A 50,935-nucleotide genomic window follows, 5' to 3' on the forward strand; every position below is an offset into this window, starting at 1 on the left:
TCAGAGAGGTAACAGGGAGCCAGGCCGTGCAGGGCCTCGTAGGCCACTAGAAATTCTTTGGCTTTTGCTGTACGTGAGATCTGAAGTCCCCGAAGGCTTGGCTTCTTAGAGGAGTGACAAGTTCTGAATTGCGTGTTGCTAGGAGCCCTGTGGCTGCTTGGTGGTGAGGAGGCTGGAGTTGGCCTCGGGGTGAAGCAGAGAGACCAGCTAAGAGGGCGCTGCCCAGAAATCCTGGTGACAGATGGTGGGCCCTGTGGGTGAAGCCTGTGTGCCCTTGTTGTCCTGCAGAGGGAACAATCAGGACGAGGAGGAGAACCAGGTGAGAGCAGTGCTGGGGCACTGAGGGAGGTCCACAGGGAGTGGGGGGCGCGGGGGCCCAGCGCAGTGGGCTGGAAGTGCTCCCGGGCTCAGGCCATCGCTGGCCGTTGTGAGTGCATCGGGGCAGCAATAGGTCACGACGGGAGTGTAGAGACCACGGCCTGTCCTTTCTCAGGTGTCAGCGTGAAGAAAATGAGAGCGCTGGGGAGAACGAAGGCAGGCTGTTTCCTTCAGGTATGTATTAGTAATCGCTGACAACTGTGGAGTGTGCACTCTGTGCTGGGGACTGTGCTGAGCACTTCACGTTCTGTACACGAGGAATCTGAGGCCAAAGGAGGTGGAGAACTCGCCTGAGTGCCCTAAGCCAAGGAGAGGCAGCAGTGGGATGTGGGCCTGAGCAGCCTGGCTCCTTCTTCGCTGCCCAGAAGCACAGGGTGGTGCTCAGTGGCCAGAGCCTGGTGACCTGCTGTGTGGAGACACGCATCCTTCTGCTCCTTCCTCCCCTCAGTCCAGAAACACTCCTGGGGGTAGAGGTATTATGTTGTGTTCTATTAGCAGAGTTAAATTGTAGACAGACTCCCCCATGCAAGCAGTTAGAAGAATTTTTAGTATTTATTTCCTCGTTTAACTTGTCGGAAATTTCTAAAGTAAAGCAATTTTTCTTCAGAATGAATTATTTTCAAGTAAATGAGGATCTTTCAAAGATAAGCTTATTACCTTGCATCTTAGGTTTGCAATAAAACATTTTGCTGATTTAATTTGGATGATTATTGATGCTTCAACAGTGTAATAAAATCATTTTAAGAACATAATTGTGAACACGCCCAAGATCTCCAGGTTTTAACCCATCTGGTTAATTCTGTTCTATGATTTTTTTCAGTGCATTCATTAGCAACTATATCAAGGAATAGCCTCAGTGCAGCGAGGGCAGCCCTTGAATGAGAAAGTTTCAATCACAAGGACTGCCAGATGCAGATGGACTGTCTCTAGTCCTGGCCTCTTCCCTGCGCCTGGTGGGTGAGCAGGCCAGGCCTAGCTGAACGTCTTCGTGGGCCACTTCTTATGGAGTGCTGTTTGTTTGGCACGTTTACATCAGACGTACAGTTTCACCAGCCAAAGCAATGACAAGGGAATTCCATTCCTGGCTGGGTCTTTCCCTGAAGGCATCAGAGGGCATTCATGTATATTGTCTATACCACCTCTCTCCCACCCATTTCCTTCAAATCCCCAGGCCATGAGGAACACATTTCTCCATCCCAGACTGCAGTGGTTTCTTGCCACTCTACCACCACCATCCCCACTCCCTTCTCCTAGCAAGAAAGAGTCCTAAGGAGAAGAAGGGTCCAGTAACCACCAGACCATGCCAGATCCTCCTTAGTGGGTTGGCTAGAACTCTGAGTCAGGGCACTCACCTGTGTTAGTAATCTTTATTCTGTCAAAATCTTAAAAATTTTTAATTAATGACTATTTAGTTTCATATTACCTTTACTTTAGTTACTAAGCCACACTAACACAAACTCACACTCATACACATACACGCACACACTCATGTTACAATTATTTTAGAGATTGTAAACTTTTAGATATTATTTGTTTTGACATTGCTATCACAATTATGTGTTTAATTTGGTTTGAATGTAAACTTTTCCTGAATGACTCAGCAATAAATGTGAGTTGTAAATAAGAGAACTAATTTACAAATAGCTATTCCTCTTATTACATAGAATGTATTATCCTTACCATTTTTAAATATTATGAAGAATATATAGAGTGTAAGCTTCTTGAGGACAGAGATTTTTGCCTGCTTGTGTTACTGCTGATTCTCCAGTGCCGAGATTGGTACATGACTCATAGTAGGAGCTGAATCATTTATTTTGTTGTTTTTGTTAAAAAGGAAATATATAGTAGTCATATACAATAGATATTCAGTCATGGTTCTTAAATTGGGATAACTTTGAGCATTTATTATGAAGAAAATAGGTGTCTTTATTTAACTCTTTCATTGACTCCGTTGGTTAGATTTTTGACCAAAAAAAAGCATTTTAAAAAATATATTTTTCAATAAATATTTTTAAGTTAAAAAGAACATAATATCATATTTCATCAAATCTCAATACCATTAATTATAAGACATGCCATTGTTTTACATATCACTAAGAAAGACTAAAAAACTATCATTTAAATTATGATGCCATTGATTGTAAAATCTATCCTTATTTCAAAGATGTTAAAATGTGGAGGGAAAATGTGTATCTTAGAAGAGATGAAATATGGTATATAGGAAGTTTAGGAATTTGAAAACAATCATATGTAAAGTTGCTACTCTAAGATGTCTGACATATGACCATTTTGTATATTCTTTTCAGTTCTTTATATATAAATATATGTATATGTATATACTTTTTTTTTACATTTTATCATGGAAAACTTCAAACATATATAAAGTATAATGAACCACCGTGTACCAATCACCCAGTTTGAACATTTATAAACTCATGGCCTATCTTGTTTAATTTCTATCGCCTCTCATCTCCCAACCACTAGCTTTTGGTTTGTATTCCTCGCTGTAATGATATTCCGATGATCAGGGACTGTGTCCATCTTGTACACCATTTTATCCCCAGCACCTAGGACAATGTCTAATAACATATAGTGGCTATTCAATTCATTTTTGCTGGATGAATATATTTATTCAGATAAAATAAACACTTCCCTAGAAAAATCTAATTTATCAAATAGGTCAAGAAATAAACAGAAAGCTTTAATAGTCTTCTAATCATTGAGTCAGTTAGTTAAAAAATTTCTGATAAAGTAAACAAGCTCAGATGGTTTTATAAGTAAGTTCTGCCAAACAGTGAAGGATTGGTTGATTCCAATAGACATAATCTCTTTCAGGAAGTAGAGTAGGAGGGAGCACTCCTCACCTCATTGATGAGGCCAGCATAAGCTTGATACCAAAACCTGACAGGGACAGAAGAAAATAGAACGATTACATGCTTTTCTCAACCATGAACATAGATGCAGATGTCCTAAATGAAACGTAAGCAAATCAAATCAAATGGCATAAAAAGTTAGTAACAGGTCATGGTTTCATGTTAGAAATTCAAATAATGTAATTTATCACATGAAATGATGAATGGGAAAATCATAGATCATTTTACTAGAAAGAAATTAGATAAAATTGGTAATTAATAAAAGAGAAAAATCTCTCAGCACACTAGAAATAGAAGAAACAGTCCTTAACCTGATTAGAGGTATTTTGGGGAAAAAACCCTACAAGAAACATCCTGCCTCATGGGAAATGTTGAAAGCACTTCCTTTCAGGCAAAAAAAAATCCCTGAGACTAAAGCTCTTAATTAGACTACTCAGGCAAGATAAATCAATACAAGTTTGACGATGAGAAAAGAGGTTACAAAGCTGTCATTCTTCACAGATGATGTGATTTTTTTACTTAGAAACCATAAAAGAACCAGATATTAGCCATTGGAATTCGTAAGAGAGTTTAACAAGGGTACTGGATACAAAATCAACATAAAAATCGATTTTACTTCTACCAGCAACAGTGCATTTAAAATGTAATCAACCAAAAAAGACGTTCCATTTTGAATAGCATTATTGTATACCTAAGGATGATCAGGCAGTTCCACCCATTAAAGAATCACCTTGTAGTGAAGCTGTGTTAATTTAAAAAGCAAATTTGCCAGTTATTATATCTAAAAATGAGTTTATTCAGGAATAACCAAAAGAATTGCAATTCGGGATGTACATGCTATGGCAAACCATAGTCAAATCTGGAAAAGAAAGAAGGGGAGCTGCTTTTATAGAGAAAAAGGGGGAGTAGGGAGGGGCCGTTTCAAATGAAAATTCACTGGGGGAAAGTAGCAGTTCATTGGCTGAGCTGTGGTTTTTCTCATTGGCTGAGCTGTTGCAGGTGGGAAGAGAAATCTTCCTTCAGTGGTTTTACTTCCTGTCCAAGAAGCAAGCATCAGTCTTTTCCTTTTTGGTGTAAATGACAGTGTGTGATAGGGCATGAGAGCTCCCCTATGGGCCTTCCCAACTCCAAATTAGTTAAGGTTTCTTTTATTAATTTCCACAACTGGAAGAAGCTTCAGATCTCATCAGGATTAAACTTCATCCTTGGGACAGAGGGGAGATTGCTACCCAGCTAGAGAAAGGAAGTATGCTCTTGGCATAGTTGGAGCCACAAGGCACGTCTTCATACAGAGCACCATTGTCGACATCCAAATACGGTCTATGTCCTGACCACATTCTAGTATTGGCTAAGTGCTTTCTGCTTTGTCCCTTCACTCTCATCCTGGCAATGAAGGGCAGGGGGAAGAACAAAGGGCCGCGGTTGAACATCCAGCGCCAGCTGCTTTGTTGAGAACAGAGGGGAGGGAGGGAAGAACTCATGTTTGTTGAGCGCCTGTTATCTGCTAGTTACCAGGAATGTCCACATCACATCAGCATTAGATGTTGAGATGGCTGAAATAACTCACTCAGCAGAACAACGGCATGCTGGGAGAGAAGGGAAACTAAGTCAGAAGAAGGGAGTTAGTGAGAACCAGCCAAAAGTTGTAAAGCAAGCTCACCTAGCCATCCTGTCCTCTTCATGAGCATCTCCCCTTCAACAGACGTGGAAGCTAAGAATCAGGGTAAATGACTCCTCCAGGATCCCACAGCTAGTTAACAGTAGAGCTCAATTTGGGTTCTCTTCTGTCCCAGAGAAGCCGCACACCCTTCTTGTACCAACACGGCACGCAAGAGAGAGAAAAGGGGGTGTCTGACTTTGCTTGGGCATCTCTGCAGGTGGATGTCAGGTGTTGAACTGCAGAAGAACTCAAATAAGAAGGGAAACACCATGAGATAGAGTGCCCCATTCCTCCTTGGCAGCTGGCAATATGGGGGGGGGGGGGGGGAGAGCAAAAGAAAGAAAGAATGAAAAAAAAAGAAAGAAACCGAGGTAGCTGAAAGGCATACATTCTGGAGAGCTCAAAAGGCAAAACATAAAAAATTATATTCTAGCTTGGAATTTATCTTAATGAGCAAGACTCAATCAATGGAAAGTGACAGATGGGATAATTTAAAGTTCAAGTTTCCTTCTGTTTCTTTGTACGACAGAAAACAAACTTTTTAAAAATCTTTTTTCTTCCCAGCTAGAGGGATCCTGAGACCCACAGGAAAAAGAGGGCACCATGTCCCTTTCTTCACAGCCCCTTCTCCCAAGTGATGGAGAAGAAGGAACAGAGTGCTCTCACTCCCTCTCCTTAGGCAAGGAGCTTGCGCTAGGGGACAGAAGGAGGGTACATTTTTGGAGGGTTTCAACTCATGCTTTTGTAGTCTTTGGACATCACCTTGACTTGTGACCCAGCAAGTTCTTTAGCTGACAGAAATGTGTACAGATGTTCAACAAAAGATGTGTACAAGAAGTGACTGCGTAGAGTAAGGAAGAAGTAGAAAGCCTAGTTAGGAGCCTATTAGAATAATCCAGGAGAGTGGTAATGGAGGGTTTGACAAGTGCAGTAACAGTGGAGGTGCAATGACCTGGTCACATTCAGGTTCTTGTTGAACATAGAGCTGAGGATTTGCTGATGGAGTTAATGTGGGGCATGAAGGAAACAGAGGAGTCAAGGAGGACACAAAGGTGTTTGGCTTGAAGAATAGGAAGGAAAGAATTGCCATTTACCAAAATAAGGAAGAGAGGGAAAGGAGATTTGGGAGGAAGAAAACACAAAGTCTTAATAAATAAACCCTTCACAAATAATAAATAATTCTATTTAACAGAGTAAACCTATGAAATCAGAGAAACTAAGTTTCCCGTAAGTGTTCCAATATATAAACAATAGATAAACCTAGTAAGAGCTCTACTTAAAATTCCAACTCTAAAGTCATTATTCAATTACGTATTTTAAATGGGAACAACAGGAGCCACAGCGTCTCTGGGCCGAGCTGTCGTGGGCAACTAGAGGGGTTGACCTGCAGCATTACCTCATAAAACACATGAATTATTAAAGAAATTGAAGTGAGTGTCATCGCCCTAATCAAGTGGTGCATTATGTGCATATAAGTGATTATGATGTTAGAGAAAGTGATGTAATGATCAGAGTGGTAATTTGATTTTGGTGTTGATAGTAGACTAAAAGCAAATTCCTGTTGTAAAATCATATAACCCCTCTTTTTATCTTTTTAACATCTATGGAGATGACTGTATGATTATCCTCTTTTGGTCTCTTAAAATAGCAAATTAAGAGAGTTCTTAACATTGAACCTTCTTTACATTTCCTGGCCATAGTCATCATTCTTTGAAGATGCAGCTCTGGATTATGTTGGCTAATATTTTGGGCTTTCCTATTAATGTGGCAGATATGTGTGGCCTGGGTGCCAACAATGTCTGGCTGAGAGATGCATGAATAAGCAGGAAAATGTGTTCTCACAACCTCACACAAGGGGCATCCAGAGGCCAAGGGTCCTCTGAGGAACTAGGAAGGGCACGCACCAGGCACACTCTTCAGCTCCAGAGCACTGGAACTCTCCCCTCTCCACCGGAAACGGGCTCCACCCTCAACATATAGAGCCAGGCGTCCTGGGCTCCTCCCTTGGTCCCTGACTTTCGCCCAAGACTAGCCTTGGGACCTCGGCCCCGCCCCTCTGGTTCCGGCCCCGCCCCTCAGTCTGTGACCCCGCCTCCTCGAGGGGCATTAGGCCCGCCTCTGCGTCCTCCCTGTCCCATGCGTGCACTCCATCTGGCGCCTGCGCACTAGCAGCCACCGGCTTGTGGGCGGAGCCCGCGCAGGCTCCAGGTACCGCCCATGGCCGCGCCTGCCCCTGCCCTGGGCCCGCCTCCGCGGACAGGAACTTCCGGTGATGTCTGAGAATGTCTAGATCAGTGGTAATGCGATTCCACAGTGTTTGGTAAAGACTCAAAGCAAATGCCTCAGGTAAAATCATACCCACTGACCTGAAATAAGGCTAAACAGAGACACGGGATATTTGTCTCTGCCTCCATCTTCTGACCCAGCTCTCCAGGTGGACAGTGACTTCAGGCTGCCTCAGCTGCTGAGTCCACACTGCCCCAGACCTCAGTGATGATTCTGAGCCCACCTGTCTTATGCAGAACCTGAGAGACGTAAGGAAGCAGATAGCAGGAAGGGGAAGGAACATTCTCTCTGGGAGGAACAGCTCCGTTGGGCACACCTTTCCCCAAACGCTCCCAGTCCCCACCCGAATAACTGCTTGCTCCCTCTGCTCCGTGTGCCTGCCCTTGATCTCTCTGCGTCCCACTTGCTCTGAGTCTTGCATCAATGATCCTCCTTCCTGAACATCAATCACTCTCTCACTCAGCAGTCGATCCTTCACCTCTCAGAGATTCTCAACCTCGAAAAATCCTCTAAATGGCACAGTCCTTCCTCTCTCCTTACACTCCCCAACCAAACGGATGGGAAACGCACCCCGTCCTTGCTCCCTCTCCTTCCTCACTGTCCCGGACTCCTTAACCCTCGGAGCCTGGATCTGATCCCCTCATTGTACTGGCCTGCACTCAAATGACGCAAATGAACATCTCATTATTAAATGCCACTGCTGCTTACTTCTCCATCACATCTGACCTCTCAGAAGCATTTGGTGACTTCTTGAAATTCTTTCCGCACTTACTGTCCCCAATATTTACCTCTCATGGCCTCTGCTTACTCTCTAACAAACCCTTCTCCATCTCCTGCTACCTACAGGTGGGCTTCTTCAAGACTGTCTTCAGCATAAAAAAGGTACAATTGAGAATTTTCGTATGATCCCTGTTTTGTAATAGGAAAAAATGTATACATGTGTATAGAAAACTGACTGGAAGGGAACATATAAAAATGTTTATAAATGTTTTTTAAAAGTAAAAAGCAAACAAAAATAAAAATCGAAGTGGTTCACTCTGGATGAGTGACATTAGTGTTCATTTTTAATTGTCTACTTTATGTCTTTATGAAATTACAAGCTCTTTTCAGTATAAAAGTCACCAGTTTTATAATCAGAAAGAGCACACATCTTCAAAAGAAATGAAAAAATTCAGGTTACATAATATTAACATAGTGTAATGCTTATAAGGTTAGAAAAAGAAATGAAAATAAATTTCATACACAGTATGCATATATATAAGTTTATACATATATAAATCTGCAAAGGAAAGACTAGATGAAAATAAAGCAAAATGTGAAAAGTGTTTCAGTTTTTATGGCAAGAATAAAGTTAATTTTTCCTAATAATCTCCATTTTCAATATCCCCCTGATGAATATCTGTTTACCTTCCCTCACATACAAATAAATTTCACGCCATTCTAGAGTGCTGTGAGGTTAAGAGCCCACAGGCTATAGATCACATACACTTGGGTTGCAATTGTGCCCCTGCAACTTACTAGCATTGTGTCCCAGGGCAAGAACTTTTGCGAGTTGTTCCCAGCTATCTAATTAGAGGAAGTCTCTAATCATCTAATGACATTGGCATGTGATTGAGTGTGAAACACAGCAATCACACCCCTTTAGTAGAGTATGTGCTCAACCCAAAGGCCTGAATTTAATTATGAACTATCAGACAGTGTAGGATGCCCGCAGGAAGATATTTTGTGTAATCCTTGTTCATCTGTGTGTTATGCATTGTGTGCATCTGTGTGTTATACGTTGTGTGTGTGCTTCAGCCATGTCCTATCTGAGCATCACCCTCACTGTTTCTAAAGGCACTTTTAATGTTCAACAGAGGTGAATGTTTGTCAGAAACATAACATTTAGTCAAAGCCTTTTAATAAACAAAACTGACCGAAGTGGGAATTCACTAGTGGGATAGCTACCAATGACAGAGACATCCAGTGTGAGTTAAACCACTGGGACTTGGAAGAACACATTTTCCTCCGAGCCCTCCTGTCTAGACTGTTGACTACTTTCGTATTGTCACACATAGGTCTAGAAGACCTGCCAACTTGATCTGCAATTCCATGACTAGGTATATACCCAACAGGAATACATATATACTTTCACCAGAACACGTGCTACAGGGATTTTGAAAGATTTTATTTTTTCCTTTTTCTCCCCAAAGCCCCCTGGTACATAGTTGTACATTCTTCATTGTGGGTCCTTCTAGTTGTGGCATGTGGGACACCGCCTCAGCATGGTTTGATGAGCAGTGCCATGTCCGTGCCCAGGATTCAAACCAATGAAACACTGGGCCACCTACAGCAGAGCACGTGAACTTAACCACTCGGCCACGGGGCCAGCCCCTACAGGGAGTTTTATAGCTGCATTATTTGTAAAATGCAACACTGGAAACACCCAAATGAGCATCAGCATCAGGATGGATAAATCCATGGTGCTCTATTTGTACAAAAAAATCCTATACAGCAACAAAAATCAAATCAACCAAACTTCATGCAACAATGTGAATGACTCTCACAAACATGATGTTGAGTAAAGAAAGCAGACCAAAAGGAAAATATCTGTATCACTTCATTTAAATAAAGCTTAAAAACTGGTAAAACTCTGGTGTCTGAAGCCAGGATGGCAGTTAGTTATCACTGGGTAGGAGGAAGGGAGGAATAGATGGGAAGGAGCCCAGCTGGTGCCAGTGTTCTTTCTTGGGTGGGATTTCATTCCATTTCTCTTTGAGCTTTTTTCAGAGTATCATATGTCACAATAACAAAAATGTTTTGTTTTCTCAACAAGCAGAGCATCTCTGTAGTATTTAGGGATGCAAGCTTAGGTGGGAAAACAAACAAATAGCAAATTTGAGAGGGAGGAAGAATATTGTGAATAACTGGGGCCAGATGTAGGGTTTTGAGTTTGCTGGAAAGTTGCATTTCTTTGTCTGGATGATAGTTTCAGGATTTTCTTTGTGATATATCATTGAGCTGTGCATATGTGTGATGTATGCATGTCTATATTTCACAATTACATGCAGGAGCATATGTGTGTGGGTGCTCAGGACTTGGATGTGGACTGGACTTTCTGGATCATATGAGAGCAGGTGAAACACAGGTTCAACCTTCTCCCAAATACTCAGAACATCACCCCCACATTCTATCCAAGAGGACTAAAAGGCTTCATCATTTCCAGCACATATCCTCCCAAACTCTGAACCCCATTCCCTCATTCTGTTCCAGCCATTCTTCCCTTGTATTCCTTAAACACGATAAAGTGATTACCTCAGACACTTGTTTTTTCCTCAGGCTGAGAAATAAAAAATCCAAGGGCCCTTGAGGCAGTGGGAATGAGGGGATTTGTTGACTAGTTATGGAAGTTGGCAAAAGAAGCTAGTAGTGAAGAGGATTTGGACTGAGTAGGGGATGTTGGGCTTCCTTGTCCTCTGGATAGCATGTAGATTTGGCCAACAAGAGGCAGGAGGCAGAAATTAAAGAGTGGAAGGAGAGAGTATTTTGTGGACACGGTGTGAGGCCCTCTCCACAGCCTCTGGTCCCTGAGGTACACGTGCACCAAGAATTTCACTCTGTTAAGGCCAAATCCAGTCTCCAATCATACCTTTTGAGAAAAGTCCCCTTAGGAGAACCATAGCCAAATTTCTCTCTCTCTCCCCCCACCCCCTCCCCAGTTAGCCTCTCCCCATTTGAATTTCTTACATGCGATTCTGACTGCGAAAGAGACAAATCACACCCTCCAAGTTGACACTTTGAGACCTCAGCCCTCTAATAGGTGAAGGGCATTTTCCTCCTGTAAGCTCAGCTCACCACCGAGCCTCTGTGAAGAGCCTCCATGGCCTTCAACCCACCCAGACTCTCCCGTGTTAGTCCACGCCCTCCTGTGGGTGGGTGGCCAGAACTCACATGAGTGTGTGTGATTGCCTTCCTTCCCAGTCCTCCCTGGATGGTCAGGGACCCCTGTGAGATGGGGGGTAGTCGTAGCCAATTGTTCTGGGGGGTCAGCCAAGTCTGAGATGAGTGAGAACTCCACCTGAACATCCTGCTGCGCTCCTTGAGGCATCTTTACTACATACGTCCACGTTGAAGACTACTTGGCACGTTTCAGTTACCCTTGGCTACATTCCTCCCTGCTGCTTCTTTTTTCACTCACTATGTTGATTGTGAGCTTTACCCATGTTGGTACGTGAAGCTTTATGGTCTACATGTTACGTCTTCTGTTGGATGCCAGCGGACTGTAGGAGGTTGGCTATGATCGGTCTCTGCTTCCTGGTGTGTCTCCTTCTTGCCCTACCTTCTGGTCTCCAGCCTCAGGTATTCCCTTTCCTCAGCTCACAGCCTCTGTTTGCTCATGAGCAGTAGGTTATAGTCACCCACACAGGGGTGTGAAGACCCTCCTCTCCATCCCACGGCCACACCTGAGCCACTAAGAAGAGACTAGCGGCTATATTTGACAATGACACAGCAGAGTGTGCACAGCCAAGGGGACAGGAACAGGGAGGAGGGTGAAAAGTGTTCTGCATAATTATGTCAATTGTTGTGCATAATAAAGAGCTAGGAGACATTGGGCTAAGGGGAGAGAGAACAACAGCCCCTGAGACATGGCTGGAGGAGGAGAGACAGGAAGGGTGTTGTAGAAATGCTCTACAAGCTGTGAGGACACAGAGGATGGAGAAGGGAGGAGCAGGGATAGAAATGCACCTGGAGTTTCCCTTTGGATCTCCCTGTACAGAACAAATAAGGGTCGTGCTTGGAGTATGTGATGGTTTGAACTTTTCCCCCTTGATCACATGTAAGCTTACTCATCATCTAGGCTTTCTCACATCCCCTTTCCCCTTAGCTCTCCCTGTCCTCCTCTCAGCTTAGCCCTCACTTCTGAATGCCCCATTTCCTACAGTTCCCATTTCCAGTTTCTCCCAGTGAGACCTGACTTTCCCAGCACATGCCTTTGGGGAGCCTTCTTTGTGGGCGCCCTCGCACAAGTCTTGTGGAGAAGGGCTGGCTTCGCTTCAGACAGATGACTTCTCTTCAGTCAGCTGTGACCTGAACTGGTTTATTTCACGTGGCTCAAATAAGGGGCCCTGGGGATTCCACTTGTTTGGGGACAGTGAGAAGAGATTCCCTTTAGAAGGCCCTGAAGGTATGATGTTCCCGCATTAAAATGCCTTGGGGCTGACCTGGTCGAGTAGTGGTTAAGCTTGCATGCTCCACTTCCGTGGTCTGGGGTTTGCAGGTTCAGAACTCGGGTGCAGTCTTAGCAGCACTCATCAAACCGTGCTGTGGCAGGATCCCACATGATATAGAGGAATATCGGCACAGACGTTAGCTCAACAACAACCTTCCTCAAGCAAAAAGAGGAAGATTGGCAACAGATGTTAGCTCAGGGCGAATCTTCCTCATAAAAAAAAGAAAAAGAAAAAAATAAAATGCTTTGTGCTCTGATTATTTAATATTAAATAGAATAGCCAAGACACAGTGCTGCAGTTTCTAAATGACACTCTCATGAGCATCAGAATAATAAAAAGGCAGGCATCTTAAACCTCCCACCCACTCAGGGTCTGTTCTCAATGTCTCCTCACCAGGGGAAGCGACTAGATTTTAGAGGGGAACACAGTGTAGGTCTCTCCAAAGCGACTAGGGAGAGGAGTCTGGCATCTTGGAGCGACCTAATACTTCATAACTATCCCCTTCCTGTTCTTCAGACTAAGGTGGAAGAAATCTGATATGAGGTGTGATCTCACCAGCTCCCAGAGTCTGAGAGCTCTTGCACAGAATGTCAGAAGGAATGGGCTCCCCTCTCCAGGGCAGCCCAGGAAAGATGTATGGCCATAAAAACACATCAGACAAAAAGGACTGAATACACAGCTTTTATTTTAACAGCTGAGATAAGGCAGAAGTTTATTTTAAACATTTCTTTTTTTGCATTTTCCAAAATTATTGGCAGGCATAAGCAGGTAAGTCACATGATTTTTTGGCAAAGGCCACCTCCACCCTGGCATGTCTCTTGTCAGCATCCACAGCCACTTTGACAGATCCACATCACTTCTGTGCCTTCCCAGCTGCCTACCGAGTAAAAAGCTCACCACGTTTTTGGAAACCACGGTGGGTTTTAGGTATTCATCTGTCTTCTTCCTGATGCTTGGTGTGGTGCTGCTGGGCTTAAGTTCAGAGTCTCCTGCATCCATGACTGGTTGACACCACAGATGGATTCAGGAAGAGGGCACAACTGAAAAAGCCTGAAAAAGAAGATGAACCTCACTTAATCCAGTGTATCCAGGCCACTCTTCCCCCTGCTACCTCCCCAACATAATCACATCTGTTTCCAGCATTGATATAAGAGGTTGCTTTTGCACATCAGTGGACTTGAAATGCCAACTTTATCATTTCTTTCATTCTGTTATTTGCATGAGTCTGTGTTGAGAATCTCTGCTCTGTTCCATTAATGTATTTTCCACTCCTATTTTAATTGCTAAATCGATAGTTTAGATTTTCCTACGTTGGAGGGCAATGTCACTATCATGGCTACTCTTACATATGTTCTCCTCTGTTTTATTGAATAATCAGCTCATTTTACTTCATGGCAAAATCCTGTTAAGGTTCATGCCTGAATTCGGAGATTTATTTTGGGAAGCATTCATAAGATTACAATAATTAATTTTCCTATCCAGGATGAATTGGTATTTTTAGTGTCAAAACAGGAAACTCATAAAAAGGTTTCATGCATTTTTCCCTCTATTTTTAAAAAAGAAATTCACAACTGTTTTGTGGACAGTGTGAACTAAATTTATTATTTCTATTATTTCACATTTTATTCTTAAAGAAGTATATAATATCTTCTTTTGTATGTTTCACTTGTGTCCAATCTTACTTTTTTGTAAAATATTTCGGTGATTGACTTGGTTATTCTAAAGAGACATTCACTTAAGAAGAAAAAGGCATTTTTTCCAATTTCCTTATTTAAATGAATTACAAATATATGAATAATATGACATAAAATGCAGCTATTGAAAGAGATGAAGGGGTTCTCTATGTACTGACATGGAAATGACCTCTAAGAAATGGTAACTGAAGAAAGAAACTTGAAACCAGTATGTATCTTATCATCCCATTTGTCTTTCTTCACAGAGTCATCCATAGCGATAAAAGTAAATGCAAAGAATAAGATCGGAAAACTTTACAAAAACTGCTAAGGCATCTCTTCTGGTGTAGGGGTGTAAGATGGTGGAGTCTAGCAAAGGAAGGGGGATTATCAGTTGATCTCTATAAATGTAATTCTTACTTCTATTTTCTAAAACAAGAATGTAAAAATATGTGTAAGTCAATTCTGTCAAATTCTCTCAATAAACCAAGATTCCTCAGAAGCATAGATTTGAAACACAGAGAGGTACAAACACCAAGGCAGGTTGACCCAGGCACAGCCTCTGTCCTCCAGGGAAGGGAGCTCAGAAGAAAGGTACCCAAAGCCCCAAACAAACGAAAAGTGAACCAGCCTATAAGTGGAGTTCCAAGCAAGAGAGCAGACGTAGCCAGGGCAGGGTCTCTGCCCTGTCTGTGACTGTAAGAGGTTCTCATTCGGGAGGGAAAGAGGAGGTGATGACACCTCTTCTCCAGTCTCTTAGGCTCCCTAGGCCTCCCCTTCTTCCCAGGAGTACATATAGTAACAACAAAGTAACACCACCAGCAATACCAGACCTCTGCTCAGGGGTTCTGCCTCCAGGCACTTCCCCAAGAACTTTACATCCTGCAGCTCAGTGGACCTCTAACAGCTTGTTGGGGCCACTGCCACGCCCACTTATCCAGGACAGGGAACTGAGGCACAGGAAAAGTATGTAACTGGCCCCAGGTCACATAGCTGGTATGTGGCAGAACCTGGATATGAACCCAATTTGTCTGGCTTCAGCGCCCCAGCCCCCACCCCTTCAGGATGCCTCCTCTTGATCCTTGTGGAAGGCAAGGAAAAAATCTTCGTCCTTCCATTTGGTTGAACACTGAACACATATCTCAGTGTCTTTCCATGGTTCTCTATGGGATGGGAGGAAACCTGGGTGACTGAGCCTTCCCTGCCATCCAAGGAAGGGCGTGTGGCCTGGGTCCCTCTTACAGGCACCTGTGCCTCAATTTCCTCAGTGGTTATGTGGGACTGAGGGGGCAGCCAGCGCGGGGCCAAGTCACATCTCCTCATAACAGTCATTTTAGTTCCTCAGGGGAACAGCTCCATAAAGCACACAAAGCCCTGTCCTCGCCATTATCCCTCTGACATCCCGTCAGAATCCATGTCCTACCTCTAGACAATACACACACGGGTCACACTTCAATGTTAACTCTATAGTTGTTCCATATCAGAGACTCGCAAGGTAATACGGCATGAGAAGTACGACCACTCAGCAGAAATTTCTACAATTAAACACCCCGTTTATGTGTACTGTGTATTATAAATGTAGTAATCTCAGAACTGTGGCCAAGGCTGGATGCAGAGATGGGGAAAGAGCAGAAACTCCTACCGGGAGCTGAGTTCCCTCGCACCTCTCTCTGAGTGATTGGATCTTGAGGCCACAATCACTGTCCGTCGCCCAGTGGACCTGTTGAAACACAGAAAACACTGTGAGGACATTTTGGTAACTCCTCCCACAGGAGAAGTTGGAGTGGAGGGATTTTGCTCGAGCCAAGGAAGAGCTCTGAGGCCAAGCTAGCTGAGTATCCTATCCAGGGAACAGCTGTGGAGATGGTACCCAAACATAGGTAGTATGTGCCCCCTCTTCCAGCACCTCTCACTCACCGTATTCAGCTCTGAACATGGAGTAACCCACATGGTTGTGGCCATGCTCGGATCCTGTGAAGGGATGTGATTACTAGGTTCTGAACGACATTGTGAGTTGTCATCACTTCTCTTGGTGCTTAACCAATCAGGCCCTGGGACTCAGGGAAAGAGTGGGAGGAGGAGAGATGGAACTTTTCCTTTCCCTCGTTGCCTTCCCTTCCAGGTCAGTTGCTGCTCCTGCAGGAACAGTGTCTGCTCAGTAGGATGGGAGAGAAAACATCCTGATAAACCAAGATAATGTGGCATCTTTATCTGCCATCAGCAAACTAATTGAACTAATGAACTCCAACCCTGCTGGGTAATGGGAGGGTGAGAACTGTCATTTGTCCAAAGTGGTAAAAATACATAACATGCAGAAGTGGTTAGGAACACAGGCTCAAGAGACAGGTGGTTTGATTTCCACTCTCAGTTCTGTGTGACCCTGGGCAAGTCTTTTAACCTCCCTGATCCAAAGGTTCCCCCTTTGTAAAGTGGGGATGACAACAATACTTCCTTCCCTTAGGAGTTTGTGAGGATTAAATGAGAAGATACTGCTAAAGCACTCAGAACAGCGTCTAGCAGGCAGGTAGTGCTCAGATGACCTTAGCATTCATCATTGTGGTCATCTCAGCCAACCTCTCTGGTTTCAGCAGTCTCAGTTGGATACATATTCAATCCCTTCGGAGTTCACCTCCCCAGTGGCACAGCTCCCTCCTCTCCGTCCCATTTCCAAAGAAGAGGTCTTGGGCTAAGGCAAAGCTCGTGATCCTCACAGTATCAGAAGGGGCAGGGCTCCTGAGTCTCAAGCTGGTCTCCACACCATGGCTGATGGTCAGGCCCTCGGCTGTGCAATTACTTGTGTTCACTCAAAAGAGGATGTTCCATTTGTGTCCCTGGAAGTTCTGCCAGAATCTGGTCTTGAGAACTTTAGCTGAATTATTCAGCCTGCTCCATATGCCCAGAGAAGTAGGACAACTACCCTTGCAGCCATGCCTGAGCTCAATTCCAGTTCTCACAGGGACTGGGGATCCCGAGGTCTGCCTGTGACCCAGATGGGCGCCAGTCTGGGCATCTGGGCTCGAGGTGCTGCTGCTAGTGATACTGGTGGTGCTCAGGGAGTCGTTACCCTAAGCAGGGACAAAACCATGAGATTGCATAGTCTACAGACACACTGACCTGCAGCCTCTGCCCACAGTGTTGTTGGTGGCAGAGAGGTATGTGTGTGTCCTCAGGCAAGAAAATACATTTCTATTAATGCAGCACGGGGCACTGATGTAAAGGTGAGTTTCATGTCCAATTGGAGCAAGAGTGACTATACCAGCAGCAACACCCTGAAATTTAAAGGGTAATTATATACTGCATATAACTGGTATGACATTTATCATTAATTTATAAGGATCCTGACATAATAAAAACATTCTGCTCTCTTACTTTGGAAATCAACTTGTTGTTAGAGCACATTTTCCCAGTTTACCCTGTTGGGTTAGTAACACAAGCACTGACACAAAGTAAATGTGTGTCCAAACCCCAGTGCTGACACAAGCTGTGAGTATGTGGGCCGTGTGTATTGATTTATCTTAGCCACATTTCTTTATCTGTAAACTGAAGGTTACAATTGTTCCTACCCATAATTTGTCAAGGCAAAGTCTATAATAAAGTGCTTTACTCCAGTTTTGATGTTTGCTGACAGATTTCAAGCCCTGCTACCCCTCTTCCTTCTTCCCTACATGTGGGTAAGCTGATAAGAAAGCTTCCTGCCTTTGATGCAGGCCAGAAGTTCAAACCATGCCAGCCCCACCCAGTCGAAGTAAAATCCCTCACCCCAGCTCCATCTCCTACACACAATAAAGCCCCAAAGCCAATCTCCTTTCCCAGTTCTCTCAAGCCATTTTCCGACCAACCTGGGGAGACTGCCCTGCTCTCCTCAGAAAGCCTCAGTATGTGAGTAATAGTCCTGTTAATACTGCCTCAGTGCACGTATGGCATTGTCAGTCTTGGTATCTAAACCAGATTTTGGGTTGAGCAGCATAGAGAGCAGCCTGAAAGTATATCCAGTAACTCCTGGAAAAACAAAAACCTGGATGAGGGGGACAAAAACCAAACAAGAGGTTCACAGTTTTACCCAACTGGAAATCCAAAATTTACTAAAAGAGCTTATACAACAAGCTGAATAGATTATGCTAATCGGCTTTCTCTCTTCTACAACACGGGTTCTGAATTAACTTTGGCTTCTGTTTAAATCCACCAACCGGCAAACTTTCATGGCCTTAATCAGTACTGGGCTTAGGGAACAAATACACTTATACCTCAGGATCTTCATTAAAATTTAAAAAGATACCTATTATACACTTAGGAGAGAGTTACTAAACATGAAATAAGAGGACAAACATATGTGCCTCACTGTCAGAACTGTTGCCTTGTATAAATTCCCCCATAGTCAAATGCCCATTAGCCTAAAATATGCTATAATGGGCATGGATGTTCCGATTCAATGAATCACACATTAAAATTAAGTCTTTGGCACAATTGGCTTTACAAAATGGCACCCCTTGGACCTTCCATCCCACACAAAATAGTTAATACAGCCCTATATAAATTAAAACAGGTATTATGGGTTGAATCCCCACTCCAAAATAATATATGGAAGTGCTAACCCACTGTATCTCGACAGGGACCTAACGCTACTGGTCCCATGTTTCCCTGCCAGCCCAATATAGCCAGGTGCAAATTATAAGTTAACTGTACAAGGACATAAGTGTACCTTGCCCTGGGATTATTCTCACTCACAATTCCCAGACATGAGCCATTGCGTAGACCCAAAGCCCCTAGTATGCCAGGGCAGCCTTAGGAAAGGACCTCCTACAGCTCTCGTGAACCCTCCTGCTGGTCTTCCCCCAAACTCGCCTGAACAGATTGACTCTGGCAGCTGTGTAATGGAAAGCGGAACCATTGCAAAAGTTTCAGGGGCTGGCCCGATGGCATAGTGATTAAGTTTGTGCACTCCACTTTGGCAGCACAGGGTATATGGGTTTGGATCCTGGGGGCAGACATATACATCGCTCATCAAGCCATGCTTTGGTGGCGTCCCACATACAAAATAGAGGAATGTTAGCTCAGGGACAATCTTCCTCACCAAAAAAAAAGTTTCAGAGACTGAATACTAGGTGTGAGTCAACCTAAATGACTGGCTGATGGCAGCAGGAACTGAGCCTGGAGTTCTCAGGTTAGCCAATACCAAATCATGAATAGGGTTTCATTTTCCTGCAGACAAAAATTTTCTGGTGACTTCTGTCTGGGTTTCAATCTTGTCTGTGTGACCTTGGAGCTGTATGACCATTGGTAAGTGAACTGTGGTCAAAGGTTGGATATTAGATGGCCCTGAATTCAAACTGCGCATTTGCTATCATAATGCACTTCAGCAATTCTGGAGTCAGCAAGCAGTATACTTTCTCAGGTTCACTCCACTGCTTGTTGGTGGAATGTGAGCCTGAATCCTTCCTCACATACAGACCACGGCCTTGTAGGAAGACACAAGTCTCCGGCAGGTTCATAATAAAATCTCTAGAACAGGGCCTACCAGGGTGCCTGGTAAGCAGTTTTCCAAATACCCCAGGATTTTCTCTTGGCTCAACACAAACTGCACTCCTTTGAGCATCCAGTGACTGAGAAATAGGGATCAGGTTTGCTACTGGGATTCAGTGAAGGACACTGGAGCATAGAGCTGAGGATTCAGTAGAGTGTGGAAGTCCCCCTGAAACACTAGCCTTCATTCCCTTCCAGGGGCCTTCCCACACCCTCTTTCTCAGCTGAACCAGCCCCCAGGACTCCCCTTGGAAGCCCTAATAACACCTCCTGCCAGTGTGAGACCTGTGGATCGTTACTACTGTTCCTTTTGGGTGGTTATTTTACCAACCACACTTAACTGTCTCACATGCACGTCCTACTCAGTGCTCAACTGAAAACTCAACAGGAACCCTCGGCACATCGTCAAAGCTCTGCCTCTCCATGTAGCCGTCTCCTCTCCAGTGCTCTGCCCTACGTATTCTAGTCTCTTCGTCCTCCCTAGACTCCCAGGTCCGTCTCCTCACCTCAAAGGAAATACTGGGCTCTACTTGGTTGCCCGTCTTGACACTGCAGTTTGGAAATCCTCTCATGCCAGTAATATGTGGCAAACTGGGGTTCACCTTATTTGTTTCCCCTCTGTTAGGGCGCACTGTTCTATACTGTCTAACAAATATCTGAAAATAATTACTTTATATATTGTACCTGGATTTTTTATTGTTTTATGGAAAAGATTAACTCCAGTCTCTGTTACTCCAAGTTTGTTGGAAGCAGAAGTATCAGGGTATGCAATTCTACACCCATTGGAATCAACGTGTGGTCAATAACTTTGCACTCCTATTGACTGCCAGCTGCAGGAGAGCAGGACCCATGTTTGCTTTTGCTTCACTGAGTTGTAAGGCACTTATCACAGCGCCTGACTTGGGATTGGATCTCTAGAAAAACTGGTTAAATGAATGTAGAAATAAGTGAATAGAATTCTGTCTCCCTTGTCACATATGGGTCTTGTACCTTTCCTGGAATAAGTTACTTGTTATAGAATCATTCTATCTTTTTGTCATCTTCATCTAATATGTTTTCCTCCTCTCATTTCTTAATTGATTTTTTAAAATCTTGTCATGATTTATCTTCCAGTAACATTTTGGTATAACCATATATAATATAACAGGACATTATCATTAACCATTGGATACAAAATAGCACAAAAACCCCACATTTATAAATTTCAACAAGAAATAACGAAACTAGATTATAGTCCAAAAGAAATCCCAAAAGACAGAGTTCCTCTATTTGGTCAGAAATCTCCATGAAGCAGAAATGAATTGTCACAGAATAAACTGAGTGCAGAGTTCTTATTGATATGTTTTTTCATACTCAATTAAAAATTTGAAAGGCCTTTTGAAGCTTCCTCCTTCTTTCTATTTAGCATTTTTTCAATATACCTAAAAGGGCGAGAGCAAAGGGTTGATAAAATTTTATATTCACAATGCAATTTCTAAAATCCAATAATTGTTCTCATTGTCTGCTTTAAATTCCCAACTCAGCTAGTCTCCATACTGTTGTTCCTTTTTCTACCCTGGAAAGCTCAAAAAAAGCGAAATGTTAATTAAACATGTATTTCATTAAAACAGTTCTTTAGAGAATTTCTTGACCATTTATTATTTAGATTTTTTACACTCTTAGTTGGCTCATATATTTCTTTTAAAATGAAGGTTGGAATTAATCATTTTGATAAAATTAATTCTTTTTAGGTAAAAGACTAAATCTTTTCATATTTAACACAAAGGGAAAAATTAATGTTCCTTTGGTAAGTATAATATTTCTTAAACTATAACTTAAAATTTTAAAACAGGCTTATCTTATTTTGTATTGGAGATATGTTTCTTGCAGATGGAAGCACTAAGAAAATCAGTACTATTCAGTGATTACAGCATAAGCCTTTTGGAGATGCTTTCTAGGTGTCGTAAATATTATGTATGATCAACATATAATTAATATGCAATTCAAAGTTTATTACCTAATGTCTTTTTCTCCTCTGCCTTCTTTATAATTTGTTTAATAGTGGATTTCGCTAGGTCTGGAATATGACCCGCTCAGATACACCTGATGTTTACCCACTTAAAATCTGCATTTTTGGGGCCGACCCGGTGGCGCAGCGGTTAAGTGCGCACGTTCTGCTTCTGAGCGGCCCGGGGTTCGGATCCCGGGTGCAGACATGGCACCAGTTGGCACGCCATGCTGTGGTAGGCATCCCACATGTAAAGTAGAGGAAGATGGGCACGGATGTTAGCTCAGGGCCAGGCTTCCTCAGCAAAAAGAGGAGGACTGGCGGTAGTTAGCTCAGGGCTAATCTTCTTCCAAAAAAGAAAAAAATCTGCAGTTTTAGCAGCCTTTAATCATCAAAGTAATTCCTTCTCTGATTATGCAAACTACTTGCTGTGGAGCAGCAGACCACAATAGGAAACTAGAAAGTCAGTGGCAAAAGTCCTCCACAGAGTAAACAAAACAAACTTGTTATGGACAGAATGTTTGTGTCCTCCTCAAAATCATATGTTGAAATCCTAACCCCTAATGTGCTGGTATTAGGAGGTGGGGGCCTTTGGGAGGTGACTTGGTCATGAGGGTGGAGCCCTCATGAACGAGATTAGTGCCTTTATAGGGAGCTTAAGAGACCAGAATTCTCCTCTTCTGTCAAGTGAAGACACAGCAAGAAGACCTCTGTGTATGAACCAGGAAGTGGGCTCTCACCAGACACTGAATGTGCTGGCATCTTGATCTTGGACTTCCCAGCCTCTAGAACTATGAGAAATAAATTTGTGTTGTTTATAAGCCACCCACTATATGATATTCTGTTAGAACAGCCTGAATGGACTAAAACAAAACCTGTTGGCAAGTGCCTCTCAAACTGGGCAAAGTGATTCTGTTTTGGCTGGTTTGCATTCACAGAGTCTTGTTTCTTTCTGTGTCTACTTATCCTTGTACTCTTGCTGTCCATTGTGTTTAAAAATATATTTATAAGAATAATTTGAGACCTAGAATGCAACCACTTTCCTCCAGAGAGAATTTTCTTTTGCTTCTGCCAGATGCCTGGGGTCATTACTACATAGGATCTAAGAAAACCAAGTTCAAAACTTGAGGTCCACTACACGACCCAGGGCCTTTGAAACTCAGCTATAATTCCACCCAAGATTAAGTCTACTTCCTGTTCTTACAAACCATTAGGCTGTAACAACCCAGAGGCCCAGACTATTGCTGGTAGGGCTGGAATCCCCATGTTGTATGGCTCTGGATGCTTTCGCCTTGTCAGACAAGGATGTCAAACCTCACTAGGCTGACAATTTCCCTTAGGGAAATAGTAACTTCCATGCTCCTGCACTGATTAGATTCCTATTTTCCTCTCAATTTTAAAATTCAAAATGATATGTAAAACCTCAAATATACAGAGAAATTGAACAAATAGTACCATGAACACCCAAATATTCACCATCTAGACTCAACAATCATTAACATATTGCCGTGAACATTGTGCTGAACATTTCAAAGCCATTTTCCCATCTCATGACACTTTATTCCTAAGTTTTTCAGTATATATCTCCTAAAAACCAGCACATTCTCCTACACAAACATAAAACCAGGTTTCCTCCCCAGCAAGTAAGGTGCTTGAAAGTCATTACTCTCATCCTCATAACAAGAAAAAGATGAACAAACTAAAAATCAACAATGCTTTACAAAAACATTACAGAAATGATGTCACAAGGCAAACCACTGACCCAAACATTGGAGTGAGAGGTAAATGTAGAGAATCTCAGCTTACAAGGAGCAGAAGCCCAGGAAAAGCTAGCTCCTGCAGCCACACACACACATCCCAGAATTCCTCCTGATCTATCAAGCAATGCCTCTCTCCAGGATCTATACCTCTTTCTGGGAGTGTTTCTGGAGTGAAGGGAGGAAGGAGCAGAAAGATGGGTGTCTCCACACAGCAGGTCACAAGGCTCTGTCCACTGAGCGCCACCCTGTGCTTCTGGGCAGCGAAGAAGGAGCCAGGCTGCTCAGGCCCACATCCCACTGCTGCCTCTCCTTGGCTTAGGGCACTCAGGCGAGTTCTCCACCTCCTTTGGCCTCAGATTCCTCGTGTACAGAACGTGAAGTGCTCAGCACAGTCCCCAGCACAGAGTGCACACTCCACAGTTGTCAGCGATTACTAATACATACCTGAAGGAAACAGCCTGCCTTCGTTCTCCCCAGCGCTCTCATTTTCTTCACGCTGACACCTGAGAAAGGACAGGCCGTGGTCTCTACACTCCCGTCGTGACCTATTGCTGCCCCGATGCACTCACAACGGCCAGCGATGGCCTGAGCCCGGGAGCACTTCCAGCCCACTGCGCTGGGCCCCCGCGCCCCCCACTCCCTGTGGACCTCCCTCAGTGCCCCAGCACTGCTCTCACCTGGTTCTCCTCCTCGTCCTGATTGTTCCCTCTGCAGGACAACAAGGGCACACAGGCTTCACCCACAGGGCCCACCATCTGTCACCAGGATTTCTGGGCAGCGCCCTCTTAGCTGGTCTCTCTGCTTCACCCCGAGGCCAACTCCAGCCTCCTCACCACCAAGCAGCCACAGGGCTCCTAGCAACACGCAATTCAGAACTTGTCACTCCTCTAAGAAGCCAAGCCTTCGGGGACTTCAGATCTCACGTACAGCAAAAGCCAAAGAATTTCTAGTGGCCTACGAGGCCCTGCACGGCCTGGCTCCCTGTTACCTCTCTGAGCACATTTCCTGCTACTCTAGCTCTCACTTCCTCTGCCCCACCACTGAAGTCCCATGGTGTTGAAATCTTAGACTTTGACACTGTTCAGATGAGTCATACTTAACTCGGGACTACAAGGAATGCTTTAATATAAAGTCACAATAGGCCTGAGCTTCCAGACAGATCTGGCCCAGACTCTGTTTTGAGGCCACAGTGTATGTGACAGCTTGGCTTTTCCACAATATCTGCGGTAGCATCTAGCACTGCACAAAAGCCCTGGCTCCGAGCTGACCACTGAAGTCTCTGAGCGGGGAAGAAGGAAACGGGGAGAGGAAAAAGACGCCTGAGTCAGGGATGTGTGGGGGCTGCAACCCCAGAAAGCAGAGTCTAGTCTAGCCTCTGGCCTCAAGTCAGGTTTTTGCCCCAGCTTCCAGGCCTGAAACTTGGTCATCCTGGGGATCCCCACTCTACTCCACAAGGAGCATATAAGAGCCTCTACTGGAAGTGGTTTCCAGGTGGCCACCATGTTTCCTCCCTCACCATTGGTGAGAGGGGCTGAGACATCCCAGCCGCCCACCCAACACGTACCATTGACCATCATTACACACGCTGCATCCCCATTGGCAGGCCGGAGGCGGGGGGGGGGGGGGGGCAGCTGCATGTGCTAGGGCACACACAGGGGCTCTGGGAGACTGCAGGCTTCTCAGGTGGCAGTTGAGGCTCCTGTGAGGATTCTGACTAGTGGTTGACCCTCAAGGAGGCAGAGGCAAAGAAGTAGGAGGGGCAGCTCCTGAGCGGCCACTGTGGGTGGAGGGCAGTAGGAAGGTGGAAGCTGTGACCAAGGCAGGCCTCGCTCCTCACACCTCATCCTACTTGTGCCCAGTCCAGCCCTGTCAGGAGGACCATGTTCCACCGCATGACCAGGGTTGTGGACTTCTCCCAGAGGGCAGACTCTGCAGAGGAGTGCCCACAGCAGCTGGGGCTCCAGGAAGGTACCCACTTTGTCCCCTCTGCACACCAGGGCCTGGGCCTGGAGGAACGGACCAGGAGGGGGGATGGCGCCATCTTGTGATGGTGGGGGAGCATTCCCTAGTCACTGGGTACACAAGAGCTGGGCCTGCACTGGCCAGCATCCACACTCTCCTGGCCCAAGTGGCGATGGTGTCGACAGAGAAGGCCCCTGGGGAGCTGTGCCCACCCCTGCACTTCCCCAGATGCTCTTGGAATTTGCCTTGTGCAGACGCCATGCAACTGTGCAACAGACTCCTTTTACATCCCCAGTAGTAATGGATCCCCTTGACTTAAGGGTCACTTGGGTTTTGTGTCTGAAATGGGCAGGTCTTTTGACGTCAGGTGCAAGAGTTGTATATGTGTTGCCTGGCAGCAGGCAGCAGCCAAAAATTTAACTGGCTCACCTTTGGATCCTAAAAACCTGCCCCAGAGTCTGGCACTCAGTGGATACTTGTGAAAGCGTGTGTTTAGTCGGTGAGAGTCCAGCGAAACTGGACAAGGGTGTTTTGGGGGCTTCTATCCCTCCTCTAAATAGCACTAACGCCTGATGTGTGTTGAGTCCGTGCACGTGTCAAGGGCCAAGGGCCTTATGGACCTGCATCTTCTCTCTCTCCCTTTCTCTCCCCCCCGCCTTCTCTCTCTCTCTCACGTGCACACACACACAATCCGTGAAGAAGGTGGTAGTAGTATTGATCCCTTTTGAAGCCAGTCAGGGAGACGTGGACGGGTGAATGAGGGCACACAGCAACTTTGTGTCCCAGCAGAATGCACACCCAGGCAGTCAGGTCCAGTGTTTCTGTTCTTAACCTCCATGCTCTTCAGCTTCTGGAGGCAGGTCCTGCCACTAGAGTAAAGTCACAGCGAATTCAGGATAGTACTCTGGGAGAGGTGCCTTTTCGGTCAACATTATAGCCAGCCTTGCTGGTGCTTGAACTTTTCTGCGGCTTCTCTGCCAGCAGAGTTTGAACCCCTGTAGAGGTGGCCCAGTCTTAGCACGCCTTCATCCTGGAAGGCTCTTCAGGTTTCAGGTGAAATCTCTCACCGTGCGTGTGTTAATTAGCCCTGCTTTTACGAAGGGGGCCACGCGGAAGAGTCTTTGGCAAGTTTTCAAGTGCCTGAGTGACAGTTGTCTCCTTTGTCCCTTTTCCTTTCTCCTGTGATCTGATTTCAACTGACAGACTTGGCCCGTTTTTTTCGCTTTGACAGGATTTCCTTAGGTTCTGATTCTGTACTGCAACATAAGCAGGATTTCTCCTAGCCATCCTGGCTATTCACCCATGTCTTTAAGGAGGCAGCTGTGGTGCTGAGATTCAGCATGAGGCCTCTGCAGGCCAACTGCCTGGATTCAGATCCCAAACTCTCCCTTTTTAGCTGCTGCTTGTTCAGACGCATAACTGTCCTGTGTGACCTGGGTGCACTTTGGGCTACACTCAACTCCCCTGATCTCTTTTGGCGCTTTGTCTGGTGAGATGTTTAAGAATCGCCAGATGCTGCTGCTGCTCCTGTTTATGATGATAATAAAGCTGTATATGACAAGAATGGATGCTTAAGACTCCCCAGATGCAGATACGATGATAACAGTGACGAGGAACATTTCCACTCTAACCTGTGGGGGGCACTCGCAGTTCTCAGCGGTTTACCTGTGTGTGTCAGTCAATGCAGCAAACGTTTTAAGCAGACATCGAAGTGTCCTGATTTCACAGATGAAGACAGGTTCAGAGAGGTTAAGAAATGTGCCCAGGGTTACAGAGATGGAAAGTGGAAGAGCTGTGGTTCCGAACTAGGCGGTCTGGCTGGAGACTCAGTGCTCTTAACAATGGCACTGCGCCGTCTTGGGCATGGAGCCGCTGTGCTATCCAGAGAAACGGTGGAACCAGAATTTAAACCTGAACATTCTGCCTCTAGAATCCTGAACACTTACCCACTATGCTCTACCGTCAGTGTCACCTGTATCCCACATCCAGCCCAATTGATTTCTAGATTTCCATCATTGTGTACCACACCATGGATTGAAAGCCATCAAAGCAAGATTTGCATGAATCTGGGGACAGTTTTCTTCCTGGTGGGCTTGCTTTTCTTGTATCCATGCAGTCTCTTTGAGGCGACCTCATGTGGTGGATGTAAAGTGGATTTGAAGTCTCACTTGCCTGAGAGTGTGGGTGTTTTTGTCCTTATCTTTGTAGTCTTTTCCATTAATCAAACTGTACATTGTGAATCTATTCTTCCAGCATCTAGCATATATGACAAACAATGATAATTACTGTATTCTATTTATTTATTTATTTATTTTGAGGAAGGTTATCCCTGAGCTAACATCTGCTGCCAATCCTCCTCTTTTTGCTGAGGAAGGCTGAACCAGAGCTGACATCCGTGCCGATCTTCCTCTACTTTGCATGTCGGACGCCTGCTACAGCAGGACTTACATGCGGTGCATAGGTCCACACCCGGGATCCAAACCTGGGAACCCCAGGCCACTGAAGCGCAACATGCAAACTTAACCACTGCACCACCGGGCCGGCCCCGAATTACTATATTCTATTATCCTGCAATGTCCTTTTTCACGTAAGAACTTCACTTCCACAGTGTGCATTCACAGAAGTGGAATTGCTATGTCAAAGCACATACACTTTAAGCATTTTTAAAATCAGCTTTAGTGAGGCATATTGACATGCAATAACATTCTCCCGTCTTAAGAGTAGAATTCAATGACTCTTTTCTAGTAAGTTTACAGAGTCCTTCCACCATCAGCACAGTCCAGATAGTTACCATTTTAGTGACTATCATCCAATATTCCTTTAGCTGTATTGTACTAACTGATGCTCTCAGCAGCTGGCTGTGAAACTGCCTGTTTGCCTGTGTCGGCAAGAACAGGAATATCATCCATCTGAAATCGTTGCCAATCTGAGACGTGAAAAGCAGTCTCCCAATTTTCTTTTGCATTTCTTCAAATGTTAGTGAAAATAGAGCCACTTTTCTTTTCTTAGAGCTACTCATATATTAGGGACATTGTAACTATTTGTTAGGTTAATTAGGGTTTTATTAGGAAAATTATCCTGTGAAGGTTTTAGAAACATTTCCTCCAAGGCAGTTGTTTTAGGGTGTGTAATTTTTCTATAGTTTGCATATGTCCATCTTGTCTGTGTGGCTTTTGGGTTTAGTAAGATTCCTTAGAGAGGCTTATTCTCCTTTGTGATTTTCACAAATATTCGTTTAGATTTTCCTCCGAGGGATGCTTACTTCTTCATGTCTAATGATTCAGTGTGCATGGAGTTTATTTAATTGTAACAACTGAGAGAAGGATCCGGAACTTATTTTGCTAATGGCCGCCCAGTTGTTTCCATACCATTAACTCAATAATCCACGTTTCCCCACTGGCTTGAAATGGCATCTCTCTGTTGCACCACATCACCACAAGCATTTGAATCTAACGGGACTTCCTATTTTGTCCCATTGATTGTGTTGTCTTACCTTGGTGGTGTGATCAAAAGTTTTGGATTACTGAACACATTCCAGGGTTTGGTAGCTCAGTTTCACTGTTAAACTTTTATTTATTTACTTATTTGTTTGTTTGTTTGTTTGTTTGTTTTTGGAATTTTCCTACCCATTCTGACAAGTTGGCTTTTCTGGATAAAGTTTAGAATCATCATGAAGGCCTCTCCAGTCTCCCAACAGCAACAATCACAAGAAAAGCGATCAAGAGTTTCCTCCTGGGATGACCTTGGGCTTATAGATTTAATTTAAGGAGAACTGATCAACTGACAACAGTCTTTCCCCGACAAAGCACGTCCCTCCTCTTGCGTGCTTCTGAACTGGTTTGCAGTTTACTTCTAGTAGCTTGTGCACATTTCTTCGTGAGCTTATTTCCAAGAATTTTATGTTTATGTTCATTAACTATGTAATTTGCCCTGTGTCTTCAAACTAACTTTCTTCCTACCTAATAAAACATTCATTCTGTTATATAACTTGGTAGATAGTAAACTTACTAAACTCTTCCTGCTGCTTTTCTTAAATGGTTGAGATGTGCTTGATTAATGTCATTTAGGTATCACTTAAGTGTCAACTGAATATTTAATATCAACTTACTTTAAATTTGAAAAGATATATATATATATATATATATATATACATAAAAACCATACATGAAGAATTCAAATTCTAGAAGGGTATGAAATGACAGGTAAAGTCTTCCTTCGTGCCCTCCATCACAACTGACATTCCTCAGTCATGATCTTTTCCTGATTTCTATTTTTAGCTCTTCCGGTGGCACCTGGATAAGGTGCCTAATATGCTTACATCTTTTGTTGGCTTTGCAATATTAACCAGTATTTATTGACTTTGCATCCGAAAGGTGTGGAAGTTAGCTAAATTGTACTATTTTCTTCTTTTTTTCTCTCTTATCAGTATTGTAGTAATGTATACACACATTCTGATTAATTCTTTTAGAGATATCCTTTACAACTGAAAAATAAACCATTGTCAATTTTTGACAAGTACAATAAGAAATATTATGATTTCAGAACCTTAAAAAGCAGATTTTAAAATCTAGAAAATACAGTCTTTCTGCCCATCTCATACTGATTGACCCTTTCAGAACAGAATCTCCTAATTTCTAAGGCAACCATCAATTTTAATGCACAGCTTATGGTTATCATCTGTATTTCAGAAATGTTAAAGTATAAAAGATGAGCATCTTGAAATATAAGCCTGGCTCGTTATAGCCCTTCTCTGGTTCTTGTTTCCTTGGGAATGCATGATACTGACATCTGTTTGGAAATACCTTGTTGGGAAAGGACTGATTTTGTAAAAATCAGGGACGACAGATTTTTCAAGTGTTTTTCAACATCATCAATATTTTCATGTAGTTTTACCTTTGAGCAATTAAGATGGGGACAATGTGAACCAGTTTCCTAGTGTTGAGCCGGTATCGCTCTGAGGGAATGATCCCTATCTGGTCACGATGTGTAATTCTTCTAATGTACTGCTGGATTTGTTTGCTTATTTTTTATTTAGCTTTCTTTGCATCTTCTTAAATGGAGTTGGTCTACAGTTGTCTCTCTTTATGCTTGCTTTGTCAGTTTTTGGAATCATTTTTATATTGGCTTCATCTAAGTTTTGGGGAAAGTTTCTTTCATTCTTTGTGCTCCTTTGCAGTTTAAAATAACTATTGTGGGGCGCGAAGGATTTTTAGGGCAGTGAAACTGCTCTGAATGATACTATAATGGTGGATACATGTCATTACACATTTGTGCAGACTCATGGGATAGATGACACCAAAGTGAACGGTAACGTAAGCTATGGCTCTGAGTGATAATGATGGGACAATGGAGGTTCTTCAGTTGTGACAAACGTACTACTCTGGTGCTGGATGTTGATAGTGTGGGAGACTGTACATGTCTGGGGAGCACAGGGCGTATGGGAAATCTGTACCTTCTGCTCAATTTTGCTGTGAACCTAAAACTGCTCTAAAAAATAAAGTGCATTTAAAAAAGTGAGAATTATGTATTCTATGAAGATTATAAATGATTAAAAACCATTTTAGGCCTGTCTGTCTGGGGAAGGTGAGGCTGGATGGGTGGAGTAGCTTTTCATTTCCTTCCACAGCTATTAATTTTTAGGTTTTTGTTTGTTTGTTTTAACAACGAAACCTGCCAGGATACCGTATCCTCACCTGTCATCTCCTCCTCCCCTCTTGGTAGAATGGAAGTGGCCTTTTCCTAAGGCCAACCAAACTCACCTGTGTTTCACATCCCGTTCCCTTTGTTTCTCAGACACCTTTTGCACACTACTGATTATCTCCTCTTTTCGAAAGTCTTTAGGTTCTTTCTCTTTAAGTGCTAATACCCATCAGTATTTAAATTTCCCAACTCTTAGCCCAATAAACAACTCCCAGCCTACAAGATTCCTTTTTCCTTCAGTTGCCCCTTTCCTTTTGCAGGTGGGCATCTGGAGAGAGTTATGTGTCTCCATTGCTTTCCCTTCCAATCGTGTGTCAACCTGCCAATGTCAGATTTTCCACAAACCTACCCAACATGAACACCAAAGTATCCTTGCTCGGGTGTGCAGAAATCACTTGTCAGGGAATCTGAAAGCTTGAGCTCCAGGTGGTGCCCATTTTTATCCCACTGCAGCTCCCTCCCCAGAACAGCCCTCCATCTGCTGCTCCTCCGTCCACTCGGACGGCATTTTCTCCGGTGTCTTAAGTTAGGGCTCTGGGTACAGGCAGGATGTAGTTTTGACATCAGAGTTAGATCGTAGGGAGGCTGAAAGGGAATGTGTTTAAGGGACAGAAAGAGGTCTGAGATGCTGGAGCGTGGGGAGACAGAGGGAGAGCAGCAGATGATCAGGGCTCAGAGGAAGGCGTTTCATAGAGACCTGTGGATTGAGGCAGGGAGCATGGAATTTCCTGAAGTGCAGAGGAGAGCCCATTAGAAGATTGCAAGCCAGAGAGACAAGTTTCACGTGTCTTAAAAATAATTGGCTGCCATGTGGAAAATGGATGCCAGTGAGCAAAGAGAGAGTCAGGTGAGCCAGAAGTCTTTCATAATATTGTAGCTGTCAAATGAAAGTGCTTTGCACCAGAGGGGGAGGACTGGAGAGAGTGAAACATGATTGGATTACAGATGCACTTTGAAGGTGTTGATAGGATTTTCTGATGCGTTGGGTGAGAGCTGTGATGGAGAATTAAGGGGTTATGCCATGGGTTTTGTGTTAGTCACTGGGTGAACAAAGTTGCCATTTTCTGAGATGGAGAAGATTGGGGTGGAAAGCAGAGTTTTGCAGGAAATTCAGGACATGTTAAATTTTGGAAACGTTAGGCATGAGCTACCTGTGGGACAACCATGTCTGTATCTCCGTGTCCTTATGAAAATTGGAGTCATTAGCATTTAGATGAAATTTAGAGCCTTGAGACTGATGTGTGCATAGAGAAGACGTTCAGGGACTGCGCCATGGAGCACTGTCGTGTGTAGCCAATGGGGGACGCTCCAGCAAAGGAGGCTGAGAAGGAGCCTCTCCGGGAGAAGATGGTGACACAGAAGACAAGCAAAGAAAGCGCTTCAAGAAGCAGGGAGGAATTAAGTGGGTCAAGCGCTAGAGGTTGAGTGGGGAAAGCATAGAAAATGGCTCAGTGGACATGGTGGCCTGGAGATCACTGGTAATCCTGAGAGCCATTGCAGGAGCATGCTGGGTTAAAAGCCTGATCGGAGGTTGAGGAGGGAACTGGAGATAAGGAAGTGATTGAAATAGTCTTCTTTCAAAATATGGAAATATTCGTCAATATTTTTTCCATTCAGAGAGTAACAAGGAAATGAGACTGAAGGGGAGATTAGCTCAAGGAAGATTTATTTATCCTGTTATTTTATTTTAAAAGATGGGAGAACAAAGTGTATTTCTATGTTGAGTCACTGGAGAGAGAGAAAAAGTGTTGATAGAGGAGGAAGAGAAACAATAGCTGTAGGAGGAAAGTCCTCAAGGAGGCCAGAGGGAATGGTACCATGTGCCCAGGGGGAGAGTGAGCCTTGGGTTGGGGCTTGGTCATCCCTTTACTGTTTTAGGAGTGAAGGCAGAGAAAGCCAGGGCAGGCGACAGGAGGTTGATCTAGGAGCTCCTGTCTGGTGGCCTTCAGTTTCTCAGAGAAATAAGAGGCAAGTCCTGCTTATCTGTGTTTCCTAATTTTCCATTAATGAGTATAGAAACTTGTGTGATTAAAACTTGTGTAATTTAAACTAGTCTAGTTATATTTTTGAGAATAGTCTCAGATTGTGGGAAAGCATATGTCTGACAGAAGTAGAGTATGATTTCCGGGTATAATTGAGTGCCCATGTCCAGTGTATATTCACTGATGTATAGTTTATCAGGTGTCCATATATGCCAGGCCCTGGCCTAGGGATTGCTCTTAAAGTGTAGAGAATAAGGCAGCCCTCTGTGCCAAGTGTCACGGCAGTGTGACAATCTTGATGTTAGGATGGGCCTTCGACTCCCCCGGGCTGCTTCTTCCCTGTCAAATCACAGTGCGACTGGCTTATACAAGCGCCCACATCTCTAGGGACCAGAAGAACAAAATCTGATCCTGGCCTTCATCTCTTGCCACAGCCCTTCATGTTCCCTACAGCCAGCCAGAGGGAAGGGGTTTCCTCTTGCTCGTCTTTGTAACCCATCTGACATAGTGCCCGGCACATAGCAAACCTCAATAAATGTGGCATACCTGAAATGCCAAACGCTTCGTCCTCAGTGATCAGACATAAGACGTTTTACTGTAGCTTGTGTTCAGAACAACAGAAAAGTTTTTTGGTTGCTTGAAGGTTATTTGAAGATATGTTTACTCATTAATAATAACATTTTTACAAATTAGGCATTAAGGATGAAGTTTTACTTTTAAATCCATTTTATTTATTTTTTTTTTCAGATGAAATCTAGCAGTGACACACTCAGAACAGTGGCTGGGAATGTAGAGACGATGCATATCCTTCCTTGGAGTTTAATCTCAAAAATGTCCACATTTCCTCACATGCAGTCATGAAGCAGAAAAAGCTCTTCAAAACCAGATCGTTTTTCTTAAGTTTGTTGTGACAATCGAGGAGCGAAACCTGATCAGAAAGGACGTGAGGATACCTGTAAAGTTTACTGATCCCATTTAGTGTGAGAATATTCATGCATTCTGCATTGATATTGAAGGGTTTCATTATGGGATAGTGCCCCATGTCCCACTGAGGGTGTTACTGTAGTACTTTTCTGCTATTGGAAAATTCTGAACACCATGACACACCTTGCCCCAGTGGTTTCATTTAGGACTGTGGACCTGTGCTCAGCTCCAGGCTGAAGGATAAATCTGTCATCAGAAAGGAACCACTGGCTTAGAGGGCAGCTCTGCAGTTTGAATGATAATTAGTAGTGTGACCTTGGTAAGTTTTAAAACTTCCCTGAGCCTCAGTTTCTTCATTTCTTAAATGTAGACACGGAAAGAATAGTTCTTACCTCATATGGTGGTTGTGAGCATCAGATGAGATGAAGTATGTCAAACAGTAACAATTATGGCCTAGTGCAAGCACTCAATAAATAGCAATAGTCCCTGCTAACTTTAAGGGCGACGGTCAGTATGGAGCCTAGAAAAGGAGGTCAGGATCTCTCATTGCCTTGCCAGGCAAGGGAGGGTCCACAGGGGTTGCAAGTGAACCTTTAAAGAACTGCCATGTTTCTGCTTGAGTGAGTGGCACACTGAGCAGCTTCCTGATTGTCATTTGGCTTACGGAGAGGGAAAGAGAATCCGCGGATGAATAACCACAAGTGTTTATTCCCCATTGGCAGTTATTTCCCTTTGAATATGAGTGCGTAGTCACTGTGTAGGGCCTTCCCAGAAAGAAGAGACTGCTGCTTCTTGACAATCCATTTCATGAACCCAAGAACCTCATGTTTGTTCCCTCAGATTAGACATAAAATATAAAATTTCTAACGCTATCCAGCAAAGATGTGGACGTTGGTGATCTGACCATTGTACCACCCCTAGGAGACCATCAGTTGCCGGTAGACAACATCTCAGTCTTTGCTCTCTCCTTCTGAAAACATGCTCACTTATGCCCCTGGAGAATATTTATTGACCACCCTCCCTGTGTCGGCACCTGAATCAGCAATCCTAAGCCGTGAGCAAACACATCCGTTTCACTGAGCAGGCGAGCTGTTTGTATAGTTCTCTCCACTGTCTCCCAAATGGAAGGTGACAATTCACGCCTCAGGAGACTGGAAAAAAACACTTTCTCTCTGTTTCCTAGTCACAGGTAAACCAGAAAGAAGAGTTAGAAGAAAAAAAAAGGGAGACAAAAGTCACCTTCGTTTCTTCCCATTACTTGATTGAGGTGTAGACAGTCTGTGATCCTGGGCCACTGCGAGTAAATTTTCTCAGATTTCACTCTTTGATTTTGTAATGCTCTTCACTTTCCGATCCTCTCTCCTCCCAGTTTCTCACTTTCCTCAAATTCCTGTCAGTGTATTTAAGTTGACTGTAGTACCCAGTGGTCTCCTTTATCCTGCTGGTCTCAGAGATGTGGTAGATTTCTGCCGTTGTCATTTCTCAGGATCCCCCGGAATCTGGAGTTTGAGACTTGTGAACCTTTTCAGAGAAACGCAGGCTGTCAGTTAAATGAGAGAGCAGGACCCAAGCAGAGGAAGCTTGAGGAGCTATTTTCTTATTTTGAGAATGAACTTGGGGATAATTTCTTATCTTCATCCATCAGTATTAAAAACACTGTGTTAAGAATTCAGGTAGTGCCCGGCCCCGTGGCCGAGTGGTTAAGTTTGTGAGCTCCACTTCAGTGACTTCCAGGGTTTCACAGGTTCGGATCCTCGGTGCGGACATGGTACCGCTCGTCAGGCCATGTTGAGGTGGCGTCCCACAGGCCACAACTAGAAGGACCCACAACTATAATATACAACTATGTACTGGGGGGCTTTAGGATGAAGAAGAACAATAACAACAACAACAAAAAGATTGGCAACAGATGTTAGCTCAGGTGCCAATCTTTCAAAAAAAAGGATTCAGTTAATTAACAGCTTGAAGATCGTTATTTTCAAATGCTTGGCTTGCTGAGGTGCCTGAAAGTCCAAGCCTCTTTTTTCTACTGGTTGTAACCAGAGTAGCTCTGCCTTTAACTGCTTCATATGGTATTAGAGTGCCAAGTAAGATCTTGTTTGAAAAATTTACCCCAAATCTGAAGTGAAAGTTTGAAAACTCCTGACTTACGCCAGTAGTTATTACATATCAGTTATTTTTTGGTGAGTGAATACACTGGGGCCTTTTATCACAAGGAAAGATGTTCAAGTAAAAATGTTGAGTAAAAAAGGCTTGTTCTGGACAATTTAGAGCTGTGTTCAAACGATTTTTGTTTGTTTCATTTTGAAAGCATTCGAGATGGGCACTTGCAAATTCTTTCCAGACTGTCCCGTCCCAGAGACTCTTAAAAATGTGGGGACGAAAACATTGACGTATTGATATTTCAGCCATTTTTGCAGAGGTGGGAACAGTACCTCCGTGATTGTGTGTGAAATATTTGACTTTTCCTTTTAGGTCTCACTTTTCGCTCTGTCAGAAGTAGAGATGCCTTCCTTCTCAGATTCAGATGTTACTTTGGTCCATTTATATATTAGCTGTGAATTTCAGGGAAAGAAGAGAAACAGGCCGGTAAAAGGAGATTATTGTTCTTTTATGACTTTGAAATTGCATACTCAGATACTATTCATACTCCTGTGGTCTGCAGCCACACCAGGAGACGGCAGTCATCAGTTACCCTAATATTTCACTTTGCCCCATCATTTGGAGGCCAAGGTCAGAGGGAAAGAGAAGGAGATACTCTTTGCTGCCAGCCTAGTCTCTCTCCGCTAGACCAGGAAGCCGGTTGAGTTTTAATGAGGTATAATTTACTTACCATTAAATTCACCCAATTTAGGTGTACCATTCACCGACTTTCAGTAAATTGACAGAGTTGTGCAACTATCACCTCAGTCTCGTTTTAGAACATTTCCATCACCCCAGAACGATCCCACCTGGTCATTCGTGGTCAATCGCCTTCCATGCCCACAGCTCTGGGTCATCAGTAATCTGTTTTCTGTATCTACACATTTGCTCTCTCTGGGCATTTTGCATAAGTGAAATCGTCCAGCAAGGAGTGTTTGCGCCCTGGCTTCTGTTACTTCTATATGCCTCTCCTCATGTCAGAACCACACTACCTTGATTACTGTAGCTTTATGGCAAGTTTGAAATGAGGATGTGTGAATTTTGATAGAGAGTGCCTTGAATCTATCAGGCAGACATTTTTGAGGGTAGAAAGTCTTCTCAGCTCTCAGTTGCTTCCCTCAGGGTACGTGCTATCCTGTCGCTGGTCCTATTTCATTGAACATAGATGTATTAGGGATAGCCATTTAGCACTTCTTTTCTCCTCCTCACCAGGGTACTGTGGCGGCATGCTTCATTCTATTCTTCAATAGAATTTAAACTTTAGGGAGCATAAAACCATGTATTAATAAGGGGTTAATATCCAAAATATATAAAGAGCTCATACATCTCAACAACAAGAAAACTAACAAGCCAACTAAAAAGTGGGCAAAAGATCTGAACAGACATTTCTCCAAAGAAGATATACAGATGGACAACAGGCACATGAAAAGATGCTCAACATCACTAACTATCAGGGAAATGCAAATCAAAACTACAATGAGTATCACCTCATGCCCATCAGAATGGCTATAATTAACAAGACAGGAAACAGCAAGTGTGGGAGAGGATGTGGAGAGAAGGGAACTCTCATACACCGCTGGTGGGAGTGTAAACTGGTGCAGCCACTATGGAAAACACTATGGAGATTTCTCAAAAAATTAAGAATAGAACTACCATGAAATCCAGCTATTCCACTGCTGGCATTTATCCAAAGAACATGAAAACCCCAAAGCATAAAGATACATGCACCCCTATGTTCATTGTAGCATTATTCACAATAGCCAAGACTTGGAAGCAACCTAAGTGCCCAGCAAGGGGCGAATGGATAAAGAAGATGTGGTATATATACACAGAGGAATGCTACTCAGCCGCAAGAAATGATGAAATCTGGCCATCTTCTACAATATGGCTGCACCTTGAGGGTGCTAAGCAAAATAAGTCAGAGGGAGAAAATCAAATACGGTTTGATCTCACTCACAATAAAAGATAAAAACAACAACAAACAATGACATAGAGACAGAGATTGGTTTGGTGCTTACCACAGGGGAAGAGGGGAGGGAGGTGGGCGAAAGGGGTGATGAGGCACATGTGTGTGGGGATGGATTGTAATTAGTCTTTCGGTGGTGACCATGACGTATTCTACACAGAATCAAAAACTAATTATGCGCATCTGAAATTTATATAATGTTATGATCCAATGTTATCACGATGAAAAATAAAATAAAATAAAATTGAGGGAGCATAATTTCTAGAAACAAAGGAACTTCTCACAGAATTTCTGTTTGGTTTTTTTTAGAGCTTCAATCTGTTTGGTGACGTATTCCTTCTGTTCGTTAGCTTCATTTTATTTTATTCCTGAGCTCATTGAGCTGTCCTTCTCAGTTTTCTGGTAACTTGTTGAGTTCCTTCATGACGGCTATTTTGAATTGTCCGTCAGTCGGATTTACTCTTCTGTGACTTCCCGTTTGGCTTCTGGAGAGCTGTCATTCTGCCTCTGTTCTGCTGTGTGACTGTAGCTCTCCATGGTGTTGGATGACTTGATGCCCTGCCGGCGCATTTGTGGTCGTTGGCACCTTTCTGAGCTGGGTACAGCTTTCGTTACTATGGTTCTGAGCTGCTTCTGGTCGTATTTGAGAGCCTGCACTTTCCACCCTCCACTGCCTCTGCTACGGGCATCGTCAGTGCCCTTCTTGTGCCAGTTGTGCCTCTGGCATTGCTAGCGCCTTGCCGTTTTGGATGTTGCTGCCATCTAAGGTGCTGCCAGCAGGGTCACCAGGCTGTGAGCACCTCTGCTGCTTCCCGGGTTGCCTGGCTCTTGTGTTCCCCCTCTTGCTCTCCCCGGGGCTCTCCACGGATCCATGTGCTGCTGCCCTGTGCTCTACCTGTGCTGCTGCTCCTGGGTTATCTGGGGGTGCTGGCAGCACCACTGCCAGGGGCGCTGGGTTCACGGGTGTCGCTATTGCCATCAGGGGCCGGGTTCTTGTGTGCAGCCCCCACTGCTGGTAGAGCCAGTTTCAGGAGTGCCGCCACTGGGGGCTGGCTCTCAGGTTCTGCTGTGGTTCCTGAAGCCTCAGGTCACAGCTGCCACCTGCCACTGCTCGGGGATGAGTAGGGGCTAAGCTGCAAGTGCTGTTGCTGGCCCTGCAGTCTCTGGTCACTGACACCCGCTGGTGTGCTCTTTGAGACTTCAGGTCAGGGCACCCTGCTCCTGCTGGTGAAATCTGCATTTGGTTGCTGTCCCCACTCCTGGAGAGTCCACTGCCAGGGGAGGAAGAGGCTGGGTCACTGGCACCACTCTGTGTCCTGAAGCCTCAGGACATGTGTGCCACCTGCTAACACTGGGAGCGGCGGGGGCCAGAGCCTCTGGTTGCTGGCGCTGGAGTGTGCACACTAATGGTCTGCTCTGGAACCTTCGTTCAGGGGGCCCCTGCCAGGGAAATTCACACCTTGGATGTAGTCCCCACTGCCGGTAGACGAGACCACTGCCGGGGGAGGGGGAGGACCCAGGTCTCAGACTCCACTCTGTGTCCTGGAGCCTCAGGACGGCTGAGCAACCCACCACCAACTGTGGGTGATGGGATAGCAGAGGCCAAGGCACAGGTGCCATGTTTGCCCTTGCAGCCTGTGGTTGCTGGCATGCGTGCCCTTGTGAGCATCCATGCCCTGGATCGCTGCTGCCAGGGAAGAAGGAGGGGGCTGCTCCCCTAGTTCCACTGTCTCCCGAGGTCCAGTCCACCCACCTCCAGATGTATAGATGCATGCATCACTCAGGCATCTGGTGTGCTGTGCACGGAGTCCTTTTTGGTCACCGGATGTCCGACAGGTTGTTACTTAGAGGGGAGAGACAAAGGGAACGACTCACTCCACCAGGATGCTCGACTTGAGCCTTGTATTTAAGCTGAGGGCGAAGTTGCAAATACAGCAGAAAAGTGGAAGAAGGCCCAGGAGGAAACAGAAGGAGAAGGGTTCCACAATTATAAAACTTTTGTCCTTGAACCTGAGGAAGAGTGGTCACTCCCTCTGGGTAAGTGATAGTGATGCCAGTGTGAGGAGCTTTCCTTGGCTGCCAGAGTGTGAGGTTAAAGGGATGGAGGACTAAGAGCCGGTGTTGGATCCCCAATGAGGTAGGAAGGAGAAGGACACACAGGGCTGCACAGTGTTGTAATAAGAGGGATCGGGGGCATAAGGGAGGGCATGGCCAACTCCCCTGGGCTTTCTGACGTTCTTGTGGAACGAGGCAGACTAACGGGGTAAGCGACATTGCATGCAGAGAAAATACGATGCAAAACTCAAGCGAGAGACATGGAAGGGCATGATGTTTTAGGGGCTAGAAGTAGTGTGTGGCTGGACTGGACGCAAGTGTAACCTCATAGCTGGCAGCAGGGAAGACTGGGTGGATGGAGGCAGCCACATATTTAGGTTCCCTGGACCCAGCACAAAGGAGTCTGAGCTTGCTTAAAACCCTCATCTCCTAGGATATTAACGGTATCGGATTTTCACGATGGAAGACTTACTGTGGGAGGAAGCATTGTGGAGGATGGATGGGGGAGTGCCTGGAAAATGTCCTCAGAAAGAGATTGCTTAGAAGTTCTCGTAATATTCGAGAGGATTGATTTGAGATCATAATCTGAGGCCATGACAGAAAACTGTTCTTATAAATACATTAATAAATAACTCTAAGGCCAATTGTGACTAACTTTCTTCACCTGTAAAATGGGGAGGATAGGAGTACTTGCTTCCTAAGTTAACATGTGCTGGGCACTCGATAAAGACTCAGTAAATGTCGACGGCTATGATAACGAGGATGAGGATGAGGATCATGATCGCAAGGACTGGAAGGTCGTTTCTCATGAATGTACAGGTCAGTGAGGACTGAAACTGATGCAGTTAACCAGAAAAAGAAGTACCCTCATTCCTTGCCTAGCAGCCATGATGATGATGATTTTTAAAAAACAGCTGAGTGTCAGTATGAAGCTAAAGTTTCCAAAGGCTTTCCACCCTTGTCACTCATCTCATCCACACAACTATCCTGTGAGGCATGTAAGTCACATGGGGCTGTCCTTTTTCACAAATGCCTGCAAAAGCCAAGCTCTGTCCCCTTCTGATAAGATCTGGAGACCAGAAATAACAAAAGAATAGAGACAATGGCGCCCAGGGGCCATGGATAGTTGAAGTAGACGTGGCCAGTCCTTAAAGGGTAGAGAAAAAACTCCTCCAGGCTTGAGGGGTGGGGGGCGTTTCCACAGGCAAGGCAGGGGCCTCGTACACCACAGTTCCCGAGACATTTGAACTATGACATCATGGATGAACGTAATCATTTGCTTCATAAACTATGCCCCTAAATGGCCTCGTTTGGTTGAGTTGGGGGGTCATGTACAGCATATCGGTGAAGCAGCATTTCTTTCTTTAGAACTGCCTCCTCCATAAACTCGGCCTGCCATCAACACGCTGCTCTACTTTCGCTAATCTTGTTTTCAGCCCTTGAGCACGTTAAACTACAAAGAGAGAGTTTCAAGCCTGCTGGGGCTTGAGGAGGCTCGAGAAGGAAAGGAAATGAAACAGTTCTGTATGAGTGGAGTCATTTGAAAGAAGACTGCGAAGGGCTTGATCTTGGAGGTCCCAGGATTACCTGATAATAGACCATCTTTGTATCCAAGGTGTGTTTGTTACTTGTCATGTTTTAATCGAGTTGATAGAACAGCAGAGATCACATCACAGTTAGAACAATCAGGTTTCAAATCTGGAAACAGTAAATTCACAATATTTATTTGTCTTCCTCTTGGTTAGAATTCCACTTAAAATGTTTTCAGCATGTTTCTCTGGTCACATTGGCATTCAAGCAGTTGATCCCAGGACTATTTGACTCTAATTCCACTCCTCCAAAGTGTTAGATTTTATTGTAGAGTGGCAAGATTTTGAGATTTTGTAATAGTTTTACATATATTAATGTGCATTTTTTTACCTAGGTGATGAAATAATTTTAAGAAGTCAGAAATACAGTGAACATTTGATTGAGTACATGGTCCACATTCATGAGGTGAGTTACCATTCCATTAATAATTTAATTGTATTTAATACATTGTGCATAATAAAAAGGTAAGAAATCATGCTAACTCTTCTTTTGCTTGCAAGTTGTGTGACTTTGGGGGAGAATTTTTCTAGATTTATGACCACAGAGATCGCGATGTGTGCTCCCCTTTAGACATTCGCGTCTTTGTGAAAATTTGGGCATGTAGTGAAATTTTGAATAATTTTTAGGCATAAAGGTAACTTGATGTCTAAAGAAATCACACAAAGACTTTTCTAAAAAAAATATTGAGGTGTAATTCAAGTACTTTATTGTCCTTCCCATATATTATTAATTTATTTACTGCACGTATGAAAAGTTTACCATCAGATCAGTTTTGACATACCTGTACACCGGTGAAACCATCCCTACAAACAACCATTACCCTCAACCGTTTCCTTGTGCCCCTTTGAAATCCTTCCTCCAGTCCACCCCTCTCCCAGGCCATCACCCACCTACTTTCTGCCACTATGTATTAGTTCCCATTTTCTAGAATTTTACATAATTAGAATCTTGCAGTATGTACTTCATTTTACCTAATTATTATTTTTCTTTGTTTGTTTGTGCTGAGTAACATTAGCCCTGAGCTAACATCCCTGGCCAATCTTCCTTGTTTTTTTTTTCTTGAGGAAGATTGTCCCTGAGCTAAGATCTAGGCCAATCTTCCTCTATTTTGCATGTGGGTCGCTGCCTCAGCATGGCTGAGGAGTGGTATAGGTCCCTGCCTGGGATCCAAACCCGCAAACCCAGGCCGCCAAAGACGAACTTAACCACTACACCATGGGGCCGGCCCCTCTTTTGCCTAATTATTTTGAGATTCATCCATGCTGCACATAAGGAAAGTTGATTCTTGTTACTGAGTGGTGTTCTTTCTATGGATGTACCATGATTTGTTTCCTTATTCCCCTGTTGATGGGTATCTGGGTGGTCCTCCGTTTGGGCTATTACAAATAAGATTGCTATGAACGAGTGTGTGCAGGATTTTGTGAGGGCATGTCCTTCTGTTTCACTTGGGTGAATACTCAGGAATGGAATGAGCGGCTGCCTTAGTTTCACAGTCATTGTGTCCAGTTAGATCCTGGTAAGAAGGAGGGCATATTTTTATTGAACTTGTGCAAATCACCTTATTGCCCTGAAAAGTCATGAGACACAGTAAAAGCCTTGTTTTGGTATTCTGAGAGGTCAGTGAGCATTAGATGTTATTTAACAAATCATTTTAGGTTGCAAAAGCATAGCCTGCTAAATTGACAGTTAGACGCAAATTGGGAAGAAAGGAAAGGGTTTCCTCATATCCCCACCAGAAAGTAAAACATTAAAAAATACGACAACACAAATTACTTCAGTGAAATTTCCCTCATCAGTTCATTCAGTCATATGCAATTACTGCTTATATCATTGTGTAGCTGCAGCCACCTGCTTTCATGAAGTCTTCTCAACTAAAAAGAGTTCTGGAAATTAATCAAAGAAACCTCAACTAAATGGGAGTTTACATTACAGGGAAGTCCTGTAGGGGGCGCTCTCACACCATAGCGTACGTTGTCAATTACAGCAACCAGAAGAGGACTCTTGCGTCTTGGACAGGAAGTAAACACGCTTCACTACTGAAGGAAGATTTCTCTGCCACAGACAACAGCCCAGCCAGTGAGGAGCCGCTGCGGCCCTGAACTGTGACCTTACCCCCCTGGATTTTCCTTTAGAACAGCCCCTCCCTACTCCCCCTTTTTGTCTGTAAAGGCAGCTCCCCTCCTGTGTTTGCTGGGTTGCCTGTGATTTCCCATGGGACGCACATCTCGAATTGCAATTCTTTGGGCTATTCCTGAATAATCTCATTTTGAGATAAAATCACGGGCAAATTAGCTTTTAATATTTTAATTATTTCTTAAAATAAGTGTTGGAGCTATTTTAATTTTCCAGCTGCTGCACGTTAGCCACAGGTTAGATTTTATTTTATTTTTATTGTATTTGCTGGGAAAGATTTTCCCCAGGCTAATGTCTCTTGCCAATTTTCCTCTCTCTTTTTTTCCTCCCCAGAGCCCCAGTACATAGTTGTAGATTCTAGTTGTAAGTCCTTCTGGTTCTTCTATGTGAGCTGCCCCTACGGCATGGCTACTGACAGGCCATCAGGGATGGCTCACAAATTTGCTTTTGAAATTGATAGAGTCCTGATTCAGTCCTCTGTTCCTGTGTCCTCTGTCAGTCCTCTGTCTGACACTTGTCTACGTGTTGTCAGCTTTAATCTCTGAACTCTGTATCTTTGGGTATACTCTTGAAAGAGTCATAGTTAAAAGTATCTGTTATAGTAGTTTCTATAAGACCCTGGTTATGTCTTTATTTCTTGAAGCCTGTGGCTTTGAGAAAACCCACAATCACGATCAAAGGAATGCAGAAATCACTGCGCTGAGGCTGATCTATAGTTGTGGCTGATTTCTTACAGTAATTCATGGTCTCAGAATGGAGGAGGGTGCAACGCTCTGTTGGGGTACAACACATAGCAATTTCTTAAGACATCACTGTCTCCCCCCTGGTTATGTCCATAGTATGGCAAGTGGGAACATTAACTAATCTCAAGGGCCCTCCAATTTGTTCTATAAGGTATGTGATCCATGTACACAGAGAACAGATATTTATCCTATAAGGCGCATGAAACATTTACACAAAGAACACTTTACGTATGCAGAATTGGTCTAGGGAGGGCTAAGCTTCTGATGTGATTTGATAACTCTCCAGATGCAGCTCTTACAGCAGGGTTGAGCTAATTAAGAAACAGGGAACATGCCAAACCTAAATATTTTTATTATCCCTCCTTTTATAAAAGGATACAGAACACATTTTTGTGATTCCTTTGTGCCCTCTGAGAAATCTCAAAGAAGGCTTTGGATTAAAAGCGATTTTAAGACATTACTCTCTGAATTTATTATGTGGTCTTGGCATGGCGTACTGGGTAGAATAATACACCCACCATGAAGAGACGGACACGTCCCCGCCACCAGATGTTGTGACTCTGTTACCCTACATGGCAAAAGGGACTTTGCAAATATGATTAAGTTAGGGATCTTGAGTTGGGAAGATTATCCTGGACTATGGGAGTGGGCCCGATGTCGTCACAAAGTTTATCAAAGGAAGAGAGGGAGCAAGGGAGTCAGAGACAGACGCAGAGAAATGCTGATGGAAGCAGAGTATGGGGTGATGCAGGACGATGAGCCAAGCGATTCGAGCAGCTCCTAAAAGCCGGAAAAGGCAAGGACATGACTTCTTCGCTGGAACCTCCAGAAGGCAAACAGTGCTCCTGACACCTTGATTTTAGCCCACTGAGATCCCCTTTGGACTTCTGACCTCCAGAACTGTAAGAGGATGAATTCGTGTCGTGTTAAGCCACAGAGTTTGTGGTGATTTCTTACTGCAGCAACAGGGAATCAGACAGACTGGAAAATCTAAAGAACCAGCATAAATCTAAAGAACTTGATCACTTGTCAAGAGATGAGCACGGGAGTCTGAGACCAATGAATGGATGTAGCTTAACTTCCTATTAGTCAGAATTGCAGTTCAATATTTTAAACATATACGGTAACATAATTGTCTTAGCTGTTTCAGAAGTGAGGAACTTTGGTTGTTTGTTTTTGAATAATCAGGGTCATAACAGTCAGTGCAAAGCACAGAGAGATACGGAATCCCTGTTATTTAGGGATAAAGACTGAATATTGCAACCCATTTGTCATAGAACAGAAAGAAATCCACAATAGATTTGCTTAAATATGCCATTTGACAGCGAAGGACTCACAAAACATTTTGTTTAGAGAATCAAGCCATCAAAAGTGAGCCACTTTGGCAAAATGTTAGCACATTGCCTTGCTTCTTTTTCACACTCATTGTATGCAGGTATGATAACGTGCAAAGGAGAACAAAATTCATTTCCCTCCACCTTTCTGCAACTTGCACGACACACTCAACTTTTGTCATTGACTATTCTCTTTTTCTGGAGAAACCGGACACTTTAGGAGATACAGTACATGGCCCACACAGCGTGGCTCCGTGTTACCTCTGTGACCACATTTCCTGCTACTCTAGCTCTCACTTCCTCTGCCCCAACCACTTAGCTTTTCCTTGAACTCGTCAGGCACACTCTTGCCTTGGAATCTGCGCACAGGCTGCTCCCTCTGTCCGGATGGGTCCTCCTCCACATAGCTGCCTGGTGACCCCATCGCCTCCTTCAAGAGTCGGCTCAACTGTTGCTTCCCAACGAGGCCTACTCGGACCACCCTACTCTAAAATGCAATCCAACCCCCTCCCAGCACTCGGGGACCCCCTGCTCCAGCTATATTTTCCCACGGTATTTCTTACCTTCCAACATATCATGTATTCTATTACTTACTGTGTTTATTGTCTTCCTTTCCCTCCTCGGTGAAAAAATTACCTCCACAGGGCCAAGATTCTCCCTCTTACCCGCTGATTCAATCCAAGAGCCTAAATTGGTGTCTGGTTCATAGTCACTACTCTATAAATATTTAATAAATGATTGAAAAAATGCATTAAATACAGAAAATTATGTGGCACAATGAGGTAAACAGTGAAAGAGCAGTAGCAAGGATGATCAACGAGTTCTATGATAAACTTCCATTGGGCCCCATAAACGGAGTCAGAGTATAACAGACAGTACCTGTAATGCCTAAAATGGCACATACCCACAGGATCACAACCCCCCCCCAACTGCTCCATGCCTGGGGGAACTACTGACCACCTACTGTGCTGTCAGTCCTAAAGCCAAGCACCATGAATAATGGTGAGCGCCGATTTTGTGCTTGCACAGCCTGGAGCAGGATGGGGCCACAGCTTCCATGCCAGGCTCCTATCCTCGTAGGGACCCCACAGAGGAGCTCCTCTGTCCCCTGGAGCACACACCAGGGCCCGGACCCCAGCCCATTTCCTTAAGGCCACCATATTTGCGCCCTCGCCAGCGATGGGAAGAACCAAAGGTCCCCGCCCACCACCTCTTAGTGGCCGCAAGAGCACACCGGCTGCACTCTCATTGGCTGCATGGCAGTGGGGGCGGGCCCTGCATGACAGGGGCTCAGAGACACCGAGCATGGGGCACGTGCCAGCTCCTGTGGTGACAGCAGCGTCCCTTGGGGTGGTGGGGTCTCAGAAGCTGTGGAACAGAAGCAGGAGGCATGGGCCCCGAGAGGCCACTGTGTCCTGAGAGCATCGGTGAGGCAGCCGCTGCGACATAGGCAGGCCTCGTGCTGTGTCTCTGTGGTGTGTGCCCAGGCTGTGGTGATGACGGGACCATGCTCAGTCTTCTGCCCAAGGCTATGGCCTTCTTCCAGAGGAGGATGGACTCCAGGTAGGAGAGTGACCAAGGCAGCCTGGGGTCCCATCAGGTACCCTCTCAGTTCCCTTGTCTCCCACACAAGGACCCTGCCCAGGGGGCTCACCCACCCCTGCCCGGGTGGCGGGGCATAGCTTCATCTTCTGTGCATGAGAGGGGGAGGTGTCCCTGAGTCCCCAAGAGCTGGGTCTGCACCCACCCAAGCGTCAAAGTCCCCAATCGGTCCAAAGGGGCGAGGGAGGTGGCAGAAAAGCCCGCGGGAGCACTTCCCCTCCCCTGCATTTCCCCAGAAGCTCCTGCAGCGGATTCGTCCCCATATTTCCAGTAGAGCTCCTCTCCCTGATTTGAGGGTGCATTTGACTTTGTGTCACAAACGTGCATGTATTTGAAGCCAAGTGGACAGTCATCCATCTGTCACCTCTAGGAGTGCAGAGGTGTGTTTAACTTGCTCACCTCTGTATCCTAAAAACCTGCCCCAGAATTGACACTGAGTGGATGACTGGGGACACTTTGAAGGCGTCGTTTTGTGGGTGGGGATCCGTTAAAGCTGAGGTTTGCTGGGGTGATGGCATCCCTGCTGTGAATCGCATCAGTTCCGATGTGTGTCGAGTCCTTGTCTGCGCCAAGCACTGGGCCTGAGGCCTTAAGGGCATTCGTGTCATTTAATCCTCAAAACACTCCCAGGAGAGCAGCCAGAGTCTTGTCAAGTCCGTTTCACAGCCGAGTCAGGGAGACACAAGCAGGAAGGAGAGGACACGGGGCCAGTCTCCCCCAGACCCTGAGGCCCAGCAGCTGTTTCCTGCCCTGGGCAATCCCCGCCCCAGAGGCCCTTCCTCCCACAGGAGTCACTGCCCACTGTGCTCAGGATGGGCCTCTGGAAGAGACGCCTCTTTGGTGAGCATTATTCTCTCGGCAGAGACCCGGCCTTCCCGCTGCCCGACTCTCCCTGCAGCTTCTGTGCCAGCCGAGTCTGAACCCCCACAGAGCTGGCTGAGTCTCAGCAAAGTTTGCCACAGAAGGCCGCTGCTTAGCTTTTACTGGAAGTCTCTCACTGCGGGGTCCTGTGCCACTGGGACCACATGGAAGAGCTTGTGACAAGTTTTCTTGTGCCTGAATGGCAGTTGTCTCGCTTGTCATTTCTCTTTTTTCAGTGCTATGATTTAAAGTAACAAATTTGACCCATTTTATTTCAATCTATTAGAATTTCCTTGGTTTCAGAGTTTGTAATATTGTACAATCAAGATTTTTCCCAGCCATCCTGTCAATTCACCCAAGTCAGTGGCTAGGCTGCTGTGGTGTTGTGGTTCAAAGCTTGGATTCTGCAGGCTGAGCGCCAGGGTTCCCATCCCAAAATATCACTGATCAGTTGTTCTTGTTAGGAAGAAAACAAAACAAAAAACAACTCCCCTGGTTGCTCAGATGCACTTTTGGGCCAGACTTCAATCGCCATGCCCTTTATTGTCTTGCGTGATGAGATGTTTAAGAATTCACGGTAGTGCCCTCTTATCCACAGTTTTGCTTTCTGAGGTTTCAGTTACCCACGGCCAACTGCAGTCCGAAAATGTTAAATATAAAATTACAGAAATGAACAATTCGTAAGTTTTACATCGCCACCCCATTCTGAGTAGTGTGATGAAATCTCTCGCCGTCTCCCTCTCTTCTGCCCTGGACACGAATCATCCCCTCATCCAGTGGGTCCACGCTGTGTATGCTGCCTACTCCGCAGTCACTTTGCAGCCTCTTGGTCATCAGATCCACAGCTGCAGCATCACAGTGCTTGTGTTCAACTCACCCTTATTTTACCTAATAATGGCCCCAAAGCACACGAGGAGTGATGCTGGCAATTCAGATGTGCCAAAGAGAAGCCATAAAGTGCTTCCTTTAAGTGAAAAGGTAAAGTTCCCAAATAATAAGGAAAGAAATCGAACGCTGAGGTTGCTAAGATCTACAGTAACTTTCGTTACAGTCTGTTGTTACGATTGTTGTACTTTATTATTACGTATTGTTGCTAATCTCTTACTGTGCCTATTTTCGATATTGAACTTTATCAGAGGTGTGTATATATAGGAACAAACATGGTATACATAGGGTTCGGTAGCATCCACGGCGTCAGGCATCCACTTGGAACGTATCCCCTGTGGATAAGGAGGGAGGACTGTTTAGATGGTGCTGCTAATGACGTTGGCAAGGATGATGAAGTTAGATAGTTATAATGAATGTTCAAAGACTCTCCAGAGGCAGATATGACCATAACAACTAACATTTACGCTCTAACCTGTGTAGGCACTCACACTTCTGTGCAGATGACTTCTATGCGTCACTGAATACTCACAACCACACTATGAGGCAGACCTTGTTACTGTTTTTGTTTAACGATGAAAATAGGGTCAGAGAGGTTAGGCAATGTGGGCAGGGTTACACAGATGGTAAGTGCAGGACCTGTGATTAAACTGACGCAGTCTCGCTCCAGAGTCAGTGTTAACCCCGGCGCTCCACGGCCTGTGGTGTGGAGCCATAGAGCTGTGCAGAGAAACGGTCCATCCAGGACTTGAACCCGGCGTTCTGCCTCCAGAATCCTGCACATGCACCGCTATGTTCTGTTGTCAGGGTCATCTGTAGCTCACACCCAGCCTATTCTGTTTCTAGAAATAGATCACCGTCTACCGTAACTTTCTCAGGTAGGGCCTGTTGGTAATGTTCATTTGCTTTTGAGATGAACTAATGGAACCTTTACTTTACCCATCTCTCAGGTGACACCAGGTTAGAAACTGTGCGGGGAGTCCTGACAGGGTTCTGTTGTGATTGTGGCATGGTGGATGAGTTGATCTTCTTCAGCAGTAATGTTGTGACTGGCAGTGTGCCTCTGAAGCCTGGACCAAAAGTTACTGCAGTTGTGGAAGAAGAAAAAACATCCCAGAGATTGAATGCGGTCAAAGGAAGATTTGTATGAGTTTGGGGGGGAGCCTCTTGTCCTAGTGTGCTTTCAGTCTTGCTTTTCTTGTATTAATCTAACCTCTCTGAGGTGACCCGGTATAGTGGATATAGAGTGGAATTTGAAGTCCCATTCATCTGACAGTTTGGGTTCTTTGGTTTGTTTCTTACATTTGTAGTGATTTCTGTTTTATTGTTTTTTGGTGAGGAAGATTGGTCCTGAGCTAACATCTGTTGCCAATCTTCCTCTTTTTTTGTGTGTGCTTGAGGAATATTGTCCCTGAGGTAACATCTGTGCCAATCTTTCCTCCATTTTGTATGTGGGATGCCGCCACAGCACAGCTTGACGAGTGGTGTGTGGGTCCACACCCAGGATCTGAACCCACGCACCCCAGGCTGCCAAAGCGGATCGCGTGGATCCAACCACTAGGCCACGGGGCCGGCCTGTGATTTCAGTTTTTAAAAGTAAATTTGAGTATCTATTCTCCTTGTATTGAGACAATATGCTCAGCAGTGGTACTTACTGGACTATGTACTGTCCTACAACTTCCTTTTTTCAGGTGAAAAAAAGCATTTTC

At 44.6% G+C, this 50,935-nt stretch overlaps 2 long non-coding RNA genes across 2 annotated transcripts; one reads left to right on the top strand and one right to left on the bottom strand.

The window, feature by feature from the left end:
• The first annotated feature begins 14 nt into the window (after positions 1-14).
• Positions 15-2,222, top strand: LOC124233646 (uncharacterized). The gene is made up of 3 exons (XR_006887113.1): positions 15-319; positions 494-552; positions 1,199-2,222. It is a non-coding gene; the product is annotated as an uncharacterized LOC124233646 (long non-coding RNA).
• Positions 2,223-13,319: 11,097 nt separating this feature from the next.
• On the bottom strand, positions 13,320-24,336 carry LOC124233647 (uncharacterized). Its single transcript, XR_006887114.1, has 4 exons — positions 24,025-24,336; positions 23,792-23,850; positions 15,723-15,800; positions 13,320-13,457 (listed from the first exon to the last, which is right to left on the bottom strand). It is a non-coding gene; the product is annotated as an uncharacterized LOC124233647 (long non-coding RNA).
• Between the last annotated feature and the right edge of the window lie 26,599 nt (positions 24,337-50,935).

The sequence above is a fragment of the Equus quagga genome, unplaced genomic scaffold, assembly GCF_021613505.1.
Source record: "Equus quagga isolate Etosha38 unplaced genomic scaffold, UCLA_HA_Equagga_1.0 208639_RagTag, whole genome shotgun sequence".
Classification (NCBI taxonomy): Eukaryota; Metazoa; Chordata; class Mammalia; order Perissodactyla; family Equidae; genus Equus; species Equus quagga.